This window comes from Diadema setosum, unplaced genomic scaffold (genome assembly GCF_964275005.1).
Source record: "Diadema setosum unplaced genomic scaffold, eeDiaSeto1 scaffold_24, whole genome shotgun sequence".
In the NCBI taxonomy this organism is placed as follows: Eukaryota; Metazoa; Echinodermata; class Echinoidea; order Diadematoida; family Diadematidae; genus Diadema; species Diadema setosum.
Window position 1 is genome coordinate 752279 of NW_027307651.1, and position 68265 is coordinate 820543.

At 36.7% G+C, this 68265-nt stretch overlaps 1 protein-coding gene and 2 pseudogenes across 1 annotated transcript; all 3 read left to right on the forward strand.

Moving 5' to 3' along the window:
• The first annotated feature begins 14815 nt into the window (after positions 1-14815).
• LOC140245719 (uncharacterized) lies at positions 14816-22048 on the forward strand. Its single transcript, XM_072325255.1, has 5 exons — positions 14816-15161; positions 16977-17102; positions 17313-17443; positions 20045-20270; positions 21603-22048. Exons 1-5 carry the CDS (start codon positions 14816-14818, stop codon positions 22046-22048), a joined length of 1275 nt encoding a protein of 424 aa, XP_072181356.1.
• Positions 22049-36148: 14100 nt separating this feature from the next.
• Positions 36149-42436, forward strand: LOC140245720 (uncharacterized; annotated as a pseudogene).
• Positions 42437-50009: 7573 nt separating this feature from the next.
• Positions 50010-55842, forward strand: LOC140245721 (uncharacterized; annotated as a pseudogene).
• Positions 55843-68265: the final 12423 nt, after the last annotated feature.

Genomic DNA, 68265 nt, shown 5'->3' on the forward strand with positions numbered 1-68265 from the left:
CATGACAATATCTAGCCACAATAAGGTTTTCATGACAGTAACGTATCTATGACGTCATCTAGGCGCCATTTTGTGATTTTCGGACCATGTTACATGATCGATCATAACTTCATAACTAAAGGTCCTTTCTGTATCAGTTTTTGTGGACATAAAGTTCAGGTCACGCTCTATCTTTCTTTCTCAGATGCTAATTACCTAGGACGTCATCTAGGACGCGTAAGCGCGCGTCAAACATTTAAAAGGCTCAAAACAACTTTCCAATGGGAAATCTCGAAGTTTCAGACAATCTTAAGCGTTTCAAACAATTTTGCGCGTGCGCGTCCGTCCGCGCATTTTCGCGCGCACAGCGCGTCAGTAACATGAAAATGCACATTTTTTGACTGATCTGGATTCCTGATACTTTGAGTAACAATATCCATTGATTTCTGATCGATTTTGACAAATAACAAAGCAATGCACTGTCGTCAAAGTTGAAATTTCGCGTGCGCATCTATGTGCAAATATAGTGAAAAAACATGTCTTTGTTTATTTCGCCATAGCTCTTTAAAACGTCAGGTGACCCTATGTTTTTATTGCATATTACAAAAGCATATGAATTGAAAATAACGTTTCAAGTATCATTATTTCCATAATTACAATATGACGTCATCATATCGTCATCTGAAATCAAAAAAGTGGAATTAATTTTTTTAAGGTACTGTTTCTGACATTCATTTGCTCGTATCTCTGTTGTTTAAGCTCAATATTATCCCAAATTCAGATATGTTGTACTTTGAACATTTGCCTTTTAAGTCCATGTCATGCTTTTGATATTTGATGACGTCATCATACCTTAAATTGTGATTAAAGGTAAAGACGCAAAATCGGACAAGTTTACGTGTATTGTCTATGGGAGGTGATTTTTTTTTAAAGCATCAATTGACTTAACAACGTTTAAGCACCTTTATCTCAGCTGATTTTGCTTCATTTCCTCTGAAACTTTAATATGTTGTAGCTGAGACAATAAGCTGCAGTAATCATGCATTTTATTCTTTGAAATCTCCTCATCAGATTGACAATTTTGCAGTTTAAAACTGAAAATGAAAATGGAATGTGGACAAAACGATTCCCCATGTATCTTTCACATACATAAGTTTACGTTCCCCATATTTTCTCGTCGAGACGTATGGCCGAGTGGTTAAAGGCGCCGTCTCAGAGACGTGAGATTGCGGGTTCGAACCCCACAAGATCACGAAACATTTTTTTTTTATTTTACTTTTTTTTCTTCAATTTTGTATTACATATTCGTCCATGTAGAAATCACGTTCGTATATAAACGCACCTATATACACACACAGACACACACACACGCCATATCCCTCTTTTTTGTGTGTTGGAGACCACATTGCTTCGACTGCAGCAACATTTTGCAGGTTGACTTTGTCAAACCGATCATAGTATGTAATGACGACGACTGAGGTGTTGTACTTTGAACAATTGTCTTTCAAGACGATGTCATTGTTTATTAATTTGATGACGTCATTACACTGAAAATTGTGATTAAAGGCAAGGTATCAAAACCAGCCGATTATAGGTTTTATGTCTGCGGGACGTATTTTTCCCAAGTTGCCAGAAATGGCATAGTGACCTCAGTCGTTACAGGGCCGCTTCTCCGTCTAGCAATGCAATAGATGTTCACCAGGCCACGTTAGTTGAGTGGGCATTGACTTTCCCCCTGTTATATCTATACATTGTTGTTGTTTTTTTTTTTGTCTTACCATTTCCGGGGATGTCCCGTGGCCGAGTGGTTACAGAAACGGTTTCGCATGCACGCTCAATATAACTTCAAGGTGCCTATATCACATTCTTTTCTTTGTCGATCACAGATGACCGTCATCTGATGACCACAAGCGTATCACCTAACTCGTCCTCAATGTGACGAGTTTTCATGTCTCGTTTCTTTTTATTCTTCTTTCTTTCTGGACAATTTTGTGTCATCAATATCTCAAGAGTGACATTACAGAATGACATGACATTTTCAGGGAACATGTCTCATGACAATATCTAGCCACAATAAGGTTTTCATGACAGTAACATGTCTATGACGTCATCTAGGCGCCATTTTGTGATTTTCGGACCATGTTACATGATCGATCATAACTTCATAAATAAAGGTAATTTCTGTATCATTTTCGGTGGACATTAAGTTCAGGTCACGCTCTATCTTACATTTTAATGCTAATTACCTAGGACATTATTACGCGCGCGTACGCGCGCGTCAAACTTTTAAAAGGCTCAAAACAACTTACCAATGGGAAATCTCGAAGTTTCAGACAATTTTAAGCGTTTCGCGCGTTCGCGTCCGTCCGCACATTTTCGCGCGTAGTGCGCGTAAGCAACATGAAAATGCACATTTTTTGACAGATTTGGATTCCTGATACATTAAGCAACAATATCCATTGATTTCCGATCACTTTTGACCTATAACAAAGGAATGCGTTGGCGGCAAGTTGAAATTTCGTGTGCGCGTCTATGTGCAAATATAGCGAAAAACATGTCTTTGTTTATTTCGCCATAGCTCTTTAAAACGTCTGGTTACCCTATGTTTTTATTGCATATTACAAAAACATATGAATTGGAAATAACGTTTCAAGCATCAATATCTCCATGAATACATTATGACGTCATCATATCATCATCTGAAATAAAAAAAGTGGAATTAAATTTTTTAAGGTACTGTTTCTGACATTCATTTGCTCGTATCTCTGTTGTTTAAGCTCAATATTATCCCAAATTCAGATATGTTGTACTTTGAACATTTGCCTTTCAAGTCCATGTCATAGTTTTGAAATTTGATGACGTCATCATGCTTTAAATTGTGTTTAAAGGTAAAGACGCAAAATCGGACAAGTTTACGTGTTATGTCTATGGGAGGTGATTTTTTTAGAAACCATGCATTGACTTGACAACGTTTAAGCACCTTTATCTCAGCTGATTTTGCTTCATTTCCTCTGAAACTTAAGTATGTTGTAGCTGTGACAATAATCTGCAGTAATCATGCATTTTATTCTTTGAAATATCCTCATGAGGTTGACAATTTTGCAATTTAAAACTGAAAATGAGAATGGAATGCGGACGAAACGATTCCTGATTCATCTTTCACGTACATAAGTTTACGTTCCTCTAATTTTCTCGTCGAGACGAATGGCCGAGCGGTTAGAGGCGTCGTCTCAGAAACCATGAGGTTGCACACGTACGGGTTCGATCCTCACAAGAGCACGAAAGAAAATAATTATTTTTTTTAACTTTTTTTTTTCTTCAATGGAGTACTACACCTTCGTCCATGTAGAAAACACGTTTGCATGTAAACACACCTATACGCACACACTCACACAGTATACCTTTGTTTTGCGTTGGAGACTGCATTACTTCGACTGCTGCAAAATTTTGCAGGCTGGGCTTTTTAAACTGATATAGTATATTGTAACAAAATGAAATTTGTTCATATCAATTCAGTAACACAATGTAGTCGTGGTTACTTTGTGCTGATTTACACATGTAACAAGCTATACATTGTAAAAAAGGTATTTGCATTGTTCCTTTAAGTCAGTCTTCTGTATTGATGATTATTTGTCAATTAGTGGTTTTTGTGGAGTTTCAGATGGTGATAAAAAGTATGAATGATAAGTGCAGCGATAATTCCTACAGTAAGTTCAAAGTTGTGTTACAGATGTTTGATACATACATTTAGCATTGTGTGTGTGTGTGTATACGTGTGTATACAGGTTGGCCATATGACACATTCTAGACAATTAATCCTAATTAATTAGCAAACGTGATCAGCTATGGAACTGAATATGGTACTAATGTATGATGTTTATGATTCTAATTAAACTGTGACGAGTTTAAAGGGATAGCATAACTGTGTGTAAAAATAAGGCAATTATAAGGAAATTTTAGGGGAATTTGATAACCATGCCTATAATAATTTCATACAGGTTATAATACCTGCCTCATATTCGTGTGATAGATCGTCATGTCAATAGCAAACTGACAACGTACGATGAATGTGTTATATATTGAACAACTGTCTTTCAAGTCCATAATGTTCCCCATATTTTCTTGTCGAGACGTATGACCGAGTGGTTAAAGGCGACGTCTCAGAGACGTGAGGTTGCGGGTTCGAACCCCACAAGATCACGAAACAAAATACTTAGCTATTTACTGTTTTTTTCCTCAACTTTGTATTACATATTCGTCCATGTAGAAATCACGTTCGTATATAAACGCACCTATACACACACACAGACACACACACACGCCATATCCCTCTTCTTTGTGTGTTGGAGACCACATTGCTTCGACTGCAGCAAACTTTTGCAGGTTGACTTTGTCAAACCGATCATAGTATGTAATGACGACGACTGAGGTGTTGTCCTTTGAACAATTGTCTTTCAAGACGATGTCATTGTTTATTAATTTGATGACGTCATTACACTGAAAATTATGATTAAAGGCAAGGTATCAAAACCAGCCGATTATAGGTTTTATGTCTCCGGGACGTATTTTTTCCAAGTTGCCAGAAATGGCATAGCGACCTCAGTCGTTACAAGGCCGCTTTTCCGTCTAGCAATGCAATAGATGTTCACACGGCCACGTTAATTGAGTGGGCATTGACTTTCCCCCTGTTATATCTATACATTGGTTTTGTTTTGTTTTTTTGTCTTACCATTTCCGTGGATGACCTGTGGCCGAGTGGTTACAAAAACGGTTTCGCAAGCACGCTCAATATAACTTTAAGGTGCCTATATCACATTCTTTTCTTTGTCGATCACAGATGACTGTCATCTGATGACCACAAGCGTATCACCTAACTCGTCCTCAATGTGACGAGTTTTCATGTCTCGTTTCTTATTCTTCTTTCTTTCTGGCCTATTTTGTGTCGTCAATATCTCAAGAATGACATTACGGAGTAACATGACATTTTCAGTCAACATGTCTCATGACAATATCTAGCCACAATAAGGTTTTCATGACAGTAACGTATCTATGACGTCATCTAGGCGCCATTTTGTGATTTTCGGACCATGTTACATGATCGATCATAACTTCATAACTAAAGGTCCTTTCTGTATCAGTTTTTGTGGACATAAAGTTCAGGTCACGCTCTATCTTTCTTTCTCAGATGCTAATTACCTAGGACGTCATCTAGGACGCGTAAGCGCGCGTCAAACATTTAAAAGGCTCAAAACAACTTTCCAATGGGAAATCTCGAAGTTTCAGACAATTTTAAGCGTTTCAAACAATTTTGCGCGTGCGCGTCCGTCCGCGCATTTTCGCGCGCACAGCGCGTCAGTAACATGAAAATGCACATTTTTTGACTGATCTGGATTCCTGATACTTTGAGTAACAATATCCATTGATTTCTGATCGATTTTGACAAATAACAAAGCAATGCACTGGCGTCAAAGTTGAAATTTCGCGTGCGCATCTATGTGCAAATATAGTGAAAAAACATGTCTTTGTTTATTTCGCCATAGCTCTTTAAAACGTCAGGTGACCCTATGTTTTTATTGCATATTACAAAAGCATATGAATTGAAAATAACGTTTCAAGTATCATTATTTCCATAATTAAAATATGACGTCATCATATCGTCATCTGAAATCAAAAAAGTGGAATTAATTTTTTTAAGGTACTGTTTCTGACATTCATTTGCTCGTATCTCTGTTGTTTAAGCTCAATATTATCCCAAATTCAGATATGTTGTACTTTGAACATTTGCCTTTTAAGTCCATGTCATGCTTTTGATATTTGATGACGTCATCATACCTTAAATTGTGATTAAAGGTAAAGACGCAAAATCGGACAAGTTTACGTGTATTGTCTATGGGAGGTGATTTTTTTTAAAAGCATCAATTGACTTAACAACGTTTAAGCACCTTTATCTCAGCTGATTTTGCTTCATTTCCTCTGAAACTTTAATATGTTGTAGCTGAGACAATAAGCTGCAGTAATCATGCATTTTATTCTTTGAAATCTCCTCATCAGATTGACAATTTTGCAGTTTAAAACTGAAAATGAAAATGGAATGTGGACAAAACGATTCCCCATGTATCTTTCACATACATAAGTTTACGTTCCCCATATTTTCTCGTCGAGACGTATGGCCGAGTGGTTAAAGGCGACGTCTCAGAGACGTGAGATTGCGGGTTCGAACCCCACAAGATCACGAAACATTTTTTTTTTTATTTTACTTTTTTTCTTCAATTTTGTATTACATATTCGTCCATGTAGAAATCACGTTCGTATATAAACGCACCTATACACACACACAGACACACACACACGCCATATCCCTCTTTTTTGTGTGTTGGAGACCACATTGCTTCGACTGCAGCAACATTTTGCAGGTTGACTTTGTCAAACCGATCATAGTATGTAATGACGACGACTGAGGTGTTGTACTTTGAACAATTGTCTTTCAAGACGATGTCATTGTTTTGTAATTTGATGACGTCATTACACTGAAAATTGTGATTAAAGGCAAGGTATCAAAACCAGCCGATTATAGGTTTTATGTCTGCGGGACGTATTTTTCCCAAGTTGCCAGAAATGGCATAGTGACCTCAGTCGTTACAGGGCCGCTTCTCCGTCTAGCAATGCAATAGATGTTCACCAGGCCACGTTAGTTGAGTGGGCATTGACTTTCCCCCTGTTATATCTATACATTGTTTTTTTTTTTTTTTTTGTCTTACCATTTCCGTGGATGACCCGTGGCCGAGTGGTTACAGAAACGGTTTCGCATGCACGCTCAATATAACTTCAAGGTGCCTATATCATGACAAAATCTAGCCACAATAAGGTTTTCATGACAGTAACATATCTATGACGTCATCTAGGCGCCATTTTGTGATTTTCGGACCATGTTACATGATCGATCATAACTTCATAACTAAAGGTCATTTCTGTATCATTTTCTGTGGACATTAAGTTTAGGTCACGCTCTATCTTACATGTTAATGCTAATTACCTAGGACATCATTACGCGCGCGTACGCGCGCATCAAACTTTTAAAAGGCTCAAAACAACTTTCCAATGGGAAATCTCGAAGTTTCAGACAATTTTAAGCGTTCCGCGCGTAGGCGTCCGTCCGCGCATTTTCGCGCGCAGTGCGCGTAAGCAACATGAAAATGCAATTGTTTTGACAGATTTGGATTCCTGATACATTAAGTAACAATATCCAATGATTTCCGATCAATTTTGACTTATAACAAAGGAATGCGCTGGCGTCAAAGTTGAAATTTCGTGTGCGCGTCTATGTGGAAATATAGCGAAAAACATGTCTTTGTTTATTTCGCCATAGCTCTTTAAAACGCAGGGTGACCCTATGTTTTTATTGCATATTACAAAAGCATATGAATTGGAAATAACATTTCAAGCATCAATATTTCCCGAAATACATTATGACGTCATCATATCATCATCTGAAATCAAAAAAGTGGAATTAATTTTTTTGAGGTACTGTTTCTGACATTCATTTGCTCGTATCTCTCTTGTTTAAGCTCAATATTATCCCAAATTCAGATATGTTTTACTTTGAACATTTGCCTTTCAAGTCCATGTCATGGTTTTGAAATTTGATGACATCATCATACCTTAAATTGTGATTAAAGGTAAAGACTCAAAATCGGACAAATTTACGTGTATTGTCTATGGGAGGTGATTTTTTTTTAGACCATGCATTGACTTGACAACGTTTAAGCACCTTTATCTCAGCTGATTTTGCTCCATTTCCTCTGAAACTTATGTATGTTGTAGCTCAGACAATAAGCTGCAGTCATCATGCATTTTATATTTTAAAATCTCCTCATGAGGTCGACAATTTTGTAGTTAAAAACTGAAAATGAGAATGCAATCTGTACGGAACGATTGGCGATCGTTGTTTGCAACTGTATATTGGTCGAATCCACGCGGCCACTTGTGGGAAGTTGAATAGCGCCATCTCCGTCAACAGTCACGACTGTATAATTAAAAATTTAAGTTTCGCAAACGATCTTCAGGACAGCCATTTGGCGTAATCGCTTAGCGCGCTGGGTGTTCATAACGCCATACGGGAAGGCGAGAAGTTCGACTCCCGCAGGACTTTTCCCTTTTTTTCTTTTTTTTTTTCGGCTGTTCAGCTTTACTCGATGTCATTTATCGTATTATTTTATCAAGTATACGTAAGCCGTGAACACGGCTGCTCTATTTCCCTTAATTGTTTTGTATTGGAGTTTGGAGATTGGGTTTGCTTCATTAATTTTGTCACACTTAATGTTGTAAATTGCCCCTTGTTACAGTGTCCCGCTTGCCACCTTTCGTTTGCTCTTTCCTTTTCTCTTCATTGGTTATTGTTATATTGTAACAGGATAGGTAGGAACATGTACGTTTAGATAACTGGCAGGAATGGGAGCTGAATTGATTAATTCTAGTCCAGGTGTATGGCGCCTCGCTCATATCTTTGAAATTCCAGGTTGTTATTGTTTGACCCAATTACGGAATTGTAGACAGGTTTTATGTTTCTATAGAGGTATCTTATGCCACATGAGTGGAAGGCATCACTGTTTAGTAGTAGTAATGAACTTTTTCATGTTGTAAATGATATTAAATTATGAATTTCACATCCAATCTTCGGGACAGCCGTGTGGCTTTATAGTCGCTTAGCCCGCTGCATTGTCATTATGCACTACCTTAGGACGAGATGTTCGAGACCCGCAGGACGCTATTATTTTTTCTCTCTCTCTTTCTTTGTTTTTCTTTTGGCAGTTCTGCTTTATTCCGATGTCATTTATCGTATTATCTTATCAAGTATATAACTACCCCACGAGACACAGTCACTCAAGTTCCATTTTTTTTTTGTCGGAGGCTGGAGGTTGTATTTGCTTTATTTATCATACGTAATGTTGTAAATTGCCCTTGGTATACAGTGCCCCGCTTGCCACCTTTCGTTTCTCTTTCCTTTTCTCTACGTTTGTTCCTGTTACACTGCACAAGACAGGTCGGAAAATAATTTACATAACTCAACTGGAGCAGGAATGGCAACTGAATGAATTAACTCTAGGCCAGGTGTATAACGGCGTCTCGCTCATCTCTTTGAAATTCCAGGTTGTTATTGTTTGACCCAATAACGGAATTGTAGACAGGTTTTATGTTGCTATAGAGGTATCTTGTGCCACATGAGTACAAGGCATCACTGCTCAGTAGTAGTAATGAACTTTTTCATGTCCCTCCATGTCAATTATAGTGTGTTTAAAGGGGTTGTGAGTCTATCTGCCAAAGAAAAGGAAAACCTTATTTTCGCCATGGCTGTTTCTCTATACGTAGCCGTATGTGGTGAGTGTTGTTGGTATCTGAGCAGTGAAGAACAGAGCGTCAGGCTAAAATCCCCCTTAGTTATACGCGCTAAGCGTTCAATGTCATATATCTTTATTTATGTAGTCAATCACTGCTAATGGAGTTACAGAATTATGTTATGACACGTTTCACTGAAAGTTTGTAAAGCAAAGTTTATGGACAAGGCAAGCAATTGTACATAAATAATACCATTGATTTCAGAGGGAAATTATGTTATACCTAAATGTAAGAGTATCACTGCTTTGGAATTGGTGAGACAATATGCTTGGCACGAGGGCTTCCACTTCTAATAGCTGATCCCTTTGAAGATTTGTCGGTCACGGGTGATCGTCATGATTCATCTTTCACGTAGAAGCTTACGTTCCACACTCTTAGTTCGAGAAGACTTACCATCACACTTCAAATTGCGATTAAAGGTAAAGACGCAAAATCGGACAAGTTTACGTGTTATGTCAATGGGAGGTGATTTTTTTTTAAACCATGCATTGCCTTGACAACGTTTAAGCACCTTTATCTCAGCTGATTTTGCTTTATTTCCTCTGAATCTATAGTATGTTGTAGCTGAGACAATAAGCTGCAGAAATCACGCATTTTATTTTTGCAAATCTCATCAGGTTGATAATTTTGCAGTTTAAAACTGAAAATGAGAATGGAATGTCGACCAGACGATTACTGAATCATCTTTGACATACATAACTTTACGTTCCTCATGTTTTCTCGTCGAGACGTATGGCCGAGTGGTTAAAGGCGACGTTTCAGAGACGTGAGGATGCGGGTTCGAACCCCACAAGAGCACGAAACAAAATACTTACTTTTTTTTTTTTTACTTTTTTCTTCAATGGAGTACTACACCTTCACCTATGCAGAAATCACGTTCGCATGTAACCGCACCTATACGCACACACACACAATATCCCTTTGTTTTGTGTTGGAGACCAAAGCGCTTCGACTGGAAATTTCGACTTGAAAATACACATGTAAATGTGAAGGTGACCCTTAAAAGACCTTATCGCCATGTTTGATTTCTGTTTTTTAACAGTATAAAGACCTATTGGTAAATATTCATTTACATATCCTGTCTGATCGACTTACTTGCCCACGCCGACACACGCATGAAATGTTCACATGGTTGCATGACAGAAACAATTTCATCTGAATTATGTGGGACTGTATAAAGAATAGGACTTCACGAATGTGTCTCATGTCCTCTATTTGTCTGTTTATGCTAAAAAAACAACTGCTATAACATCTAATACATTTTGCTTCACTTGTCACACAAAAGGTTATAAATTGCAGTTGTGCAGTATATTTTTGCCAGCTCTCGTCTTCTCTTCCCTTTTCGCTACGTTTGTTTTGTTATACTGAAGGTGGGGATTTATGCATTTATATAAATACTTCAACTTGAGTGGGAAAAAGAACTGAATTGATTTACTCTAAGCCAGGTGTATACCGTCTCGCTCATCTCTGTGATATTTCGTACTGTATTGTTTGACCCAATAACGGAGTTGTAGACAGGCTTTATGTTGCTTTAGAGGTATCTTGCGCCACATGAGTGGAATGCATATGCTGTTTAGTATTAATGAAGAGTTCTTTCATGTCCCTCCGTGCCAATTACAGTGTGTTTAAAGGGGTTGTGTGTCGATCTGCCAAATAAAAGGCAAAACTGTTATTTAAGTAATGGCTGTTTCTCTATACGCAGCCGTAGGTGATGAGTGTTGTTGCCATCTGAGCAGTGAAGAGCAGAGTATCAGGTTATAATCCCCTGAGTTATATGTGCTAAGCGTTCATTTTGATATATCTTTGTTTATCTAGTAGTCACTGCTAATGGAGTTACATAGTTATGTTATGACACGTTTCACTGAAAGTTTGTAAAGCAAAGTTTATGGACTATGCAAGCAATGGTAGGCCTACATGATTAATACCATTGATTTTAGAGCGAAATTATGGAATGCCTAAATGTCATTGTCTCATTGCTTTGTTGAGACAATATGCTTGACACTCCTTCCACTTCTAACTGTTCCCTTTGAAGATGTGTCGGTCACGGGTGATCGTCATGATTCATCTTACGTTCCACACTCTTGGTTCGAAAAGACTTACCATTTAGTTACGTGGTTAGAAGCTATGTCTCTTTCTTTATTTTAGTTGAGGTAATGCCGCTTTCGTCTAGGTACAAATCATATTGTCATGTAAACAAACACACACTCTCTCTATTTGCCTCTGTTTTGTTTTTGGACGTTTCATTGCTTTTTCTGCCGGAAAATTTCACAGGCTTGTAGCTGCAAGGGCTTTCTTTATTTTTCCTTTTTTTCTTAGGCAGTTCAGCTTCACTCCTATGTCATTTGTTTCACTATTTCCTCAAGTATACACATCCCCACGAACACAAACACGCAATTTCCCTTATTTTATATCGGAGGTTAGAGTGTTTCTGTTGCTCGTGGGAATTTTTGTTTATCGCCAAATTACAATTCATTTAGCTAAACATGGATACTCAACCAGCAGAGCCCTTAAAATAAGTCAGCAAGTAGTTACTAGTACAATATAGCACCATATTTCGTCCGGGTATAAATCCCATTCTGTAAAGACACGCACTCGCTGTATTTTCCTTTGTTTTGGATTGGATGATTCATTGCTTAATTGCTGGAAAATTTTACAGGCTTGTAGCTTTAAGAGCTCTCCAAACTGATCATATTAATGACAAGATTCGATATAGCAGTTTTGGTTATGGAAATAAGGGCTAGAGTTCATATTTTTAAAAGACCACTATTAAAGTCAAGACGATCTTTAGAACACTGTATTGACGTGTTTCAATTTGTTCGTGTTTATATTTGTTCGTCATCGTAGAGATACACTGTACTAAGAAAACCTGTTAATCTACTTGGGCCTACTTGCACACGCAGACACACGTACAGGACTTTCCATGTGGTTTGCATTGTTACTAACAATATGATCTGAATAATGAAGGTCCAAAAAAATCGACTTTGCTAAAATATTATTGCAGAAATATAACTTAAAGTCGCTATATTTAATTGTTTCGTTGTCAATCACTGGTGACCGATATCTGATGACCCAAAGCGTATCACCTAACTCGTCTTTAAAGTGACGAGTTTCATGTCTCGTTCCTTTTGAAATGGGAACGATTTTTATGCTTTGTATGCTGCGAGCTAGGGTAGAATAAAGCGAACAGCTTAACATCGCGGATAAGCTGCGTGTCACATTTCCCTCACATTAGCTGGGTGTAGGAAGGAATTGTGCTCGTCTCGAAAGGGTCCATTGCATGAAGTGCGCTCAAATGTTGCCATCATTTTGAGGACTGTGATTACTGTATTCATATTACAAGCTTGTCGGACATTACCATCAAAACCTCTGTGCATTCTTTCTTGTATGAAGTGTCTCCATCTGTGTACCTATGATGGATAACACATCCGTGATCGGTCTCTTGTTAACATTGATTGCTTCCATATTCTGTGATCTCACTGTAGAAGGTAAGTGCGTCTATTTTCAAGAGCCTGACCTCATGAAGTTATCGCTATCAGGTCTCAAACGATATCTCTGAAAATTTTGCGTAACGTAGAATGCTGGTGAACTCATTAATATTATGCAGTTTCACTATGTCTTGCTCATTTTGTTTGACACGCATTCACCTTCTATCTGGAAAATAACTGAGTTTACCAATATTGAGTATGGGTGTTTTTATAGTCAGTGCTGTTTACCTACATTGTATAATAAAATCGGTAAATTAGCAGAGGAGAGAGCGCGGTAAATGTATATAGACGGATTATTCAAATGATTCATCAACTTGATGTGTGTCAGACGAGTCAATGAAACTGAGGTATTTTGCAAGGGAACAATAATATCCGTTGCCAGAATTTAGATTTTATTTTTCGTTTGACGTAAGATTTCGTGAACATTTGAAAACATACAACATATATAGAGAGATAAGAGAAAACAAACAAAATTACCGTTTAGATCAAACAAAATTGTAATAAAAGTAATAACAATAGCAGTAATCATGAATCATTAGCAATATATTAGTTTTGCACGATTTTAATCCTCGTCTGACATACAGAGCGTATCAAAAAAAGTACTCTTACTTTGAAGGCCTGCCATTTCATTATTGTCAACTATGGACAATGCAATTTCATTTGTGAGCAAAAACGAATTTTTCTTCTTTCTATTGATACCTCATTATGTTGACAAGTGTCACGTATGACTGAGCACAAGAATGAACGATGACAATGCACTTTTTTCAAAGTTTGTGTGTCACACAGTCATGAAGAAACAATGAATGTCCAACTGAATAAATTGGATCTGTCAATGAAAGCGGTCATATTAACAGGCCAGGCATGGCTGCAGGTTTGGGTTGGTTTCTTCTAACCTTTCATGTCGTTTCTTCCCAATTTAGAATTAATCGGATCAAATCTATAAAGCTCATATGGGTATACAGTAGAGAACAATACATGTAAATACTACTATATACGAACGAATACAATGAATACTGAACGTTAAATTCGACACAAAGAGTTGTAGATTTATTATTAGAAAAAAAGGGAAGAAATCAACGGAGTTCAGGTCAGTTCTCAACTCAAGGAATGTTCGGCATAGGTTATAAGAATATACTCAGAATCCCTGTACCATAAATCAAATACTGTAATATAGACGTTGTCGCGATAGATGGAAACGAAAGAAGATAGAAAATGGAATTGCATTTGTTAAGTATTTACAAAGCTGCATCCCTCGCATCTATGCCCAAGCATCCTTCGGGTTTATGCTAGGTTTAAGTATGTGCGTGTGTATCACACACAAACACACTGTTATACTTCTAACCACCGGAGCATTGAGAATTTAGGGTTTCTGGAACGACCACTGAATTAAAGGGCTTTCTATAGGTCAGTGGGTAGAGCACCTGGCTGCAATGCGGATGTCCCGGGTTCGAATCCCGATGGAATCCCATTTTCTTTGCCCATTTTCCTACTAATGAATAATATAATATAAATTTGTGTGTGACGGAGGAATGACTAGCAGAACTTGCAGTAATGTTCACTATAGCCTTTTATTCTCTCAAGCTTTCGACTGAGTTACCTGTCTTTTTCAAGGGCTTATTGGGACATAAACAAAAAAGCAGAAAAGCAACCAATTTCCATGCATTTGAACAAAATAAAGGAAAATGAAGGTAAAATCAAGGCAAAATAAAAGGCCAATCAAACGAAATATAGACAGCAACATAACATTCACACCAATTTGCCTACTAGTACATTTGAATAGAATAAGACCAAAAAAAAAATATTATATACACACACATATATATATATATATATATATGAAGGCTTGCTTCCCAAAGGAGCTAAATCCTTCATGTTTCAACGGATTTAGCGCGGTCTTCATAGATAGACATTAGTATAAAGTATGTATCATCTTATGAATTTCTTCTTTCCCTATAGCGATGTCATCAAGACATATAATCGAAGAATGCGTCAATAAAGGACAGTCCAGTCAAAACCGATGTATGTACCGAACTCCCTCCAACGCTACCTCCATTGTACTCACGTGTGTCTTGAGTGGATCAAAACCTGGTATTTCTATGATGTGGACCGATATGTCTGGAGAGAGACTTAAGTCCGTGGCTTCGCGACAGACAACACTATCTGACGACACATACGAGAGGTTCGAGAAAATCAGTGTTTCTGTCATTGAAACTGAACGAACCTTCACGTGCCTAGCTACCGGTGACTCGGTGAATGGAACATCAACCAAAGAAATCACTCTTCTGCCTACAAGTATAATATCAGGTTTGCCAAAAGCTGTCAATTTTGTGGTTCAAAGTAATAACGAGTCTTAATACACCTGGCGTCACTACAATAAAGTATGCGCACCGAAAGTAACAAAACTTCAACAATTTTTTTAGATCTTATTTCCCAGCTAACATTTGGACGTTTTCTGAACGTTCTTGAAACGTTCCAAGTTCGTTATTTGGACGTTTTGTCAAAACTTTCTCAGAACGTCTTTTGTGAAAGGTTTTCGGCGTATTTGAAACGTTTCAAATGGACGTTATAAAAACACTTTTAAACGTAAAAAAAAAAAAAATTAGTAAAAAAACAACTTTCGGACTATTTAAGGACCTGCAAAAAACCTTTTGGACGTTATAGACGTCAGAATAACCTTTTAAGAATATTCAAAACTTCTGTGGACGTTCTGCGAACCTCCAGAAAACCGTTGAAAACCGTCTAGAACGTTCAAAAACGTTTTAAGAACGTCTAAAAAGTCTTATGACCCGTTCCAGAACGTTTAGAGAAGCTTTCCTACCCGTCTAGTACGTTCAGAAAACCTGTAAAGAACGTCTAATGTTTATGTTTTATTGGGTATTTAAGAATATAGTTATGAGAATATACACGTACAATATGGGATTAATGTACCCTAATCCTATATAATCATATCCTAACATGTTCCTAATGTCATACTACCTATACCTATAATACATCCTATTCCCAATGGATGAATCTGTTTCACATTCTTTATATACCCGCAAAATGTTGTAATGTATGAAGACTTGGTTACTGAAATTAAATCACAAATACCTTAATTAGGCCGAATAACATATGAAAATACGTCTTCATAACACAATTTGAAATTGTGAATAACTGAAAAATAACTTAGGTAAGTTTATTTTTTAACACAGAAAGTTTGAACCCACCATAAATCTTTAGATTTCAATGTGTTTTATCTATATCCACTTCATTTCATCTTTTTCAATTCAATTCAAAGGTTTTATTTTTACTTCTTTCAACAGAATGTACAAAAAGTATAAATTCGACATTCATTTGAAGGAATGATACATAGATAGCAAAGAATAACATTTGTCAGAAGTCATTACAAAGTGAGGCATTCATCATGCAAACATATTACATTCTGCGAAAAAAGTTGTTGTACCCAGTCAAATCTTATCTTTTCTTTTTTGAATATTCATAAATAGGAATGAATATTTATGATAAAGAAACCAATGACGAACACGTAGCAGACCTATAATAAAACACGTTTTGTGGACGTTTATAAAGGACGAAGACGTAACAAATATAATAAAAACGTTTTGTAACGTCCATTGACGTTTTTAAAACGTTAAAAAAAAACTGTGCTTTGCGGTTAGTGCTAAGTTTCACCTTTGATGTTATATGTTTGTTTTAAAAACGTTCATCTTATACGAAGACGTACGGAACCTCAAAAAACACGTTTAGGAAAACGTTATGTGTTGGCTGGTTTGGCACCGGGAGGTCTAATCTGAGTAGGTAGTTTTGAGAAATGCAATTGCTTGATCATACAGTCAAGTAAGAGTCTATTTTATTATTAAAAAAAAAACAAGATAAAAAAAAAGAAAACGTTAATTCGCTGACTAAAGACAAGGGCCTCTAACAATGGGATACTAAGTTTGTTCTATACGGTTGCACCCGTTCATATAGTCAACCACGTCTTTGGCACCACGCAAAAAATGAACAAACAAACAAACAAACAAAATTGATTTTGATTTTACAGATAGTTATCGACATGCTTAATGCCTTAACTCATGTCATAATTAAGTGAAGTGTGTTTGCTGTGTCTATATCAAATTTCAGGAAAACGTGATAATGTCGGTCTCATCGTTGGACTTGTCGTTGGTATACCTGCTGCCGTATTCATACTACCTCTCCTGGTTCGAAAGTTTCTGCAGAAACGTGATCAGAACTGCCTACCCCAAAAAGGTGTTGTTGTGTTTCTATATCAATTCATTCATTTGTTTGATTATTTTCTTCATAAAACGCCGGGGTGAAATGGAATGAACTAGGATCTGTGTAACACTCTCCGCCCTTCGAATTGTAGCATTACGATAGCCAGGTGAAGGAAAAATACGATCAACTCGCGCTCTCACAAGAATATGATTTTTAGAACCATTGTTAATTTTTTTTTTCCAGTTCCCGACGCATCATCACCTTCCGCGCAGACAACAATGACTAGTGGAGATGACTGCAGAAAGTGGTACTCCGGGCAATGGGTAGACTTCAAATTGTGTTGCAGACGACTAAGGGACGTGTCCACACCACACGTGAGTATGAGGTGGCACGTGTAATGCAGCATCACTCCTCACTACATGCAGAAAAGCAGTTTATTAGGTGTTGTTAAATTTCATCATGAGCGTTTTCTACCCTTCGATGACACTGAAAGCAATTAAATGGTCGAATGGACAATAATTGTTGATTTTACGAATGGCTTGCTGGCAGTCAGTGATACATCTGGAAGTTTTTGCGTGCTAAGAAAAAAAAAATGTCCAATTTGAATAAAACCATTTCTCCACAACCGGATAAGTTAAGAAATGGGATTCCTGTGCATGGCATAGCTGGAAATGTCATACAATTTATATTTCTTATGGATTTGTAACTTCATGAAATAAAGTCGAAAGAGATTCATTGCCAACTGCAATTCAAATAGCTTTGTTAGAAATGACTGATATCATAACATTTTCTTGAACCTCCTACCCCACTCTTTGACTCCCCTACCCCACCCGAGGGAGCTTTTGTATTTTTGAGATTGATGCCCAAGTTTGTAGAATATTCAGAATATTGTAAAATATTGATGCACAATTTTGTGGAATATTTATAATATTGTAAATCCCCGAGTCCCGAGTCTAAATGTATGGATAGAAACCGAGCGGGGAAATGGTAGATTAAAAGAAGGGAACTTTTGAATTTATGTGAATTGAAGTTACAAATCTGACATTTTTTTGATAAAATACTGTACTTAGAAACTCCAATCTCCCAAGTGTAGTTAGTGCATGGAAAGGGATCTAACGGGGAGGGTGTTGGAGGGGTACCCCTCCCACGCGAGGGAGGTTTTTGCATTTTGAGAATTTAAAATCTGTTGCACTATGGGTGAACTATTTGGACAGATCTTTATCAAAAGAGCAAGAAAACTTTCCTCATTTACGAATCATTTGGGGCAAAAATTACATGTTTCCCCCCTTTGTCCTTCATGATCGACGCCCCTGCATACGAGGGAATTGACGACGGAATGCAAATGAAAACATCTCGTAAACACATTTTTGATGGAATTTGGGAAGCTGTAAATCCCGAAAGTGTACTAAATTTATGGAGGGAAACCAAGCAGGGAAAACAAAAAGTTAATTAAAAGAAGATATCCCCTCTCACCCGACTGAACTTTTGCATTGTTTTTCTCTTTTTTTTTTTAGCTGAAACAACGGACACTTTTGATGAAACATTTTCTTATCTACCAATCCAAAAGAGTACCAAGTTTTACATGGCAAATGGACCGAATAGGGGAGGGTAGGATTTTGCATTTTCAGAATTGAAATTCAGCAATCTGGTGCACAGGTGAGACACTTGGACAGTTTTCTATAAAAAAAAAAAATAATAATCACATCTCTGGAATTATGGGGGATTTATATGAGGACCGACGCCCCTGGTGCAGAGGGTGCACAGTAATGCGAGTTGTACGTTGTGCTGTGATGATATTGATCTGTTATTCAGTGCACTACGCTTTACTGTATGTGTTCATATAAGTGTACGACATAATCACATTGAACTCGTTATTCACAGTAGAGAAGAATAAAAATTGTGACATGAATCTACACTTCATTTCCTTTCATTTCTTTTTTTTTTCCATCTCCAACAGAACTTGCATATACATTTTTTTTTTTCACATAAGATATAAGTAGGCCTACAAAATAAATGTCAACATCGCAAAATATCATAAATGAAATTTATGGATATACAAATGATATGGTGAAACAGAAAAAAGCACAAAGAACACTCTGAAGTGTAGAAAATTCAGGAGATGGGGAGGAATGCTGAAGAATCAATGCTTGTAGGTTGCATTCCCCTGAGCGAAATAAAACAATTATACATATTATATCATTGATCTTTTACTTTGTGGTATGCATGAAACTTAATTTACAGAATGAATTACAAGAACTACGAATAAAGACCTATAAAATAGCCGGACAAATAACACCACTAAGTCTCTGTAACGCAGAAGATATAGGACAAGAAGGAAGAGAGAGAGAGAGACGAAGAAGAAGAACTTATAACATGATTGGAAAATAGGGGAAAATGGCGATGGTGAAGACAAGAGGCGAAAGGCAAATGAAAATCATTAGAATGACCAGTTGGGTATCTGTGGAAGGAGTTGTTTTATACAAACATGCAAATGAAAGTGGAAGGTAATAACTTGTTACTAAATATATACATGAATCGACCAAGATGGTTATGATAATGATAAAGATCAGTTACTTTTAAATTCTTATTAAAAAAAAAACAGTCGGTATGAGATTTCCAAGATACATTGCAAATTATACGAAGTTTTTTTTTTTCTTTAAACGTAGCAGGCTATCATGATACATTATCGAATGAGTGTTTCCCCAAGCTATGATACCGTAATTAAGACAAGACAGAATCAAAGTTGAATATAACATAAGGAGGGCAACTACACTGTATTATCAATATGTGTCCTCCACAAAAGTTTATTGTTAATTGTCAATCCTAAGAAATCCGTTGATGAGAATACTTCTATAATGTCTAATCTCATGTGGGGTTTTTTTGTGGTCTGTGGTTCAGTAACAACTTTATTTCAACAGTATCTGAGAAAACATTGTTGAATCTATAAAAACATAGCTGTTTCTTCTCTCTTTCAGCCAAGAATACCTTTCTGCTTGTACGCTCCTTACCGGTTCGCACTCGCCGCCTACTTCTTCGCGATTTTGATAGCTTACGCTGTTTTCGCGGAAAAGACACTGGGTCCGAAGTTTGTCGTTTACCTCGAATTCTGGACTCTTCTCACCGCAACATGTTATGTTTGTTTTGCCTTCTTTAATGTCGTGATGGACTGCATGAAGGGCAGGATGATTGCTGGACCTGAAGGTACAATTTTTTAAGTTTGGAGTAGGAAATGGCTTGGGAAGAAGGAAGCTAACACAAATCCCAAAAAAAAAAGAGTCTGAAAAGAATATTTAACAGATATATTCCCCTGTCGATGCTTACTTTTTCGCAAGGGTTATTCATGGCAGGGTAAAAACTATCTTGAAACTTTTATACAGTCATGACAGTTACCCCTCTACAAAGTTTTACCTCAAGACGATATTTGTAACATGGATGACGTAATTAATTTTAAAGAGTTTTTGAAACTTTGTTGTGCTATATCATGATTATAATAATTCACAGTAATTCAAAAGCGCTTATCACATAAAAACGTCTCTAAGCGCCAATGATGCTAAAGAGGATAAACACACACACTTACACATAATATATACACTCAAAAATACAGAATTATGATGTCAATAAACAAACACAATGTATGACCTGTTTCTGTTATGGCTCATTATGACACTACTGTCTTTGGAAAGAATTGTGATTAATTTCACTCAGATTTTAACCCCTTCTGAAGAAGTCAACATGCTACTCAAGGATTCAAATATTTTCTTGCTGCATTTTTCTCCAAATTTTCATTTCATACAAAGCAGAGACAGTATAAAAAGTTGATAGGACCATGCTGCGCAAATTTTTACACTGGAAACAGGCTTAAACAATGCCTATACGATGTAAGCACTTATTTTCAAAAACATGTTTTATGTATGTATCTTCAAAGAGTGCGACTCAAGATTACGTCGAGATTTTATAGGCTGTAGTCACAAATGGTAACAAATGAGTAAAGCAGAAACAGGATTAAAATTTCAGGATTAGGTGAGAAGTTTCGTCCAATACGCAGTATACAGCGTGAAATCATCAAATTCATCCTTTCTTTTTACAGCGCTCTTTATCTTCCAGCAAATAAATTTGTTGAAAATAGGAAGGAGAATTTCACAGAATTCCATTTTTCCATGATTAGTTTACATTCTTTTAACTTATCATTGACATAAATTTATGTGAAGGGTAATATTATTCCCCCTGCTTTCTGCAATAGGTAAAGTCAAATGTTCTTTCATTATGATAGAAAAGTGATGTGTTGAATTTTCTTTCTTTCTTTTTACATGTTCCTTATTGTGTTTAAACAATGATGTCATGAACTACAATAATTAGTCTTCACTCTCCAGCACAGCGTTGACGACACCAAAATTTCATTAACTCGTATGTTTTAAAACGATCATCAGATTTTTCTTGTAATGTCGCTGATGTGTTCAACTATGTTTGTTTTCACTCCGTCCACGTTTATATTTTGATTTAGGTTTACTTTAACAACGTTCGTTGTACTTTCAGACAAATTTCCGTACCAGATACAATGGTTTCTCTTCAACATCACCGCAGCCCCTTGCTTCATCGTAACTGTTTTCGACTTGTGGTTGTTGTTTTATGCGCCATTGGTCTGGGTACCGAAATTGTTCATCGTCAGCATCTATCACCTTCCCGCTGCCATCTGCCTGATCGAAATCTTCGTCACGCTGATAGTTGTCCGCTTCGTGCACGTGATATACCCATTAATGTACCTGTTTATGTACTTCATCTTCGCTGTCATCTACTGGATGGCTGGGGGAACGGACCCGTTTGGAAACCCCTTCATTTATTCATTTCTCGACTTCCAAAACTCCCTCGGCATTGCAGCCGCAACTGTGGTAGCAGTGGCCTTTGGAACGCTGTTTTTTCAGGCCATTTTCAAGGGATTGTACGCCATCCGTGTAAAATGTATGGATAAGAGAAGAACATAAGCCGTTCCTCCTACAACGGAGGTGGAAACAGAAGAGCTCGAAAGACTTTCCGTTTAGGCCAGTGTCGTATGCACTGGCGAGGATAAAGAAGGGCTCTGCTCTAGCTGCGAGTAGTTGACAAATAAAAGAAAAAAAATATATAAATATAAATATATATATATATATATATATATATATATATATATATATATCAGTTTTCTTGCCCTTGTCAATGAGCAGTGGCTGGCAGTAGCTCAGCATCATGTGCTGTGGCCCCTGCTTCCTCTCGATAGTCCGCTTCTCCTCCCCTCCTGCCTTTTCTTCTTTGCCCTACGTCCTCCCTCCTCCATCTGACCTGTTCCTTCCCTTTGTCTCATTGTTTGTCTTGTCAACGTTCTTGTTTACTGTGAGCGTCTTGTACCTATGTGTGTTGCGTCTTTGTGTGTGTGTGTGTGTGTGTGTGTGTGTGTCTGTGTGTGTTTCTAAACTTCTTTTACATTTATTGTATTGTAAGTTCAATGTAAAGCGGCCCACATTCCTACAGTCTTGTCTTTAACGTGGGTCCCTCTTTTCCATTAACGCAGTTATTTTGAACAGTAAGTTTCAGAGTATATGCATTTTTCAAAGTAATACATTGTTTAATTTTCTCTTTGAATTTGTGCGACAACAAACATGTGTTTCATTAAATAACATTTCATTTCTTCTTCGTTTCTGTGTTCATTCCTACATGGACGTAAAATTCGTAATTTGCAACAAATTGCACATTTCGAAAATAAGAAGGAATACGATTTGTGTGTGGTATTATGACTTGTGCTCAAAGTAACCAAGGGGTAAAAATGGCCACAATTGCAGTTTTGACATGTTTCCCGTGTTGAAGTTTACGTTAAGATATTGAATCCTACACCCAATATGCTTTCATTCACGGTTGAAAGAGCACACAATGAAACAAAGACAAAAATATTATTGAAAGTATACAATAATGTGGAATGTGCATCACAAAATCAACAAAAAGTCGCACCACTTGATTTACATGAAACGGATTGAGCAAGTCAATTTTTAGTTTTCCACATTTTCTGAAAGAGCTTATCTTCTCTACCTTTTTCTTGAAGTTGGAATGATGCAATGAATTGGAAAATGGGTTTTCAGTAGTCTTCCCTTCATCCCCATTTTGATGATATAGCGTGATCAGGTATGTCTTTAAACAATCGATTCGTATCAGCAAAATATTTTGTAACAATAGTAAAAAAAAAAAAAAAAAAAAAAACGATTAACTAATAATAAAGGTGACGCATTAGTGTTCTTGGGCCTCAACGCGCATTCCGGAACATTTAAGTAAGTTGGAGATACTGCATCATTGAAAGTAGAAGGTTCAAATTTAAAATTCAGCTCGATTTACATATATGTTGATACTTCCCCTATATCAAGAGCATCACTAGTCCGTGCATCATTTTACTGCACTGTCACAAATTTTTAGATAAAAGTATTTCAGAAATAATTTTCCAAGACAGTCAGTTTCATCTAATCGTAATAGACCTACTTCACTCTTTACGGTTATTCGAAATTCGTCTTGTAATAATGCTACCATGCGGGGTAGTGTTAACACTACACACACTTTCAAGAGAATGCTTACAATGCACTATGTTTTAGGATTTTTCGTTTACTCTTGATGCATTTTATTGAGAACAAAATTCCATTTTCCGACGATACATTGGTTTGGAATACAAGCTTCTTCGATATGTTAAATGCATCAATGACTAGCTCTAGATCTCTTTATCTCTGGTCGGATGAAGTTTAATAAATATTTAGAAACTGTTTGGTTGAAACTAATGTGTATATCTTCATGGATAATTAACACTGCTAAATGCATTTCTGGATTCTTCATGATTCAACTTTTTTTTTTCTACTTTGAATTGGTATCTATATCATGTCGGGAAATAATCTACTTAAATCGCTGAAATTATTCAAATACATATCCAAAAAATTGCCGCGATATATTTTTGCTTAGATATGAAGAGTTTTTTTTTTTTTCGCAAAAACCAACAAGTCAATTTTTTTAAGATTTTGAAGTACGGTCACTGTCATAAAGTACAAAATAATGCCTTTCAAAATGATATATTGGTCTCTACATTCAAAGAACATTTTTTGAAGTTATGGTCAAAAGAAGCAAACACTTTCTTATTACTCTCTTTATTTTTTCGTGACCTTTAATGACCTCTCCATTTGACAAATATGGATTTATCGGTTTTTGCGAACAAACTCTTCATTTGTAGATGCAGACTAAAAAGGATGGTACAGTTTCGGTTGAGATGGGTTTCAGGTTTCCAAATTTTTATTTATTTATTTTTTTTTTGGTGATGATATTTTGAGATAATTAGGAACTTCTTATCAAATATGTGAAAAAGCATAAGCATATATTTTTAAGAGGAATTCAATTCAAATTTTTGCGAGAAAAAACAATGGTTTTGAAATGGTTGAGATATCTATAACAAAGAAATCCTAATAAAAGATGAAACCCATCTTTTTAGGGTCACTTTGTTTTTCTTTGATTTTGGATATCTCATCTATTTCAAACCAATTTCATAAAATGAATTTTGAATTTCTTTATATGGAATTGTTTGCTTTTTAGTATTTCATTAAGTGGTTTCTAAGCATCTCGCAAAAGTTACAAGCTGAATCCTCACCACAACCAAAACTAGACTCTCCCTTTAATGATTGCTCAAACTGTAAGTGAACTTATCGTTTGTTTGTTTTGTTTTTTTCGCTCTACTTTGTTACGTCGTGCATTGCGTTGTAATTTATTTTCAGATCCAATACATTGAGTTTGGTTAATCAAATCAGCTTCAGGCACTATTGTGTCATCCTCCTTTTATCTTTGACTGTTATTTCTGTGCTTACCCTTTTAATGGTGTTTGAAACTTTGAACCTACGATTACGATGCACACTGAATTAAACTAAATTAAGAATGCCACGCAACTGCATGGGAAAAAATAGACTACGGTACTGCGCCTTCTTCTTCTTTTTTATGTTGATTGGTTAATAAAGGTTTTTACAAGTCTTTCTGTCTGAATGTCTGAATGCAGCTTTTCTTGTTTTCCCCTCACACACAAACGCACACACACACACACACACACACACACATATATATATATATATATGAAGAGTTTGTTTGCAAAAACCGATAAGTCCATATTTGCCAAATGGAGATACTTTGCGATTAAAGGTCAAGAAAAATAAAGAGAATAATAAGAAAAATTTTGCTTCTTCTGATCATATCTTCAAAATTATAGCTTTATATGTAGTAACCAATATATCATTTAAAAGGTATTATTTTGTACTTTATGACAGAGATCTTACTTCAAAATCTTCAAAAATGGACTTATCGGTTTTTGCAAACAAACCCTTCATATATATACATCTATAGATTGTAGTAGTTTTATTATGTATATATATATATATATATATATATAAGTATATATAATATAATATCATATTAACATTTACATAAGTATTGCACGCAAGTGAACTCACGTCATCTAAACTGTGTCTGAGATTGCGGTTGCGTTTATATAACTATCGAAACGTTGTCTTGTAATTATAAAGCTTAGTTTAGAATTGCACCTCCACATGCAGAGCGTTTCAAAGCCGCTTTTCTAACCAGAAAAGTTTTAAGCCAGAAATGTCTCCTTAACCCGTTTAGGACGTGTCCCGAGTATACTCGGGCTGACGTTTTCCAGGCTGTGGACTGGTCCCGAGTATACTCGGGCTGAGAGAGTGAAATGATCACGCATTTTTAAACTTAGAATTTCACCAACAATACGATACCTATGTTGAAAATGATTTATATTTTGTGGGACTACATACATCAAAGTTGCCATCTGTGAACATTTTGTGATGATTGGTCATATCTTATGTCTATAAACAAGCAAAATATTGACAAACATGAGTGCAATTTTCACGACATTCAGACCTTCGCAACGGTCGGGAAACTGACCAATGACGAGCGACCAGCCGCACGCTCTGGCGATCTCATTTGCATCGGTATGCAAATTGTCACACTCAAGTGAAAAGCGTGCGTGCGGCGGTCAAGACCGTTGCGTGCACGCACCTACCTTATTAGCACACATTTACATGATAAAGTATTGTAGCATACTACTTCGTGTTATATAAGGAATGCAATGTCGTACTTATGGATCTTCTATGAAAGCCATCTCGGCATGACAACCTGCTTATATTGGCATGAAAAGTTGGCCTTCTTCTTCCGCTGCCGAGTCCTGGGATTTGCTAAAACTCGGCGAATTGAATAAATTCAAAAGTAAATCTTTTGCGTGTCCCTGCATGCATGTGATGTGTGTGAATGTTTTTGTGTATGTTTGTTATCATGACAGCGATGTTACTTGTAGTTGTTTGAAGAGTGAATGAATAATATTCTGATTATGTTATAAAATTGTTTAAAAAAAAAGAAACCACTTGGCCAAGAACAAACCGATTAGGGGATGTACTGCATACAAACAACGCAGTCGATTGTGCTACTTCATCGAAGTCGTAAATTCATATAAATTGAATAGACCAGGTGGCCAGAGTATCAGGTTACATTGTACCTCCTTGAATAGACAGGATGTTGATACAAAAACATTCCTTAGACGCACGCGTAGACGCCATCTAAAAAGTCGGGGATTATGAGCATAATAGAGAAGTTCAAAGTCCGATTACAGACAGTCTCTTTTTTCCGCATCGGTCCATAGAATGCATTATAGTGATGTGCTTCGTATGTATTACGTAACCACTTTTACGGACCCCAATGATTTTATGGTTGTTGGGAAGCGAATGTGCAAGTTCTCATGTGGTTGTAACCAACATATATGTATAGAATTTAAACTTCGACAACGAAATACGCTGCAATAAAGTAAACAAGACATATGGCATTTTTTTTCTCTCATACGCTTAGCATTCGCCAAAAAATGTAGATATAATTATGATGTTCGGTATGATGTTTGCAGCATTTCAAAGAAGCAGTCAAAATAAAATAATATCCCATATTTCGATGATACCGACGATGGTGATGTCGACTGTTTAGTCTTTTTTGTTCTAGTTCTGTTTGAATTCCTCATAATATGCTAATATTCGGCTATAGTCGCTCTGTCAATTACTTATACATTTAGAAGTCTGAGGTGTTTTCAGTCCACTTCTTTCGTAAGTTCACGAGTCAATTTTTTTTTCGATCATTGAGTTCAATCCATTTATAATCAGTCAAATATGACAACTTATACCGAAAAAAAAAACGATTTTTCTTTTTTTTTCTTTGTAGAAAGCGCTCCAAATTTGCGAAGTGGTGATTCAATTTTGCGAGAGACGGAGATGTGATAACCACATCGCTTCAATTGAACACTTTGTTTAGGAGCAAGGTATTTCGGGCAATAAAAACATGAAATTAATGTTCTTGTCTGATCTCATGTTTATCGATGTAATGAAATTTTTTCATGTTGCTATTGAAGTAATTTATGCACTTATCGTGCCTGTGTATTTTTTTATGTCTACGTATATCTCTGCATTTAGGTATGCCTACATTCATTCATTCCATTAGACTTCGTGAAATCGCATTGAAGCATTTTCATATTCATAAACGATTGCAGCAAATGCTCGTTTCCTTTATAGGCCTACATTATGCTTATTGAATGAGATTGTTAGTACTTCATTTTTGTTTTTGTCTTTTATCGGGGGATGACCGGTATACACAATAAAAAAATACTGATTTACACTCATGACATAAGAGAAGATCATTTCAGCAAAATTAGCCGTCTGTTATGAGATATCAAAGAATGCCGGGAGAAATGTCGTTTATTTCAACAAAAATATCGTCTTTTCCTTATTTTCTGAAGTGATGTAATAATTGTAGGTCTTCAAGCCTGTGTGGCTTGTGCTTGCCATATTATACTTCCATGATCATGTCGGCTTCTTCTACAGCTGCCGGATGGCCAACCTTTTTTGTTGCTAAATTGAATGAATTTCTCCGTCGAACTCGGGAATGCTCACCTGCGACCCTGTTTGAAAAGACGCTCTCTCATATTGAGACGAATTTGAATTCTCAATGGACATTCTAATTTGAATTGTGTTAAGGCTACGTAATTTGAAGTGATAGGATATAGTGAAAGGAAACTGAGATTGAATGAACATCTTCATTGCGCGATCTTTTTTTTAGGCGCTTTTGAATTACCTAACTGTGAAATTAGAAGACAAACGTACACACACACACACACACACACACACACACAAATGACTGCAACATCTTTGCATAATGTTGAACCATTTTGAACACTCGAATATGTCGTTTTGCTCTTCCTTTGTAATACATTTGCCTCGATTAGTGCTGCTTCGATTTATCTCATTGCATCTCATTACTTTCCTTTCCAGCTATCCACTTTTTCATTCCCATCATCTACAATTAATCGTTCAGATTGAATATCCCCATTGATGGTGGCGATCACCTTTCCAAGATACTTTGCCCGTATTATTATATATAATCTCATAAGATATCACCATAACACAGTTTATAGGCAAACCTAGCCGTGTGTAATATTTCATTTCGTTTGCAAAAGTGTGTTCAGATTACCGTCCATGGAACTAAATTTAGAAGACCAGCCTATGTTTTTATCTCTTTATCTCTCAATCTTTCTTCTTATCGCATAGACTCCGATGTTTCGTTTGCAGACCGGAAGAGCTCATAAATGCTCCATCAACTGACTTGAATAGGTGTTATATATAATATATATATATATACATATATATATATATATATTATATATATAACAATAATCTATCCCGTTTGCTGATGATTATCATATCACTGTGTGACATTTAATTTCAAGTGATGTGCAGTGAACAATACCTTCCCGCCATTACGGTAGAGTTATAAGGGAATCATGATTGCACATAAAATTTGCAACATACAACCCGACAGTAAACTTACAAATGCGCTCGTTGATCTCCTTTATTCATCTCATGGAAACCTAAGTCATATAATTATGGTCGAAATCTGGAGGCAGTCATGATGGATAATTTCACAAAGCAAACGTCTTTATACAAAAATGCATGGAGTTCGCAGGTTTAGTCACCATTAGCTGTCAAAGATTGCAAGAAAGATGCAACGATTTATCTGAATATTGAACATCCCATCAGGCTCTTGTCAACATTATGAAAATTGTTGAAACAAAACCAAGAAACAAACTCAAATGTAAGATTGGTTTGAGAAACTCAACTTCGATGTTGCTTGAAGCTTTTTTTTTTCTCTCTCTCTCATACTTATGAATGACAGCGTGATTATGTTATAAGATCGTTCAAAAAATCTACTCGGCCAACGAATCAAATAGAGGATATTCTGTATAATAGTCGTCATTTTCATACAATGCAAGAGCCGATATTGCCACTATGGGGTCTTACAATTATATTCATCATGGTGAAACACAGCGTAACATATGCGCGTGTTATAGGCAAGAACACTTTGAATAGACCAGGTGGCCAGAGTATCAGGTTACATTGTACCTCCTTGAATAGACAGGATGTTGATACAAAAACATTCCTAAGACGCACTCGTAGACGCCATCCGAAAAGTCGGGGATTATGAGCATAATAAAGAAGTTCAAAGGCCGATTACAGACAGTCTCTATATTCTGCACCGGTCCATAGAATGCATTATAGTGATGTGCTTCGTATGTATTACGTAACCGCTTTTACGGACCCCAATGATTTTATGGTTGTTGAAAATCCAACGTGCAAGTTCTCATGTACTTGTTACGAACATGTATTACAGAATTTAAACCTCGACAATGACATACGCTGCAATAAAGCGAGAAACAAGACATACGGCAGAAGTTGTCTTTTTTTCTCTCTCTCTCTCTCATACGCTTAGAATTCACAAATAAAAATTATGATGTTCAGTATTTGATGTTTGCAGTATTTCAAAGAGGCAGTCAAAATAAAATTACATCCCATATTACGACGATACCGACAATGGTGATGTTGACTGTTTAGTCTTTTTTGGTTCTAGTTTTGTATGAATTCTTCATAATATGCTAATTTTCGGCTATAGTCGCTCTGTGTTAAGTCTGGGTTTTTCAGTCCATCTCTTTCGGAAGTTCACAAGTCAAATGATTTCGCGATCATTGAGTTATAATGGTTTAGGCAACACACTATCGTTTTGTAGCTCAATCGATTTATAATCAGTAGAATATGGTAACTCATGCCTAAAAAAAAATAATAAACTTTTTTTTATGTAAATTTGTAGAAAGCACTCCAAATTTGCGAAGTGATGATTCAGTTTTGCGAGAGACGGAGATGTGATAACCCGTCGCTTCAATTGAACACTCTACTTTGTTTAGGAGCATGGAATTTCGAGCAATAAAAGCATGAAATGTTCTTGTCCATCTCATATATTGATGTGATCAAATGTTTTCATGCTGCTATTGAAGTGGTTTATGCACTTATCGTGGCTGCGTATTTTTTATAATAATTGCATTATACATCTCTGTATTTACGTAGACCTACTTGCATTCATTCCTTTAGACTTCGTGAAATCGCATTGAAGCATTTTCATATTCATAAACGATAGCAGCAAATGCTCGTTTCCTTTATACATTATGCTTATTGAATGAGAATAGTACTTCATTTTCTGTCTTTTACCGGGCGATGACTCGTATACACAATAAAACAAAACAATATTGATTTACACTCATGACATAAGAGAATTTTCAGCAAGATTAACCGTCTGTTATGAGAGATCGAAGAATGTCGGGAGAAATGTCGTTTATTTCAACAAACATATCATCTTTTCGTTATTTTCTGAAGTGATGTAATGATTTTAGACCTTCAAGCTTGTGTGACATGTGCTCGCCGTTCTCCCATGGTCATGTCGTCTTCTTCTATCAGCTGGCGGGTGGTCAACCTATTTGTTTCTAATATGAATGAACTTCTCCGACGAACTCGGAAATGCTCACCTGCGACCCTGTCTGAAAAGATACTCTCTCACATTGATGCGAATCTGAATTCTCGATGGGAATTCTAATTTGAATTGTGCTAATGCTACATTTTTTGAAGTGATAGGACATAGTGAAAGGCAAAAGAGGTTGAATGAACATCTTCATGGCGCGGTCTTTTTTTCTTTTTTTTGTTGTTGGCTATTTTGAATTACGTAACTACGAAATTGGAAGGCAAACGTACACAAAAAATGACTGTAAAATCTTTGCATAATGTTGTACCCTTTTGCCCTTTTTTGCCGTTTTGCTCTTCCTTTGTAATACATTTGTCTCAATTAGTGTTCCTTCATTTTATCTCATTACATCTCATCACTTTCCTTTCCAGCTATCCCCTTCTTCATTCCCATATACAAACGTGTAGATTGAATATTATCATTGATGGTGATGATCGCTTCTCCAAGATACTCTGCCCATAAAATTTATATATGTATGTATGTGTATATATATATATATATATATATATATATATATATATATATATACATATGTATATATACAGATATATATATATATATATATACAGATATATATACAGATACATATATATATACATATGTATATATATATATACATATATATACAGATTATGTATTATATAAAACGTGGAAAGATATTACCAAAACACAGGTTGTAGGCAAACCTCATCTTGTATAATTTTACATTACGTTTGAAAAATCTTTTCAGATTATCTACCGTCAATCAAACAAAATTTAGATGACCAGCCTATTTTTCTCTCCTTTTTCTCTTCTCATCGTATAGACTGCCCTGTTTCATCTGAAGAGCTCATACATGTTCTGTCAACTGGCTTAAACAGGACCGGTGTTTTATTCTTAGTTTTTTTTTTTCTATGTAAGAAATAACGATACTCATTTAGGTTGGTGATTACTTTTTATAATAATTAAATATATGTCTTGTATCACTGTGAGAAATCTCATCTCACTTGATACATAGTGAATAATTAAATCATTATCTTCCCGACATTACGTCGAAGTTGTAAAGGAATTGTAAGATCGCACAGAAAAATAGCAGCATCAAACCCCGATAATAAACTCACAAATCGACTCGGTGATATCTTGTATGCATCCAATGAAAACCTATTATAAGTTGCATGATCGAAATTTGTAGGTAGTCACGATTGATAATTTCAGGAAGCAAACTTCTTTATACAGACTTCTTCAGAGGATGGCAGGTATCGCGCAAGCGCGGATTATGCATTTTTATTCGTCTCAAAGAAAGTTAGAAAGATGCAAAGATTTGTTTGAATATTGAACATATTCCAGGCTCTTGTCAATTTTATGGGAATTACTGAAACAGAACCAAGAAATAAACTCAATTGGACGTTATTCTATTACGAAATTCGACTTTGATAAATCAGTATCACCAATTCTACTTGTAATATTACATCGTTGATGGTTTGCCTAAAATATAGTGTTGAAATAAAGCCACGTGCTTCTGTTACAGACACGCGAGCTTTGTATTTGGATACAAGTAGCGGGGACAAACAAGGTGTAACAGATTTTCAAATGTTGTATACAATGAATAAACTTCCTTCTGTTTCCAAAATTCATTGACTAGCTATGGTAAGGAATTTTGTGAAAAACAGGAAGTCAAGAGTGGGTTCGTGTGCCTTTGATATCGCCACAATACGAGATTTACTTGGCGTGTCTTACAGTCGTGTAAATGGAAATACGCAAGCCTGTACACAATCCTCCGATCGATCGCTTTTCATTGAAAGACTTTGAAGGCTTGTGATCAACGGATTACAGTTTCCATAAAAGATTGCCTCCATGAATCAGTAAATTCAAGACAATTATGTAGTAGAAATTTGCGACACCCTCGACATAGCCTGGTGCCCAATAATAAAAGACGCTATTCATTTGAGTTGACGAGAGAACGTAAATTGACGATCGTATAGTACGTGAAGTTCAAACCGCGCGCGCGAACCCAGATAGCGAAGGGAAGCGACATTATTATTCATGAGCGGTCGTTATTCATCCAATCAGAAAGCGGATTCCTACACCGCATACACGGCAATTTGATGATTGGGTAAAGCGGGACCGTAAGTCACACCCCCTTAGTAACCCTCGGTTTGGACTCGATTTTGGAAAACCTGTCCGTCTGTGGGGGTGTTCGCTCGCCAAAGCAAACCGTCCTAAACGGGTTAAAAGTATATCAAGACTTACCGGTCATTTATATTAGCATTGCAATGTTGAGCTGGTACAATTTTTTTCCATCATTAACTATAATGATGGTTGCTTTTTTATGCCCCTATTCCATGTTGTGTACGCACGCACACCTTTATGTAGCACTGAAGAACCTAAATTTCATTTCGGACTTTGGACAAGGAAGAAGCAATGAAAAAAAAAGAAAAAAAAACTCTTATGTGAAACAGAAAATGTTGTCCTGTACTTCATTCGAACCATGATTATGCACTTGTCACACACGATGGAAGAGGTGCATACACGCCTCGGTGAACCTGAAAAAAAAAAAAAAAAAAAACACCTCCTTTTAAACTGGCGTGTTTTACTCTATGCAATCTGAAAAATACGGCGACTTTGAAAAACTAGCCAGCACTTATGGCACAGGAGGGTTACATTATCACCAACACTAGCTCTTTTTCTGCGGGAATTGCGCTTGCCTCGAAAGGGCGCATTGCAAGAAGAATGTTCGACAATCTCCATTTTTAGAGAACTGTGATGACTGTGATTAGAGAGGTGCTCTGATCGCATCATAACACGGTTGTAGGTCATTACCATCAAAACGTTTCCTTCACTTTCCTGTGCATAAATTTCTCCGTCTTTGTCTACCTGTGATGGATAAAATATCCTCCCTCGTACTCCTATCGACATTAACTGCTTCTGTGTTTTGTGGCCCCGCTGGAGTAGGTAAGTATAAATCCATTTTGATGAACTTGCCTTCATGGAGCAGTATAACGTTATCAAATATCACCGAGAAATATCACTGAAGGGCGTTGTTAAAAAGATAAAGTTACGCAGAAAATCATGTGTATAATGTAGAATCACCATATTTTTGTTCGACGTAAGAAGGTCGTTTAGTCATTTCCTGTTAGTCTCGAATTTCCGCTCATTTCATTTCAAATGCATTCACATTTTTTTATTTTGTAAAACTGCTTATTATTCCCCATACGAGTAGTTTCAGAGCAAAAGTCGTTCTGTTATCCAAAGATGGTTGCGGGTGCTTTCGCAGTTCGTGTTGTTTGCCTTATAGAATGCAGCTGGTACTGCGTATTATTGAAATCTATGAAATTCTTCCGTCGAGATGATTAGAACCAACACTTGCTGTCGGGCGGAAGCTCGGTGGTCTAGTGAAGATGACGCCTGTCCGGAGATCAGGAAATCGTAGGTTCGAATCCTGTTCGAGTATGTACGCCCATGATTTTTTTTTTTATCATGGCTACTACTGAATAAAGACTGATCACTTATTTACGTCGACGTAGGGAAATTTGTCAATCAGTTGCAATTCACCGTCTTGTTTGATATGCTCTATGAAAAATCACCCATACAAAATTATACACACCTGTTCTAACTCGTCATGAAGGTGAAGTAACAAAGTCTGGGTAAATTCGAAATGGCAAGGAGAAAAATCAACAATTGTAGTTATGGAATGAAACATGACATACATATTTAAAGAAGTCATTGCAATGAAATAAGAAAAAAAAAGTCCTAGTCAATTCGGAAACATGATATAAAACAGCATACTTTGTCTTACGCGAGACCCGTTTAATTGATAGTATCAATTACAATTACATTCAGATTACATGTACATGATTATAACATATCTATTTCAACTCACCTATATCACCACGCAAACAGAACACATGTAAATCTTAACAATTGTATTCACATGTATATGTGTAAAACCGGATGAAACTCCAGATGCAAACGAGTAAAGACAATTAAAAGTGGCCTATTCCAAGTCTAAAGTACACAAGTATACGACCTTTATGATTGGTACAATCTAAATTGGTGGGAGGAACTTACTGAAAATATAATAAGCTTCTATGGAATAAGTAAGTTTAAAGGAAACAGAATATGACAATATATAAGCGTGAACAAATTATACACATGGATGCAATTTCACACAAACCTCCCACTAGAGAGGTCTAGGAAAATTCCAAGTGTGACATTAGTTATCAATTGCTGTAGTTACTTTTTATAGATGTATGAAAGTTAGTATGATATGTTGTGTTATGCTGTGCCTCACTTTCAATCCAAACTGATATAGAAAAATAAATCATTATTAAAGAAATAGGCAATCCTGATACACACTATTTTGTCTAAAATGTTAGAAATATATGTAAGCGAAGATATATGTTTATAATTAAATACATCAAATTCATCACCCCTTTTTCAATATCGGGACAACGTCAGCTATTTTCAAATCGCTTGTTATTATGCCTGATGAACGTGTCAGATTCAAAATATACGTAAGAAGATTAAGAATTTGCAATATAATTTTTAATAAATATATTATCAGTATCGTATCCAGTACTTATGTCGATTGTTGAAGTAAAGAGGCGTTGAAAAAAAATAAAAAATAAAGAAGTATCAGCCAATATGATAATATACCTCACAACTATAACCTTTTAGAAGATGGCGGTGGCAGAAATGAAATTTAGAACTGAGTGGATGTGACAGTCACAATACGAGATATGGAGTCGTATATACTTATCAAGAAAAAATGAGCTTCAACATTGCACCTTCACATGTGAAACACTGGCAGAACATTTCAGACCAGAAAGGTGCAAAGTGGGACCCTGAAAGGTGCTCAACGGCTGTAAGGTGCAAATTTGCACCCGTAGAGGTGCTACATGATGTCACATGTAAATGCGCTATTTTTCGTGGAGTATGCGCGTGTCATGACATACTTCTTTTTCTTTTTTTTTAACGCTTGCCAAATTTGCATAGTATTTGCATTTTGCACTTTCTAGCCTTATTTGTACAATAGAAAACCAAACCGCAAATATGTAGCTGTATTTCCTCGATTTAGATGATTGAAGTAAATGAAAGCTACCTTAGTTATTTGCTAAGTGAGAAAATGTGTGTCATCTCATGAACTTTCTGTTTCCCCAGCGATGGCATCAAAACATGCAATCAAGGAATGCGTCCATAAGAGCCAGTCACATCAAAGCGGGTGTACGTACCAAACTCCGTCCAACGCTACTTCCATCATACTTACATGTGTCATGAGTGGATTCAAACCTGATGTTTCTATGATGTGGACGGATGAGTCTGGAAAGAGACTGAAATCTATGGCTTCGCGACAGACAATACTATCTGACGACACATACGAGCGGTTCGAGAAAATCACAGTTTCAGCTAAACATGGGGCAGAGCAAACATTCGTGTGTACAGCTACCGGTGACTCGATGAATGGAACGTCAACCAAATAAATTACTCTTCTGCCTCTTTCAGGTTCTGTGAAAAGTTGCCAATTTTCTGTTCTTGAATAATAATGAGTCATGTTATGCCTTGATTCTAATTCGTCTCGGGAAAGTCTAATCTGAGCGGGTAGTTTTAGGAGTTTAATTCATCAACCACAAAAACTTATAAGTGCCTTTTACTATTAAAAACACATGTTTAAAGAGGGCCTTAATTAGCTTCACTGAGTAAAGAAAAGGTCCTATAACGATGTAATTTTGTGAACAACGGTTGTACCCGTGTAGTCAACGAGACCGGCACCATGGGTCATACAACCCATAAGTTCGACACTAGGCAAATAAGGCCAACAAGTCCCAATCATAACAACACGGGAACTTCAGATGCTCAGTTTTGGTGTTTTGGGCTTTCTGTTGTTGTTGTTGTTTCTTACAGAATACGTCGATGTAAAATTACGTTGACAGTTATGTCGACATAATTTGTACAACTTCTATAATAACTCAAGTAAGTAGTTAATATCGCATTTTGACCGTGTTTATATCAAATTTCAGGAAAGAGCAATAATATCGGTCTCATCGTTGGACTAGTCGTTGGTATACCTGCGGCCGTATTCATCCTATTTCTCCTTGTTCGAAAGTTTCTGCTAAAACGCGGTAAGGACTACCTACAGCAAAGAGGCTTTTTTTTTTTTCGTCGTTTATTAATTCGATTGTGTGTGTGTGTGTTTTTATAACCAGTAAAACAGAATGACGAAGGATGTTTGTAACTTTCTATCTATACGATCAACATTGTGTTGAAGGCCACCGCACACTATAAGACTTTCGGTCGCACGACCATGACGACTCAGTTTTATTGTTATTATTATTATTATTATTATTATTATTATTATTATTATTATTATTATTATTTGGGGGGATCTGGAATAAACAAGCTTGTTTATTCTGAGGATTTCGGATCCAAAGTTTGCCAGTCTGCCTTTAATCAATTACTTCTGCCTTGTCCTGGTAATAGCTTCGGTACAGATTCAGGAATACATATTCTGCTTTTTTTTTTTTTTTTTAATGGAAGCAGCTCGCCCTTTACTGTAGCCTGTAAGGTTTATAAAATCGCTGTTCCTGTTGTCCAATTTCGGAAGAACCACCACGGACCGGGCAGACAATACCAAAGAGTGAAGATGAGTGCAGAGCGTGGTACTCCATACAATGGGCAGATTTCAACCTTTGTTGCAGACGACTCAAAGATGTATCGACACCGCGCGTAAGTATATTTTGAGGTAGTTATAAGAAGGTCACCGTGAAGGGTGACATCCCTGTTCATGCAGACAAGAAGTGTATTAGTGAAATGTCACCAGTGGTGTTGTGTAGGCCTCCCCTTCGATGATGCTGAAAGCAAAAGATATGCACAATTCAAAGAGTTTATCTTGAGCAAGTTGAGGTGGTTGCAATAGTCTATAGGGCGAAAAATCGTTATGAATATAAAATAGATATGTCCATTAATATCTATATACTGTATATTTGACACATGTTGGGAGGAAAGAATCACTTTGAAGAAATTGAATAATAATATAAAAAATCTCAGGCTGACGTGGTTAATTCGTCTTTGTTGAAATATTCAGATAAGGAAAATATGTTATTCTTTAAGTATAAAAAAGATTCCTAGTGATTTTGACAACTATATGCACCCCTACTTAGGTAAAAAAGAAGAATATGCTCACATAATCTAAAATATATATGTATAATAATGCCACGGCAGAATGACTGCAATTCATTTCAACGATTTCACAGACACCATTGGGCTCATTTCCAAGTCATTATTTTTATTGACAACAGTTTTACACAATCACATTAAACACAATTTAGTTGTATGGACACAATTTTTTTCATCAGCTTGGGATATTATAAGTACAATATATATATATATATATATATGAAGGGTTTGTTTGCAAAAACCGATAAGTCAATTTTTGAAGATTTTGAAGTACGATCTCTGTCATAAAGTACAAAATAATACCTTTTAAATGATATATCGGGCACTACATATAAAGGTATATTTTTGAAGTTATGGTCAAAAGAAGCAAAATTTTCTTATTATTCTCTTTATTTTTCTTGACCTTTAATCGCAAATATCTCAATTTGGCAAATATGGACTTATCGGTTTTTGCAAACAAACTCTTCATATATATATATATATATATATATATATATATATCCCTAGTTGGCACCTTAGGGAGACATATTGGGGGGAAGTGTCTTCATTAGGGAGACAACTGGTCATTAAGGAGACAATTTTCGTGTCTCCATTGCGTAAACTGCCATTGAACATGTACAAATAAATTAGCATATAAAACAAATGGAAATGTCTTCCAAATGACCCATCTAGGAGTATATATATTACATGCCATAAAATAAGACATTTATTTGAACAAGTTCATATAGAATTGGTTAACGTATAGAAAATTGGGGTTTAGAAAGCAGTTTTATATAGACAGGACTGATTGAAAAATCATAGTTTGGATACTGCAGTCCTCTCTGCTGCTCATGGAGAAAAACAGGGTAATAAAAAAAAAACGCACTCTGAAGACGCAGCACTCGGAAAAACGCAAAAGTGAATAATTATAGGGGGTAGAGAAGAATGATTATAGACAAAAAGAACTTCCAAAGCAGCCATGGTTATATAAGTTTTTGTTAAATTGTGTAAATAGGAAAAAAATATGTATTTTTTTATTATTAACAAATGAAAACGGTATACCTAATAGGCAAATAGGTTTCTTGAGAATTTGATAGATATTATAATATCAGACGTAATAATACTTTGTTCAATTTTTTGACGTTATTGAAAAAGAGAATATTTTATGAAGCAATTGAATAGTATCTGTAAAATTATGACAGAAACAAGGAGAGATACAAAAATGATTTTAATAATGAAAATTATCAGGGTAATAAAGTCATGGAAATTGATAATGAAATCACAAAGGATAATTATGCTATGCAGAGTAACTTAATTTTTGTGTGAGAATAGGACCCGATTTGGCGAAAAAAATGCACCCTTACAAAGACATTTCATACTTTTTCCGTGATAACCTCCCTGATTCCTTATTTTTGACCCGGCAAATTTACAAGTATCGAATAAAAAAAAAGCAACTTAAAAACAGAAGTAGATTAATGGTAATAATTCTAGTAAGGAGAAGGATATTTCTCGTAAACTACTTATCTTTACTTACATATCTTAGAATTGTACCGTCAAGAATGAAAATAGCTAAGGTATTACCTTTTATTCAAGAAGAAAAAGTATTTTTATGAAACAAAATAATTATGTTTCTCAAACACACTTTGGCTCAGCAGGTGACGTAGCTTTATTACAAGGCATCGTAGCTGAGGAATGAAACTCAGCACACCGAGCATTGCGAGAGATGAGTAAACGCGAGACCATTGGTGCCACTCGGTCTCAATCGGGCAAACTCGTTAATTGCCTCGTAGTAAGTCGCTTTTCCACTCGTAGCCCTTTTTATTACTCAACAGTTAAGTATCATTCGAACAATGTTTGTGAAAACACTTTCAATTATCAAACCAGATCCTCTTTCTCTCTTTCAGCCAAAAATACCTTTCTTCTTCTACATCATCTATCGGTTCGCAGTCGCCGTCTATTTCATCGCGTTTTTGATAACTTATGTCGAACTCGCAGAGGAGGCACTGGGCCCAAAGTTCATCATTTACCTTCCTTTTTGGACATGTACTCCTGCAACATGTTTTGTGGGCTTTGCCTGTCTTAACGCTGTGATGGACCTCAAGAAGAGCAGGACGAATGCAGAACTCGAAGGTAGAATGTTGTGTACGGCTAGAGTGGAAACAAAACACGAAAGCCAACGATTGCCCCCCCCCCCCCAAAAAAAAAAAAAAAAAAAAAAATCATTAACAGGATGTGATTTTTTTCACTGTCCATACTTGGTTTCACTCGCAAAGGTTATGGCAGGATGAAAATTTGCTTGAGACTATCTTGTGTTCACCCTTCGACGAAGTTTTAACTCAACTGGTATCATAAGACATTTTTTATCAATGCGCTGACTTTATTCAAAGAATTGCAAAACTCTGATGAGCAGCGGGGGATAAATACACAAACACAAACACAGCACACACGCACACACCTACACACACACTCAAATACATGAAATGAGAATTTCAATAAACAAACATCACCATACGTTTTTGTTGTGGTCAATAAATCTTGGCAACCTGTCCAGGGTTTTATTTGTCATTGTTTTACAGGAAGTGAATACCACACTAAACTATATTATGTAATGGTGATATTGATCCCAACAAAAAGTGATAGGCCGAGATCAGTTTTTCCACTCTTTCATTTTTGCTTAACATATGCCCAGCGGGCATAAGTTTTTACCACCAACCGCTCAGAGATACACACCTGACTGTGGCTTGTCGTAATCAGGCTCACTGACGTCTCAACTGCATATTTTAACAGTACGTACTCAATCAGTTTTTAATGATAAAATATTACCTATTCTCTGTCAACAGTATTCTAGTTCGTGTCCAGGGTGATTAGACGATTTCTTCGGACATCATAATTTGGCGTTTGAGCAGGTCCTGTTCTGTGTATGCAACTGACTTGTACTTAGCCACTGATGAAAAGAAAAAAAAAGAGTTCAAAGAACCATTATAAAACAATTAATGCACAGTTTGCGAATTAGTGCAGATGTAGTCATGTAGCTTACTCTCGACGTACCATTCACAATCTTGTGCAACATGCACTCAACTGCGCCTCGTGAATGTTGCACCATTGTAAATACCCTTTTAGAGGGCTGCATTCCCACTGAATGCCCTCCCATCCTGCGCATTACATATATTCGTATACTATTTTTACGCTCCTGTTTACGGAAAGAACTGAGTAAGGTAAAATTATGTAGGTATTATCAAATATTCACATTTTGCACTTGCAATTAACGCTCATTTAAACCTTGTTTTTGTATTTATGATTAATCTTGATTGCATTCATTCTCAAGATAATGTGTATATAAAATACATACGTACCAGAGAAGGTCAATCGTTTCGTGCAAAAGCAATGGCAGTTTAAAACACTTAGGCACACATGGGTGTGATTGGCTACACAGTGTTAATATTTACAGGACGAAAAAAAAAAACACCCGAAAAAATACATCATTTCATATAATCTTTAATATCGGTTGATGATATTACCATGGTAATTCATTTTGCACAATTCAAAGTCTAATTCAAGTGAGGTTTGTTTTTTCAAGAGCGCTTTTTTGTTGATATAATTTTAAGGAAAAAAGTACAATGTATTTAAAGTACGGTAACTACCCTATTTACCTTACGGCAACCGAATTCAGCATTAAGCAAATAACCACGCATTTCAACAACAGTGCAACGTTATTGCTGCTGAGGACATTGGCTTGATTGATTTAACATTTCATGGAATAATTTGGACGACGACACAAAACAGACATGCATATCTTCAGAGAAACTGATGGCAATTTCTACAGAAAGCAACTATGGCCAACTCTCTTATTCCATGTCATCAGTGTAATATTGGGTCATTTGACTCTTTTCGTTCTCGTTTTTTGATGACCAGCGTAATTTTCTCCTTTTTATCCCAGTCATCTATTGTTTTACTTTCAGGCAAAAGTCGGTATCAGATCCAGTGGCTTCTCTTTAACCTCTCCGCCACTCCTTGCGATCATCATACCTGCTTTCTACTGGGGGAGGCTGTACTATTTCATATGGGAAAAGATCCCGACCTTTATTTACATCAGCCTAAACCTCCTTCCCACCGTCGTGTGCCTCATCGAAATCTTCCTGACCCTGATTGTCGTCCGCTTCGTGCACGTGGTCTACCCGTTCTTGTACCTAAATATCTACCTGCTCTTCGCCGTCATCTGTTGGGCAGCTGGGGGAAAGGACCCTTTGGAAGCCCAGCCATTTCTGCCATTCTCGACTTCGGAAACAACCCTATCGTAGCGGCTATAACCGTGATCATTGTGACCTTTGTAGGGATGCTTGCTCAAGCCATTTTGAAGGGATTGTATGCCCTTCGTGTCCGATGTTTGGATAGTAGGAGAACAGAACATACCGTTTCCACTACTGACGAACAGGTATCTGTCGAACTCGAAGCACTGACCAAATAGTTTTCATGTTTGGCACCTGTAGTATTTGTCTACACAAAATGGTCTACTAGGGCAGATGGCTTGCTCAATACATATGGCCGGACTTGACCATATTACTAACTGCCAACAAATCATGCTGATGCTGACTGAAATACAGAAGAGACGTAAAGATGAACTACGGTGATCTCAATGTCTCTAAAATAATTGTTTAATCATTCATTGAAGGTACCAAAAATACATTATGGATATATTTTTATGGCTTAATAGTCTTCCGCGTTTCAGTTTGTATAACACTACATACATTATCGATGATGATTATGTGTTTTTGAACATGCAAGACCAATGATTTGTATTGTTCTTTTTTTCTTTTCTGTCTGTGAAAGAGAACACATTTTTAGTTGCACATCATTATAATGTATGCGATTGAGGGTACTGAATCTAATATTCTATCTTATAGGTCTGCTGCATAAGAAGAATACTGGTGAGGAAGAGTAACTCTTGATTTTGTCTCTCAAATGACATCATACGGCACTCTGCGTCTGGGTGTATTTGAGCATGCAGCGATTTCTCAGCACCAGAATTTTATTTCTTGTTTAAACCTGTTTCTGACGTGGAACCAGATAATTCAAATGACGTAAACATGTGGGCGTTGCATAGTATGAAAGGTACGCTCAAGTCAAAACAGGCATAAAGAAGTCAAAAATGACAGATGTAATCATACCTCTCTCAATATGCCAGTACAGTCGTATACCTAATTGATAAACAATTCCACTGACTTCACTTTTGTTGGATGTTTCAATTATTGTCTCAAATAAAAAAAACAAATCTCAAAATGAGAGAAAAAATACAGTTTAATAGTAAACAAACAGTGAATATTATATGGTTAAGGTAACGAAATGCATATTCATAATCATGCAATTGTGATCATGTCAATACCACGAGGTACATGAAAGCGAACTTATAAAGCTATAAGATCCAAATAATATGAAAAGATAAAGATGCAGAGAGTAGAAACATAGTTTCACACAAGGTGAAAATCACCGTGTCACTAATGGCAAGAGAATTAATATAGTTATACCGCAAGGGGAAAAAAAATGAAGAACCATAATCCCAAAGATTGAGATCTTTATTATATTGTAATAACATTGAAAGACATAGCTGAAGAAGTACCCCCTTTAAGTGGATTAGACTATCTGATTTTATTTATGAATGTCTCCTCAGATAATTTTACGTGGGAACTCCAAATGAGAGGACATCATCGATGGAACATTAAAAGTTTGGTGCATTCAACAAGTAGCAATAATACAATAATACTATTAACCAACATTCTAATTTTATTTTGCCGATTATCTCGAAAAAAAAAATGTTTGCACAAACACCAGGTATCATTAATGTATCGTGTTAAAGGTCCTTTTCACACTCGGTTATGGCCATATCTATAAGTGATAGGGCACAATGTACATTCGTACAAGGTTGTTCATCTGAGTTCGTCCATGATCTATGGTGTACCACAGGGCTCGAATAATCATGAATGACCTTCCTAAAGCAATCTTGAAAAGCACCATTCGGATGTATGCTGACGATACAGTAATAATGTTTAGTGATTCGGACCCGAGTTGAACTGAGAAATTGATTATCAAAAGCAAATAACTGGCTTCCATATAAGGTCTCCTTCGAAGTGTGAGGAAATATCCAACTCTAGAAAGTGTGAAATTGATGGCAAATTCCCTTTCACTGTCATATTTTCGAAATGTTGCAATGCCTGAATAGTAACTGTAACCAACAGAATTTTGACATTCTTGTTAAACAATAAGCAAATGGCTGGAACAGTACTAGAAGAAACTATGCAAGGTCCAAAACTTCAATTGTTGAAATTACTAGAAGGGATGCCTATGAAGGAACAAAGAAATTCAGTTACGACAAAATAATTAACATGTATGACGTCCTTTAAGGCAATTCACCAGCTTCTTACCTCACACAGATTAACTCATGGCTACAGAACAAGAAAATCACGAAATAGCGGTCTCATAAAATTATTCCTAAAAGGTATAGTACGGAAAGCAGAAGAGAGACGTTTTCATTTCCTAAAACAGTCTTCTTGTACGCAAAAGCATTACACCCATTTGCCGTACGTATAGAACTGTTATCTTTTTAGTTGTGGAGCTTATCTAAAACATGTTTAGAAGTAATACTCATTTGCACTTTTTAGATTCTTATTAATTCATTTTTGTCTCTGTATATGTATTTGTATTTGTATTTGTATTTGTATTTGTACTGTTATTTATGTTTGTGCTGTGAGCAGGGCCCACCAGGAGAACAGTGCTCAAATCACTGAAGTGGCTGCGCTATGTAAATAAGACTGGACAACAGTAGTAATAGTAGTAGTGTTGACTAATGATGATAACAATAATGTTTCAAAACCGTTTTTCAGGTTTCATTTAAAACAGCAGCAGTTAAGTCTGATTATGTCTATCATATATAAAGGGTGATTTTGGTTTTAAAGTTTAATAATGTGTTATGGGATCTCTATCATTGTTAGTTTGTCCACGTCAGTCTCTTGTCATTGCCTGTATTCTCTCCATGTTCTGTATGTATACATACACTTTTTCTATGTTTGATTTTTTTTGTGTGTACTCTGAGTCTATTGTGTTATATTTTTTCCCATATAATGAATTCATTGACTTGCAGAATCACAACCACTTGCTGAACTAGTTTCCTTTATTTTGGTGTTGCAATGCACTTACGTCTACTTCCATTCATTTGTTTTTGATTGGTTTTTTTTTTGTCATTGACAAAGAGTGAGACAAAATGCAAAGAAGGCATCAAACAATCATTTTGTTTGATCGGTTTGCACAAGTAAAATACTTAACGCTATGTGAATCGTGGAGTTCAGTGTATAATAAGATATGGAATGTACAATAGAGTAGAATAATTATAAGAAAACCTATGCATACTACAAAGCTGGAAAAAAAAAAGAAAAGGCGGAAAGAGAGAAAGCAGTCAGGAATGGAGAAAACTACTTAGCAAGATCCAAGCTCCAATTCAGTTAAATTTATTCTTTTAATTTGTCATCCGACAAATATTAGAGCAAGTTACAATGCAATAAAATGATAATGAAATGTACTTGTCAGTTAGCATTGTCATCGACATTAGGCGTTTTCACATCAGCCCGAAGTTTCGAAATAGCGCGCTATTTGATGATGTGAACACAAATTAGCGCGCTAATTGTATCGCTCTGCTCGAGAAAATTTCTCGAGTCCAACTCGGGAAATTTCTGAAATAGCGGGATAGTAGCGTGGTATTTGATATTGTGAAAACGATTCGAGAAATTAGCGCGATACATATTCTCATGCCTGGCGTGTGTGACCCGATCGATCGAGGCAAACTGCAAACAAATCATGAGAAATTTTTGAGAGGGCACACACATTACTGATGCTGTTTGCACATACTCAGCTGTCGAATTAACTCGACAAAAATTCGGGCTAATTCTCCTCGGGCTGATGTGAATAGGAAATAACATAGCGCGCTAATTCGCAATAGCGAAAAATATCTCGAGCTCGGATTCTTATCGGGCTGATGTGAAAACGCCTATTACTATTGAAATCAATTCAGCTGGAGTCATATAGGCGTTTACACATAAGCCCGATGTTTCGAAATAGCGCGCTATTTTCTGACTTGGGAAATTAAAAAATATCTCGAGCTTGGATTTTTACCGGGCTGATGTGAAAACGCCTATTGTTCATCATGGCAATGATAATAGATGCTCATCCAAGCACTACACAATGCATGCACGTCAGCCGCATAGCTAGCACACAAGAAATAACCTTACAGTTAGGACGTTGGCTGTGGAAAAGGCAAACAGCCTTTTAGGCGTTTTCACATCAGCCCGATAAAAATCCTAGCTCGAGATATTTTTCGCAGAAAATAGTCAGCAAAATAGCGCGCTATTTCGAAACATCGGGCTGATGTGAAAAACCCTTTGTCGTTCTGTGCCTAATTCAGAATCATTACTATGCACTCGTCACATTCTAACGAACACGCACATAAGGTGACCCTGCACCTCAAAACAAACAAAGAGTCGATAGACCTGAATTTTTAGTTAAGACCATATTCTGAAAGAGCAGACTTTAAGCTTTAAAATGATAACTCAAATCAAATGGACTCTCCTAACCTATCTAAATATTGGAAAGAAAGTACAAACTCAGGAAAAGTGTGAACTGAGAAAAGAGGCTCTGAAGTACGGTGTCTATTCAAGCGCTTAATCTTTACCAAACCGTGCTGGCTGTGCAATGAATGGGACAAAAAACAGGAAGTAAACCACCAGAGTAACAACAATGAAGGGATTATTAGATTACACTGAAATTAAGCATGCCTCATTAACACATTCTGTCCATAATTAATGCCAACTTTCAAAGCAGTAGCACTATCTTTTCAAAAGTTATTAGAGTTGAAAGTGAAGAGTGTGGACAAGGTTTTTCAGAAATGAAAAAGGGATTCTAAAGACACACCTAATCACGCTATTCTACCAAAATTGTTCGAGATAAACTGCAAAAAAAAAAAAAAAAAGCACTTTCCTGCCCGTTTCATGATACCAAATTTTATCATAATGTAAAAGAAGACCCGCTCTTTCAGAAAATATGGAAAAGTCATGTTCGGCTAGGTTGACCCATTTCACTTATTTTCAGTCCTCACGCAAAATCAGTGTGTGCGACTTTATGTTCGTTTTGAGGTGCACGGTCACATATCATTCCTCATTGAAAGTGAATCAAGCGTATCTCCTTTGAAACTGGCATGTTCACGTCACGCTGTCTGCAAGATGTGAGACAAACTAGCAAACACACAGCTGCATCGTGGGAAGGAGCGTTACATTTTCCCTCACATTAGCTCTGTTTTTTTATGAAGGAACTGCATGTGCTTGTCTAGAAAGGTTACACTGCACGAAACATGCTCGACAATCGCCCTCTTTTAAATATCAGAGACCTGTGATGACTGCGATCGTTGACTCGCTTGTCGGACATTACGATCGACACGTGTATCACTTAATTATGCATAAATTGTCTCCGTCTATGTCTGCGTATGATGGATGAAAAATCCGCCGTCGTTCTGTTATTAACATTAACTGCTTCTGTGTTCTGCGGACTCACGGCAGAAGGTAACATGTGTCTTTATTTTATGAATCCGTAATCATTCATATTAGTTCAGCGTAATCAGGCCTTAACAAAGTACAAATCAAAGTAATATAGCTGAATGTCATTGTTTACAAGGACGTAAATGCCGGTTTGCTCAATCCTGCTGGTTTCACATTTCCACTCATTTTGTTCAGATGCATTCACGTTGTACTAGTAAAACAATTGACTTCCTGTTGATTATAGGCGCAAAAATACTTTGTTATCTAAAGAGGGTAGTGTGGTTTCATAGCTTGCTGCTTGTTGTAATGCAACTCATCTAATCTGTGTAACATTAGAATGTTTGGACGTACAATTCGTCAATAAAAATTGTAAAAAGATTTATAGGCGTGATTGTTGAGAACGTCAGACCGTTTTATACAATTAGAGATTAAGTTTTGTTTTTTTAGGAGAATACTGTTATCCACATCCAGATTGGAGATTTGCGTGTGTCGTAAAGTTCCGTTAAAGGGGACCTCCGGATGATTTTCAGACTTTTACACTTGAACAACTACAAATTAGTTAAACTGAGTACAGAGTTTCAGAATTTATAGTGATTGGGATAAGGAATGAGAATGCTTTCAAAATTTATAACGAATTGCAGTGAACAAGGATGATAACATGGCAGCCTCGCCATAAGAATGCATGAGATGGGGCTCAATGAAGCAGAACAAAAGAAGAAGGCATGCATGGAGTCTTCTCGGTGAACTTTTTAAGCAAGCGGTGTTGTAATGGAATTAAGCTGAAAAATTCTGAAATATATGAGGCTCTGGTGTTATCATCACTGTTGAGTGTACAGTTTATTGGTTTCTCTGCTCAAGGATAACAATAAATTCCAGGAATCTATACATGGAGCTATCGATTTATGTCCTACATGATGTGAAATTATATTAATTGTCCGGAATGTCCCTTTAATTTTGAAAAGAGCATAGTTTTACTGTGATTTGGTATAGAAATTAAGAAAATAACGAATAAAGATTATAGGTCTAAGATCACACACAAAAAAAAACTTTGTTTGACTATTTCACAATGTTACTGAATAATATATCCGTGTGCTATTTATGCAGTTGATCCAAAGTCTTAAAACAAATAAACGATGCGGGGATGATGCGTGTTTTGACTATGAAACATTTTACTTTCTTACCTAGATGAAGACAAGCCTTCATATCAAGGAATAGAACACACACTCACACACACACATACACACACAATAACAGAGTATATTACGGTCCTGCTTTTCTGTTCACTTTTATTCTGTTCAGTTTATTTCAGTTTGTTTCTGCAATCCATTTTCAATATATAATATAATATATTATATTGAAAATTGTATTTTTTTGTATAGTATACAAAAAAAAAAATACAATCAATGTCATAAATTAGAAGTGACCATGCCTCACAAAACCAACAAAAAGTCACACACTCTGAGTTTACGTGAGACCTCAAAATAGGTGAAACGGTTCAACCTAGTCAATCTTGAATCGTTCATAGTTTGTGAAGTAGCAATTCTTCTTTTGCATTATTCTAAAGTTTGGAATCATGACATGAGTAGAAAATTTTGGCATTATTTTTAGAACACTTATTTTGTAAAGTAGTTGTTCTATAATAGCTATTTCTAAGAGGCCCTATATAATTATTTCAAAATCCTTTATATAATTATACTCTTCGCTTTCAACTCTAATAATTTTTGGAAAGGACGATGCTACTGCTTTGAAAGTTGTTGTTTGAAATGGATAGATAACATGCTCAAATCAGCTTAATTTGATAATTCGTAATTGATACATTCTGTTTATCCCATTTATTGACCGCTGGAATAGACCCTCTGCTTTGGAGCCTCTTTACTCAGTACACACTCTTCAAGAGTGTATGCTTTCTTTCCAATATCTTATAGGTGACCAGATAAAATTATACATCATTTCAAAGCTTAAATTCAGTTATTTCAGAATCTGCCCTAAAAGAAAAATAATCCATACCTGGTGACTTGTTGATGGTTATGTGATGCACGGCTACATCACATGAATTGTTTCAACGTTAGTAGCTACATATTGTGGAGTACAGTCGTATGACGAAAACATTGGAGAGAACCAATGTGTGTCTCGTGTCTCATGAATTTCTGTTTCCCCAGCGATGGCATCGCAACATGCAATTGTGAAATGTGTTGATAAGAGCCAGTCCCATCAAAGCAGGTGTACGTACCAAACTCCATCCGACGTTACTTCCATTATACTTACCTGTGTCCTGAATGCATCCAAGCCAGATGTTTCTATGATGTGGACCGATGAGTCTGGAAACAGACTAAAATCCGTGGATTCGCAACAGACAATATCTGTCGACAGATATGAGGGGTACGAGAAGATCGCTGTTTCAGCCAAACAGGCAGCAGAGCAAACCTTCGTGTGCATAGCTACCGGCGACTCTGTGAATGGAACGTCGACCAAAGAAATCACTCTTCTGCCTACTAGTATATCAGGTTCTGTGAAAAAGTTTGGAAGTTTGTGTTTCTGAATAGTATCGGGTCTTTAGCTTCTACTGTCACTACAACTACGAAAAAAGAAAGTATGCCCAACAAAAAAAAAGAAACAAAAATAATATTATAGTTCAACAAACGTTTTCATTCTGATTTGTCACCTTAGAATCTAATCTGAGGGGGTAATTTCAGGAAACCGTAACTGATTGACAACACAAACAAATGTGAGTTTACTTTTCTATCAAAAACACTCGCATCAAAAAAAAAAAAAAAATAAGAAAGGAAAGAGCTGACGGCAATTATATAAGGGCCTTTTATAATGTATTTTTTCTGCACAGCGATTGTACCGTAAAGTCAGCTTTAATACACATGTACGCGCTACGGTTACGCCAAATAATATCGACGTAGTTAAAAATCATCGAGGTACTTATGGACATTTTTAATGGCACTCTATGGTTTAGTGAATAACGTGTTTTTACCGTATCTATATCAAATTTCAGGAGAACGGGATATTGTCGGTCTCATCTTTGGACTTGTCATTGGTATACCAGCTCCTGTAACCATCCTGGTTCTCCTTGTTGCAAAATTTTCGCAAAAATGCGATCAGGACGTCGCGTCGCAAAGAGGTATCATTTTATGTTTCTATCTTTATTTGTTCAATTTTGTTTGTTTGTTTTCTTCATAAAACCTGTGAAAAAGCATGAACTATATAGATGTCTGCAACATTCTCTACCTCTCGAATTGTCGCATTTATATAATTTATATTTTTCTAATCAACCATTTTCGTCATTTCTGCGTAATAATTTTGTGACAGACTCGGTAATAGATTAAAAAAAAATATACGAACAACTCGCGCCTAATTAAGAGTGTTCTTTTCGAGTCATGACTATTCACATTGTCCAGTTTCGGCGGAACTAACATCGACCGTGCAGACAGCCATGAATAGTGAAGATGAGGGCAAAAAGTGGTACTCCATTAAATGGGCGGACTTCAAACTTTGTTTTGAACGACTGAGGGACGTGTCCACACAACACGTGAGTATGAGGCGGGAATGACGTGTGTAATGTTAGTCTACAAAGAGTCAAGAAGTTTATCAGCTGAAATTTACTTCGAGCGTCGTCATTTTGCCACAATGAAACTGAAAGCGGTATAAAGTGCCATGTGAACGCTGGTAGAATTAATAGTTAGGTGATCCGTATCATATATGAGCACTTTTCACCTTCTTATCATGTATGATTTCTTTTTTCTTGGAACTTGCGTCACTTAATATGTCTCATGTCTCATAGATCTTGTATCTCAACATGATCACTCAACCGTGACGTAAGTACGACGTACGCTATTCTGTAAAATCTCGTTATTGTCTATATCTCCATTACATACCTTCATTTTGAATGAAACTAGTAGATATGCATTTACAGGTATATTATGTGATGATCTGTGCAAAATAAAGAATATTGCCCCTCCACTGACATGCACATCAAAATATCACAATGCTCCCAATGATATAGGAATTGTTTTACACATAGTTTCATACAATTTTCATTTTAAAATCTTGCACCCATATACACATTCGTAAAGGAAGAATGACGGTTTTTTTTTTTTTTTTGTTTTGTTTTTTCAAGAGTAGAGATTTTTACCCATTTTTAATGATGAAGTCTGGGCCTTATTTATGCGGAATAATTTGAGCAGCTTGTTTGAAATTGCTATTGATATCGTCAAAAACTGTGTCAAACATTTTGTTTTTCTCTTTCAGCCCCGAATACCAATACCATTCTGGTTGTACGCGATCTATCGGACCGCACTCGCCGCCTATTTCTTCGTATTTTTCATTACGTACGTTGTACTCGGAGTAAAGGCACTGGGCGCGACGTTCTTCCTTTACCTTTCTGTCTGGACGTATACTGCCTTCGTGTGTTATGTGTGCCTTGCCTTCTTTAATGCTGTGGACTTCGTAAAGAGCAGGAAATGCAATATTTGAAGGTATTCCTAATGGTGTTAGTGTTATGTGGGGGGGGGGAGCTGACATGAAAGGAAACGAGAGGTTCTGATATAAAGCCCAAGTTATATGCAGGGCCCAAAGTTAGCGGTGGCCTGATGCAACTAGAATTGATGTTTGGCTACCAGATTTCCCAAAAGGTTGAGTGGCCAAATACGGTAACTAAGGATTGCATTTCTGCTTTTATTTCCTTTTGGGGGCCACCAAAATTTCAGATGTGCAGATTTTAGTGGCCCTAACAAGCCACCAGAGGAAGACAATAGTGTCGAGCCTTGCATGATATATGTGACCCGCATCACAAAACCAACAACAAACAAGCCGTCCTTCACGAAATTTTAATTATTGAAGCAGATGCTAAAAGAGCACACTTTAAGCTTTAAAATAATGTATAACTCAATTCTAATAGAATCTCTTAACCTATCAAAATATTGGAAGGACAGCACACACTCTGGAAAAGTGCTTAATCTGACCGTGAGCCGTGCTGAGTGCAATAAATGGGACAAAAATCAGGATGGAAAACTTCTTTATTATCACAGTAAAGTAAATGTGATCATGCTCTATTAACACATTCTAACCATGACGAATGCGAACTTTCAAAGCAGTAGCATTCTCCTTCCAAAGATTTTTTACAGTTAATAGCGAAGAGTGTGTAAAGTGTTTTGAGAAATGAAAGGGAACTCTAAGACACACCTAATCACACTACACTACAAAACTACAAAAAAAAACCTATAAAAAATTACTATTAATTTTGTTTTTGATCTCAAACTTAAGCATAATATAGAAGACTTGTTCCTTTAGAAAATATGATAAAAATTCAGATTGACTAGTTTGACCCATTCACCTAATTTGAGTCCTCATCAAAAAAAAAAAAAAAAAAACACTGTCACATATGCACTCATCTCTTTCTTCGAAAAGGTTATCCGTGGTTACCCCTTGACAAAGTCTAATTCTTATGTTAAACAGGCGTTTTGACAGTGTAGTTACTTAATATAACTAATTGTGAAACTCCGCTGACTGAGAAGTAGAATAATTTTTCAAGTACTTTAAAACACACACACACACACACACACACACACTGACACGAACACCAGGCAGTTATACAGAATTATGATATAAATAAACAAATTTAGTTTCGCATCTACACCGTTTCTGTCATGGTCTATTTTCTCGAAATGATTAGGGAAGATTCGGCTGCTCACATGCCGATTTCCGTTTCCTTTTGACAATGTTTGAAGTAAACTGCATATTAACCAATAGTTTTCAGCCCATATTCTTTTTTAACTTCATTTCACAAAATATCAATGGCACTCTTAAAAGCACGCATCATTGAAAACGAAAATAAAAGGATTCTCCAGCAACGTAGTATCATATTTGCTGGTGAGGCCATCTTTTCGTTTCTCCTTTATATCCTTTATATGTCTTAATATACCACTCAATCTTCTGTGTTAATTCTTTGTCAATAACATTTTTCCCTCACACAGAATTCCGTTTATTTGAATTTTACATTATAGAAAATAAGGGCAAAAGCAACTCTTCCCAAGGTTCTTTAAATAGCATGCTTATAGCAATCTCTTAAGCTCATTGCATAGTGTCCTTGATCATTTTTCATATCGTTTGAGTCCTTCGTCGTGACAATTTATGTTGATAACCGCTAATCTATCTTTCTCGATCCCATATCTCTTGCTAATTTCAGACAAAGTTCGGTACCAGATTCAGTGTTGTTTCTTTAACATCGCCGCCACTTCCTGCGCCCTCGTAACCGGAGGTGTTTGGATAGACGTATTCTATTTCATTACGGCAAAACTGCCTATTTTTATCATAGCCTACATCAGCGTGGATAATTTATCCTCCCTCCCATCGTGTGCTTCATGGAAATTTTCTTCACACTGATCGTCGTCCGCTTCGTGCACGCAGTTTACCCAGGATTCTACCTGGTCATCTACTTGCTCTTCACTGTCATCTACTGAGCGGTTGGGGGAACGGATCCTTTTGGAGACCCCTTCATTTCTCCCATTCTTGACTACGAATACTACCCTGGAATCGCGACCGCAAGCGTAATTGGGGCGGCTTTTGCAGTGCTACTGGCTCAGGCCATTTTGAAGGGATTGTACGCCCTCCGTGTCAGATGTATGGATAGGAAAAAAAAAAACAGAAGCCATTCGTCCTACCAAAAAGTCGTCAACTGTCGAACTCGAAGCACTTACAACGTAGTTTTAATGACAGCAACCTCATTATTGACAAATCGTGATTGTTCACGTAGACGAATGCAAACGTGTTAAATGCGTGCATATAGCTACAGGGGCGGCGCAGCCGTGGGTGCCACACACTTTTTTTTCAACCCGGAAGTACGTAAGTGGCACTAAAATGGGAGGGGAGAGAATGAGCTGAGGACCTTTTTTTTTTTTTTTTTTTTTTTTTTGTTTTGCTTGTCAGCTAAAGAAACCCGGAAGTGGACGGGGACGGGGAGAGATGAGCTGAGGACCTTTTTTTTTTTTTATATTTTCTTTTTTTTTTTTTTTTTTTGCTTGTTAGCTCATGAAACCCGGAAGTGAGCCCCCACACTTTTGAAAACAGTGCGCCGGCCCTGAGCTATACTCAATCATGATATACTCCCTGCCACTTATATCAACATTAAGTATGTTTATCACAAAGTCTCTGAAACAATGGCCCAATTGTTCCTTAAACTCTTGAAAATCAAATATTGATGCAGTGTCTTTCGACATCTCGTTCTTATTCATACATGGATGCATATAGCTTGACACAAGTTACGGCTGATGACTATGTATCTTAAAACATTGTGCAATATCAATTACAAGGCTGTGTATTTCACTAAAAGTTTTGTATTGGAAAGAATTGTTATGGGTTAAACATTATTATCTACACAATTTAGGGTATATAATTATGCAGATAATGCATAACGAAAATATATCATCTTGATCTCGTCAGAAACTTCATTCTATAAGGTGGTATGATACACTTCACATGGGTGTATTTGGGCGTGCAGCAATACTAGTCCAGTCAAAATATGGACTGACCCAAAACAAATTGCAACAGAAACCATTCCACTTGCATTTAACCTGGAAGAGCTATCAAAACAGCAGATTAAAAGTTCCCTAAAATTCGAGTGGTGGATCAATGCCTAATTTGCATAAATTCAAAATGGCCGCCATAAAACCTATTTATGCTTATATCTTGGGACACAGAACCCATAGAAAGTCAGTTTTTGTGTCTAAACCTATGTTTTTTAGGTCAAGGAGTACAATTATGACATCAGTAATAACTTAAAAGTTTTTCTTTGTACATAATTTGCATAAATTTGCATATAAATGCATTCAAAATGGCCGCCATAATGGCCTTTTAATATCTCCGTACATAAAACCTGTAGAAAGTAAATTTTGGTGTCTATGTTTATGTTTTTCATGTCAATAAACACAATCATGATGTCAGTTGTAACTCAAAAAGCATTCCTACATACATAATTTGCATATATATGCATATAATTATATGCAAAATGGCTGCCAAATGGCTTGCACATGCCCCTATCTCTGATTGTTTCATCTGTAAGTGGTTCCCTTTGTGTCTCTTATCTTCACTGCCAGGAATACTTGCTGGAGTACCTACATTCAATAGTATAAAATCAATGAAAATCTGCATAAATATACATATAGATATAATTATTCAAATCACTAATATGAATACATTTCTTCTTTTAGGATATACGTATACATGCAGCCAGCACAATGTTGATTGTGATGCCTGTATCTATTAATTCAAGGGCAAAGAGCATTTACATTTCGCAATCTTAATGAACATCCTTACACCTAGTTGCATGAATTTTCATGAATTTACAAGTAGTTTAAGGCCTACTCTACCACCCATGATTTCCTCAAATAATTAAGCCTCTGGACAATAATCAATGTAAACAGTATTGAACAGAATCGATTTTCATTTAACTTTAACTTCAATTTAGCTTCCAAGTGTGCCCAATAGGTACAGAAAGATTGAAATCTTTGAATTGTTTAATGCATATTTGTAACTACAAAATACTTTCTTTTTTTTTTTGCAAGAAGGAAAGTACATCAATTCATTATGAACATGTTTATCTATGAGTCTATATACAAAAGTTACATGAGTTTGGTATACAATGTAGTAGATATTTTGGTCATATTTTGGTGCCTTGGTCACTCAATGACTTTCTGAACAAGAGACCAGTGGGTTCAGAGCTCACCTGAGTATATCAAGTTTACCTTCCATGCAGTCTTGCAGACTGTTACCTAGACCGAACACATCAAAGTTGGAAGCCTTTAGAGATCTCCAGGGCCCAGGGAGACATGACATCCATATGTTTTTATTCCATGACACTGGCAAAAACACCTGCCACGTCTGTAGAAAATGTGATCATGCGTGTTTCCAAAAAGAAGATCAAAACTTACAACCGGTCCCTAATGAAGTAGGTATGGCAGCGACCAAACCGGGGCACTCCTGGATCTGCCATGACACATTTGAAAGTACCTTCTACAGTATAGGGTCCCTGTAATCATGGCCTTTATCCTTTTACCCATTTCTGATTCTAGAGGGAAAAAATGCTTTCAAAGATTCCCTAATTTGAAGGATTTGGGGCATCTTGGAGTCAACATGGGGTTCATGGTACTCCTGTGACTAAATGATATGATATTTCATCACCTGCAAGATTCGGTAGAAAAAAAAAATGACCACACTTTTCGTGAAGATGAAAGTGTGAAAATTGGTCCCTAATTTAGTACAGGCCCAAAGGGGATCACCCCTGAATCTGTCATAAACAATCTTACGAGTCCATTCACTGATGTATTTACTCAAAGCACTTCTGCTTTTATAGAAGTAGATACTCTAACGCTATTTCTTTCAGTGGTTAATGGGCTGCTTTCAGACTGTTTTTTTCAAAATTTCCAGATCTCCCTCCAGAGTTTGTAGTTATCCCGCTCTAGATGGCTCTCTCTCTCTCTCTTTCTCTCTCTCTCTCTCTCTCTCTCATTTTTTTTTTTTGCACATGTCACAATTCAACACCCAAGAGTCATACGGCCCATGAGCTTGACACTAAACAAATAAGGCCATTGAGTCTGACACTAGGCAATAAAAAAGAGCCCACGAGTCCGACACAATGCAAACAAGGCTCTTAAGTTTGACACAGAATTATTAAAGCAAAGAAGACCAAATACCATTTTTTTTTCAATGCTGACCTCATTGACTTGTGGGAAAACCCCAAATATTTAAAGCAGGAGAACAGATACAGGGATGATCCCCTTCGGATCCGAACCAAATTAGGATCATCTTCACAATTTTTTTTTTAGGGGGGGGGGGTCCACACTGCTGAGGGTACTTAGAAGTGTTTCATGGCAGATTCAGGGGTGTCCCCTTTAGGCCACAGCCAGGAATAGTTTATTGAGGACCAGGTTTAAGTTTTGATCTTCTTTTTGAAAACACGCATGATCACATTTTTATACAACTTTGGCAAGTGTTTTCGCCAGTTTCATAGAATAAAAACATATGGATGCCATGTCTCCATGGGCCCTGAAGGTCTCCAAAGGCTTCCAACTTTGGTGTGTTCTCCCTAGGTAACAGTCTGCAAGACTGCATGGAAGGTAAACCTGAGATACTGGGGAGCTCTGAACCCATGGGTTTCTTGTTCAGAAAGTCATTGAGTGACAAGGCACCAAAATATGACAAAAACAATTTCCACACCAAACTCATGTAACTTTTGTTTATCAACTCATAGATAAACATTCTCATAATGAATTATTGATGTACTCTCTCTCCTCAAAAAAAAAAAAAATATTGCATGTATGCATTAAACATGAAGGCAAATTCTCACACTGTATGCAAATATGAGATGTTTGGAGTTAAGGTTAAGTGACAATTGGTTCTGTTTGATATTGTTTACATTGATTAATGCTCAGAGGCTTTATTTTAGGAAGTTATGGGTGGTACAGTACTTGCAAATTCATGCAACTATATAGGTATATAAGATAATCATTAAGGTTGTCAAATATAAATGTCCTTTGCCCAACATTGTATGTATATGTATGATAAAGGAAGTGTATTCATATTAGTGATTGAATAATCATATGATCTGATTCTGATTTTATTTCTGAATTTCTTTTTCATACATAAATGAAGTACAAAGTGAATTAAATAAACAAATTGAGCACAGTATAAATTGAATCTGACAATTAAAGCAAATAAATGATTAATTCAAATATTCAACTTTTTTTCCCTGATACAATTCAAAATGAAAATAAACTATTTTGTGCACACATTTATGCATACATAAGTTACAGTATATCTCTAGCTCAAAGACAAATCAGGCAATTCTTGATGTACAGAAATTCAGGAGACAATAGTCATAAGCAAGAGCTTGACGAGGACAATGGCCTCAGAAATGATTGTCTAAACAATACAACATTGTAGGAATATAAGTCACTACTCACTGAGTTGCGATAAGGAGAAAGGGAGGGAAGAATGAGGGTAAAATGTGCAGTAATTATATGTATATTTATGCAGATTTTCATTGACTTACTCCTGAATGTTTAAGGTACTGCAGCAATTACTCCTGGCAGTGAAGATAAGAGACACAAAGAGACCCACTTACAGATGAAATAATCGGGCATGTACAAGCCATATGGCAGCCATTTTGCATATAATTATATGCATATATATGCAAATTATGTATGTAGGAATGCTTTTTGAGTTACAACTGACATCATGATTGTGTTTATTGACGTGAAAAACATAGACATAGATGCCAAAATTTACTTTCTACAGGTTTTATGTACGGAGATATTAAAAGGCCATTATGGCGGCCATTTTGAATGCATCTATATGCAAATTTATGTAAATTATGTACAAAGAAATACTTTTGAGTTATTACTGATGTCATAATTGTACTCCTTGACCTAAAAGACATAGGTTTAGACACAAGAATTGACTTTCTATGGGTTCTATGTCCCAAGATATAAGCATAAATAGGTTTTATGGCGGTCATTTTGAATTTATGCAAATCAGGCATTGATCCACCACTCGAATTTTAGGGAACTTTTAATATGTTGTTTTGATAGCTCTTCCAGGTTAAATGCAAGTTGAATGGTTTCTGTTGCAATTTGTTTTGGGTTGACCCCCTTTTTTTTCATATTTTGACTGGACTATACATACAGCATCAAAATTTCGTTTCTTGCGTGCATCAGCACCAGATTGCCAGAGGGGAAGGCGCCCCCTTTCGATCAGCGATTGCGTCAACCGCAAATGTCAAAATTGGATTAACCACCAAAGGCTTGCGCAAACCGCCTCTCCTTTTTTTTTATTCAATTTCTTTTGTTTTAACAAAAATAGAGACGGAGAGGGGGTATACCGCGCCCCCTATCGATCTGCGACTACGTCAACCACAAGTTTATGGCGAATCCCATTATTTGTATTACAGGGGGCGGAACCAGGAATTCTGTAAAGGGGAGGCCCCTTTACAAAATTAAAGACTGCCGCACCCCATTTCTTTCCTTTTTATTTATTTTTTGTTAAAGAAATAAAAAAAATAATAAGGGCAGGGTGAGTGTGCAAGCCATTAAGTTTGAAAAGACGTCACCCCTTTGCGCTTTTACGGAATTTCTGGACCCGCCCCAGTAATGGAATGAGTTTTGACATTCGTGGTTGTCGCAATCGGGGATCTAGATGGGGCGCATCCCCCTCTGGTACCCCATTTCTATTTTTTTTTTCTTTGTTAAAACAACAAATCTGAAATGAAAATAGGGGGTGCGGCATAACGCGTTAAAGGGGCGGATCCAGGAGTTTCGTAAAGGGGGGGGGGCGCCTTTACAAAACGAACTGCCGCACCCCATCCCCCATTTTTTTTTCATTTTTCCTATTGTTTTAACTAAAGAAGAAAAAAAAAAAAAGGGGGCACCAGAGGGGGATGTCAAAACTCATTGCTTGCATATGATCATAAGGGCGTATGCAGGAATTCCGTAAAGGGGAGGCGCCTTTACAAAATCAAAGCTGCCGCAACCCTACCCCATTTGTTTCTTTTTATTTCTGTTATTTAAAAAAAAAAATGATAGGGAGGACTAGAGGGGGGGGGGGGGTGCGCCCCCGCCTCCCAATCTGAGATTGCGTCAACCACACGTTAATGTCAAAACCCATCGTTTGCATTACAGGGGTGGATCCAGGGGTGTTTTAACACAATTAAAAAAAAAAAAAAGGGGGGCAACCCTCTCCATCCCTGATTGCGTCAACCACAAATGGCAAAACTCATTCCTTGCATTAAAGGGGCGGGTCCAAATTCCGTAAAGGGAAGCCGCATTTATAAAATCAAAGGCTTGCGTAAACCGCCTCGCCCTTTTTTCATTTAAGAGGGTACCGCGAGCCCTCTAGATCCGCGACTGCGTTATAGGGGTGTATACAGGAACTCCGTAAAGGGGAGGCGCCTTTACAAAATCAAAGCTGCCGCACCCCTACCCCATCTTTTTCCTTTTCGTTTTGTTATTTAAAAAAAAAAATAGATAGGGGGACTAGAGGGGGTGCGCCCCCGCTCCCCAATCTGAGATTGCGTCAACCACAAGTTAATGTCAAAACCAATCGTTTGCATTTATTTGATAATTTCTTTTGCGTTAACAAAGATAGAGACGTGGAGGGGGTACCGTGCGCCCTCTAGATCCGCGACTGCGTCAACCACAAGTTTATGGAAAATCCTATTGTTCGCATTACAGGGGGCGGAACCAGGAATTCCGTAAAGGGGATAGGCCCCTTGACATAATTAAGGACTGTCACACCCCGATTTTTTCTCTATATTTTATTCCCTTTAAACAAAATAAATAAAAAGAAATAAATAAGGGGGAGGGGGATGGCGCCAGCCTTTCATTTTGAAAAGACGTCTCCCCTTTACGCCTTACGGAATTCTTGGACCCGCCCCCGTAATGCAAGCAATGAGTTTTGACATTTGTGGTTGACCCAATCGCCAATCGAGAGGGGCGCATCCCCCTGTGGTGCCCCCTTTCTATTTTTGTTGTTGTTGTTAAAACAACAGAAATGAAAAAAAAAATAGGGGATGGGGCAAGTTTTAATTTTGTAAAGGCGCCTCCTCTTTACGGAATTCCTTGATTTGCCCCTGTAATGGTACGTTCCCACTGCCGATCAGATCAACTCGATCAATCCCGATCAAGCTTTTTTAGCCTGGTCGGGCTCGCTCGGCATTGGTATTCGGGGTCGATCTACCTTGATCGGCATCGCTCCTGCTTCCTTCACGATAATTTTGGACATGTCCAAAATATTCGAGTAGGAAGCCCGAACACCAACAGCTCGGGTAGTGATCGAGAAGAGATCGAGCTGATCGGGAATCGGTCGTGTAGAAATCTAGTGTGGTCGGGACGGATTTTTCCCCGAGCTCAGTTTCCGATCATCTCGAGTTATACTCGAATGCTACACGATTGATTTCAGATCATCTCGATCCAGGATTCAGCAGTTTCATGAATAACTCGACCGCTACACGACCGATATAGGACTGCTATCGATCGATACTCGACTAAACTCGATCATGCTTCGACCGGCACTCGATCAAATACCGAGCACTTTTTGACAGTGGTTGCAGCAGGTGCAGACGTACTTTCTTAGCACTCATTTATTGTTCAGGTATTAAGAAAAAATATATGCAGTCCTTGATCACGTTAAAAAGTTAAATGTCGTCAGTATCTTCAGCCACTCCTGGCCCACTAAAGAAAAGAAAAGGGCCACGAAGAGAGAAAAGACAGCAAACCCTAAACAGCAGACATGGCAGAATTAGACTCTCCAGACAAAAATGCCAGAAGAAAGAAAGGAAACACAACTGAAGCTGAGAAAAATTCGGTATTCTGGCAGTATGACTGTAACGCGAAAGGAAATTTTCTAGATTATTTTCTTTACTTATAAACTGAGAAATGTTTCTTGAATTCTTTTGCTAGCTTGTCTGTTTCAAAGTTGAAGTTGGTTACGTTAATATAAAATCTATTTCTTGCGCTGCCGTGTGAAAACAGTAGTTGTAACGTAGATTCAATGCTCAGTGATTTACTGTACTTTTATTGACGTAGATGTTACACTTTGGCTTCGCTTAATACGTTTTTTTTTTTTTTTTTTATTGAGAGTTGTATGTACATTGCTTAAAGTCCATCTTGATATCGACTGGCTGGGATGATTTGACAATAAAAATAAACAAATAAGATTTTCATGATTTTTTTGCTAGTGTAAAATGTTATATCGTTTTATTTTCATAATAATGTACTCTGTTCCACGTATCAGCACACTTCATGAATTTTGAATTCAATGTATTTTCTTTTACACACTCTTGGGCCTATACTTTATCAATGAATAGATACATGAGGGAGAAAGATTTGCGGTGACACCATGTGTATGTAGCCCTTAACCGGATCGTTGTTTGGCAGAAGAGCCTAGAAAGAGGAGAAATGAAGAGAGATACGAAATATGGGGGTTGTGAGGAGGGCAAAAAGTGAAGAGTGGGGGACAGTAATGGGCTGGAAGTTGAAGTTGCACTAGTGGAGACGGTAGAGAAAGGAACACAGAGAGTGGCAAAGAAGAATAGTGTGAGAATCAAGTAAGATGTTCGGACATCGTTAGAAGGGGAAAGATGAAATAGAAGGGAAGAGGAAGAGGAAGGAGTTGAATGTTGGAGAATCGTGGAGATAGGGGAGAGCAGTGAAGATTCATGAAACCAAGAGACGAACGAAGTCGGCGAACAGTGTGGCTATGGAAAGCGGAATCAGTGGAGAAAGGACGAATAATCCTTCGAAGGAAGGGTAAGTAGAGGAGAGATGAGAATATGTCGAGAGAAGGGAGAGAGGGGGGGGGGGGGCAAAATTAAGAAATGAAGAAGAAATAACAAATTGAAATTCAAGACGTTAATTAGAGGGAGCTACTGTTGATCCTAGAAATAAATGTTGTGGAGGAGAAAAAAAAAAAACTCAACTCTTTTTGAGTGGCTCACAAACAGCAGTGATCAGCCTTTTTCATCGTTTTTTTTTTTTTTTCAGGAAAAATGACTATAGAATCGAAACGCATACACGAGAATTGATGATTGTTGTTTCAAAATAGGGAGTGTTCTTCTATCAACTATTGGTTTTCCCGGCCAATTTCGCACTTTTTTCAGTCCAATTCCTAATTGCTGCCTTCAATTTAGCAAAATATGCCTTAGATGACATGTTCGGTATTTCAATTTTATGATCTCTTCATTCAAATTCATTTTGGAGAAGTCAAATTACCTTTAGCCTCATTCTAATTAACACTTTTTCAATTGAAATTCGTAAAGCAAGCACCATTTGGTTATACGTTCGTTCAGTTTAGAATGATATAGTCACGTGATCACGGACATGCTGGTCTCGTTATTCCAATTCATTTTTAGGCAATCAATTTAACATCTCCTGCAGTCAATAGCACGAATGTTTATGGTTTGCTTCTTTCTTTATTTTCTTAACATAGTTATTGATTTCCATGCGTCATTACATTACGTATTTTCGTACTCATTTCAGAGATTTTGGCATTTTTTTTTTCTTTAATGTGCTTAGTGACTCTTCAAGTCCGAAGATAGTGCAACATGTGAATGGCCACAACTTATCTCGCCGTTGAGCGCTTTAGTCCGTGTGTCAGCCAGTTGTAGGAAGTCAAGGTTATGATCATCAAATATTCCTATAATTCTTTTTCTGTCCCCGGGTCTGTATCTAACTTGTACCGTCATGACTGTAAGAAGATGAATTTAAACTAGAGAATTGGTACATCAGTAGGCCTAAAATGTCATGTATGAAAGAAAAGGGGCGTTACAGAAGAGCAAACTCGAGTTATATGATATGGTCAAAAATACGATACTTTTACTGCTTAACAGTGCGTGGATGAAACAATAAGTCACATAGAAAAACGCGTTTAAATGTTATCACATTTTCAAAAAAGAAATAACATGACGTTAATGTCAATGAACATGTTAGGAATTTGAATGCCCATACGCGAAATTGAATGACTGAAATACCCCTTTCGCCAATGCTGGCGAATTTGAATGACTGAAGAGCGCGTGCCAATTTGAATGCCCGTTTTACGAATTCGAAAGGCACATGTGCAAATGTCATTGATCGGAATGCTAGATTGAACGAACAACTTGCAATTTTAAATGACAGAATGTGCAGTGGTGTGGATTTTCGCTAAATTGAATGAACCCTTTATCAAATGCACTGACAAAAGTGCGAAATTGGCCGGTAAAACCTACACTAAAGATAATCATTTCTGTCATTCATTCATGCTTTTGCAATTAATAGTCAGTTTTATAGCACTATTTTGGGCCACACCGTATTCAAGCATAAATGCTGAGTTGTCTCATATAACAAAACGAATACTGTAACCACTTCTTCTTTCACTCGATCACTGTACGAACCTGCCGACCCGTTCGATGCAAGATCTTATACCCCGTTCCCACTGCCGATCAGATCAACTCGATCAAGCGAGATCAATCCCGATGACCTATTTTTACCAGAGCAATCCCGACCAAATGCTCGATCGTCCTTCAACACGATCCCTTCCCGACAGCTACTCGATCTTGTACGATCCACACCCGACCATTCTCGACATCTCCAGAATCTCTCCTCGACAACCACATAGATCTCTACTCGAACATCCCGATCTACACACAATCAATACACGATCGCTACACGGTCAATACTCGATTTCTACTAGACTTCTTAGACTAGCTCGACATGACACGATCTGTGTAAGATCTTGCATCGAACGGGTCGGCAGGTTCGTACAGTGATCGAGTGAAAGAAGAATTGGTCACCGTTATTCGTTTGGTTATATAAGACAATTCAGTATTTATACTTGAATACGGCATGGCCCAAAAGAGTGCTATAAAACTGACTATTAATTGCAAAAGCATGAATGAACGAAAGAAATGATTATCTTTGGTATAGGTTTTCCCGGCCAATTTCGCACTTTTGTCAGTCCATTTGATAAAAGGTTCATTCAATTTAGCGAAATCCTCATCACTGCACATTCTGTCATTCAAAATTGCAAGTTGCTCGTTCAATTAGCATTCCGATCCATGAGATTTGCATAGTAATGTGCCTTTCGAATTCGTAAAACGGGCATTCAAATTGGCACGTGCTCTTCAGTCATTCAAAATCGCCAGCACTGGCGAAAGGGGTACTTCAGTCATTTAATTTCGCGTATGGGCAGTCAAATTCCTAACATGTTCATTCAAATTAATGTCATGTTTTTCTCTTTTGAAAAGTTGATGACATTTAAACGCGTATTTGTATGTGACTTATTGTTTCATCCACGCACTGTTAAGCAGTAAAAGTATCGTATTTTTGACCATTACTCGAGTCTGCTGTTCTGTAACGCCCCTTTTCTTTCATACATGCCATTTTAGGCCTACATGTACCAACACTATTATATAGTTTAACTTCATCTTCTTCCAGTCATGACGGCACAAGTTAGATACACACGTATTACAATTTTCTCAAGGGGACAGAAAAAGAATTATAGGAATATTTGATTATCATAACCTTGACTTCCTAGAACTGGCCGACACACGGAATAAAGCGCTCAACGGCGAGATAAGTAACTGTTGTGGCCACGCACATGTTGCATTATCTTCGGACTTGAAGAGTCACTAAGCACATTAAAGAAAAAAAATGTTGCCAAAATGTCTAAAATGAGTACGAAAATATGAAATGTAATGACGCTTGGAAAACAAAAACTATGTTAAAAAAATAAAGAAAGAACCAAACCATAAACATGCGTGCTATATATTGACTGCAAAAGATGTTAATTGATTGCCAAAAATGAATTTGAATGAACGAGAGCAGCATGCCCGTGATCACGTGACTATATCATTCTAAACTGAATGAACGAATAACGAAATGGTGCTTGTTTTACGAATTTCAACTGAAAAAGTGTTAATTAGTATGAGACTAAAGGTAATATGAATGCTCCAAAATGAATTTGAATGAAGAGATCATAGAATTGAACTACCGAACATGTCATCTATGCTATATTTTGCTAAATTTAATGCAGCAATTAGGAATTGGACTGAAAAAGTGCGAAATTGGCCAGCAAAACCTATAGTTGATAGAAGAACCCTTCCTATTTTGAAACCACAATCATCAATTCTCGCGCAGGCCTTTCGATTCTATAGTCATTTTTCCTGAAAAAAAAAACGATGATAAAGACTGATCACTCTGTTTGTGAGCCACTCAAAAAGGTAAAAAAAAAAATGCATTCACTTGTATTCATTCATTTTATCCGTTTTCAGTAGTTATTTTGGACGCATTCGTTATCAGTTTTTACGGCTTCACTATCGCTCAGTAAAGTAGGATATCAGTGCCCAAAGTTACAGATTTTGTAAATCGCAAATTTTCATGGAGATCAAAGCGCCTGCACGAACATTGATTATCATTGTGTCAAATAGAATTTGAGGTGTTTTTTTCCTATTGAATAATGTAAGGATTTCATTCAGTCGCTCATATCTTTTTAAATAAGAGACAGTTTTGTAGCACTCTGTCTGCCGGGACACCATATTTTAATAGGTTCGTTCATATCATACATTCAATATTTGCATTAGATGTGAAGAATAGCAAATCAAAGTTTGATGTCTCATAATGTGCCCTGTGTGGCTCAGGTTTTATAGGCATTTGACACAGGACTTGGTATATGTCCAGAATAATACATACACAGTATAGGTGTGCAATCATTTTTTCTTCAGTGCCAAAGTAATATATTGTTATAGTAATTATGTTTGGGTTTTTTTTTAATCCAATAGTAAATATAGTTAATTGTGTACTAAACACTCCCTCAGTTTACAGTATTTGAGTTTAGGTTTGATTTATTATGTGACTGTTTTCCCTATGACAGTGCAACTTTTGTCACATGTCGGTGTTAGACAATGTGTTGCCAAGGCAACCATATTCTTAGGAAAAATACCAGTTTTTCCCTCATTCCATTGGTTGGGTTTCTGCATCTAGAGATTTTGGGAGGGTTGTTGAGTTTTAAAATGAGCAGAATATATTTTTGATCATCCTCGGGCAATGTGCTGCCATGTTATCACAATGACACATTTGTTTGTTTGTTTGTTTTTTTGTTTTTTTTTAAATAATATCAAATCACCAGTTTTGCTGGATGAGCTTACACCATCAGGTCAGGATAGGGCATCGGTTGTATTCAGTTATAATTTTAGTCATACTTGTGTTTGAATTCAGAGCATTTTTGTGTAATAATGTATTATTTGATAATGTTTGTATCTGTTTTACATCGATATAGCTGATTCTGGGTGCATGCACTGGTCGGGGAGGAAGGTCTCGAGCCTCGGTGATTAAGTTTGCCTTTTCCTCCCCTGGCAACCAGCAACATGCACCTGAAACCACCACAATTTTCATATCATGTAATACGATTTTCTGTTTGTATTTTATGTCAACTTGTATTGTATATTGAATTGCCGAATAAATAATAATAATAATAATAATAATAATAAAAAACCCAAAACAAAAAATGTTACACCGCCACGCTTCGTAAGTGCATTACATATAGGTGGGCTGAAATTAATTTGGTCTAAAATGAAACATAGGCCTATATGCCCATAAATGCACCATTTTATAGAGTTTAAAAAATGACTGTTCTACAACCCTATTGAGTCGTGTTATCTTTGTCATTGTTGTTCTCATTATTTAAGAATGAAAAAGTGAATGAAAAATATGTATGTATTCATTGATAAAGTATAAGCCCAAGAGTGTGTAAAAGAAAATGCATGTATCACATTAATTTCTAAATTCATGAAGTGTGCTGATGTATATGGAACAGATTACATTATTATGAAAATTAAAACAATATAACATTTTACATTAGCAAAAATGATGAAAATCTTGGTTGTTTATTTTTTTGTCAACTCATCCCAGCCAATCGATATCAAGGTGGACTTCAAGCAATGTACATACAACTCTCAATAAAAAAAAATAACATTATTAAGCAAAGCAAAAGTGTAACATCTACGTAAATAAAAGTAAAGTAAGTCACTG

What these genes read in the sequence shown, in the direction of transcription:
- LOC140245719 (XM_072325255.1), top strand. Translation starts at nt 14,816, where the DNA reads ATGTCATCAAGACATATAATCGAAGAATGCGTCAATAAAGGACAGTCC. An exon ending in GAACTGCCTACCCCAAAAAG is followed by an intron (nt 17,103 to 17,312) that starts GTGTTGTTGTGT and finishes TTTTTTTTCCAG; the next exon opens with TTCCCGACGCATCATCACCT. An exon ending in GATGATTGCTGGACCTGAAG is followed by an intron (nt 20,271 to 21,602) that starts GTACAATTTTTT and finishes TTGTACTTTCAG; the next exon opens with ACAAATTTCCGTACCAGATA.